This window comes from Ziziphus jujuba, chromosome 6, assembly GCF_031755915.1.
Source record: "Ziziphus jujuba cultivar Dongzao chromosome 6, ASM3175591v1".
Taxonomy (NCBI): domain Eukaryota; kingdom Viridiplantae; phylum Streptophyta; class Magnoliopsida; order Rosales; family Rhamnaceae; genus Ziziphus; species Ziziphus jujuba.
The window spans coordinates 30,348,184-30,420,272 of record NC_083384.1 but is presented as its reverse complement, the minus strand read 5'-3'; the positions used below and the strand labels follow the sequence as shown (position 1 = coordinate 30,420,272).

The window sequence follows — 72,089 nt, the reverse complement described above, 5'->3', positions numbered from 1 at the left end:
GAAGAATGTTGGAAGAGGAAGTCCATTTTTTTGAATTGGAATATTGGAAATTTCTCCATGTGCGACATAATTAGATGTCATGCATATTGAGAAAAATGTTTGTGAAAGCATATATGGTACATTGCTCAATATTCCTAGTAAGACGAAGGACTGATTAATGCTCGGTTAGATTTACAAGAAATGGGTTTGCGAAAAGACTTGGCCCCTAAGCCTTAAAGAAATCGAACTTTCCTACCACCGGCCTGCTATACATTATCAAAGCATGAGAAGAAATTGTTTTGTAACTGTTTAGCAGACTTAAAGGTTCCGAAAGGTTATTCTTCAAACTTTAGGAATCTTGTTTAAATGGAGGACTTAAAGATGGTAGGATTGAAATCTCATGATTGTCATACATTGATACAACAACTCTTGCCTTTTGCAATTCGTGCAATCCTTCCTAAACATGTGAGACATGCAATTGCAAGACTTTGTTTTTTCTTTAATGCAATTTGCAAGAAATCTATCATTGTTGCTGAATCGGAAAAAATTCAAAATGATATTTTTACAACTTTGTGCCTTCTAGAGAAATTCTTTCCACCATCATTTTTTGATGTAATGGTTCATCTAACTGTACATTTGGTTCGAGAGATAAGATTGTGTGAACCAATACATTTCAGGTGGATGTACCCATTTGAGAGGTACATGAAAGTATTGAAAAGTTATATTTGAAATAAAAATCGGCCAGAAGGTTGTATTGTCGAGGGTTACATATGTGAAGAAGTGATTGAGTTTTGTAGTGAATTTCAGAGAAGGTTAGATGCAATTGGAAACCCAATTGGTAGATATCAAAAGTTAAATGATAAGGATGATGTTGGTGCCCCCGTTAAAGGTGGAAAAAATCAATCAATTGATCAACAACTTTGGGAGCAAGTCCATAGATGCGTACTTTCAAATACACCGGAAGTGGAACCGTATGTCAGGTGCGTATATACATGTTAATGTATAAATTAGTTGATATTTTTAATATATATATATATATATATCAACATGTATAATTTAGTTGATATTTTGAATATATTAATATGCATCAATAAGTTGATATGTTAGATATTTTTATTAATTACAACAACTTTTATTTGTTTTAGTATTCATTTTGAAGTCTTGAAGTCAAGCAAAAAAAAATAAAGTAAAAAAAGAAAAATGGTTCGAAGACGAACACAAACGTACATTTATGTACTGGTTACGTGATAAGGTATGGGAAAGTTAAATATTCAATATATAATATCATTGTTTTAGCTTTAGTTTTTCATTTTTTTTTTCAATTGACTAGATTGCACAGGAGCGAAGTCAACCTAATCACACAGTTTCTGAAACATTAAGATGGTTAGCCCATGGTCCGCAATGGGTGGTAACGAAACATGAAGGATATGTCATTAGAGGGGTTAGATTCAACACTATAAATATGGATAATAAGAGGGTCACCCAGAATAGTGGTGTCAAAGTTATTGCCAAAAGTAAGCATTTTGCTAGTACTAAGGATAATAACCCAATTTTAGCTGAGGTGGCATATTATGGGATCATAAGAGAGATTTGGGACGTCGATTACACTATGTTTCCAATTCTAGTGTTCAAGTGTGATTGGATTGACAGTAGTGGTGTGAAAGTTGATGAGATGGGGTTTACATGTGTTAACTTTAGTAAAATTGGATATAAATCTGACCCATTCATCATGGTTTCACAAGTTCAACAAATATTTTATGTTGAAGATCAACTTGATTCTAGATGGTTTGTTGTTTTAACTCCACCACTACATTGTACTTTTGTTGAAGAAGAATTGGTTGAAGAAGATATTCTTGGCGATACTACAACGGCTCACAATCCATTTGCCATACAATTGCCAAGTGTTAATGAAAATGATCATGAGGATGAATGTGAGAGTGGCTATGTTTGTAATGACTGTGAAGGGATATGGGTAAACAATATCTTCTAAATAAATTGGTACGTATATTTATTAACTTATGTTTTAAGTAATATTTATTTATTCATTAATTTTTTTTTCTTATGTGTTTTCCACTTTAATTAGGATAAATGTGCCACACCAAATCTTAAGAAGGTAAATATTCATTAAATTTTCATTAACCAAATTACAAATTAATTTATTACTGATTAATTTATTATAATTTATTTTGCATAAGTGTTGATAAATTTTTTTATTTTTCCATATGCAGTATAAGGGTCTAATATCGTCAACACGAGGATGTCAACTTCCATCTCAATGAGTATGCATATGTAAAAATACATCAATGAGATGATATTTAATTATATTGATAGTTGTTTTGTTATGAACAAGTATTTGTTTTAAATTTTTATATTCTAATTATTTTGGACGAAGCTAGTTTGAGTTTTTTTGTATTATAATTACTTTTATATTTTAATAAATTTTTAAAAATTAAAAAAATATAAATCTAAAAAAATATAAAAGAAATGGCGACTCATTAAGATACTAAAAAGTCGCCTAAAATATATAACGACATATAATAAAATAAATTTAGCGACTCATAAATTTCGCGACTCTACACAAAATGTCGCTAAAAGAATTTTTTCCCGTGTTAGCGACATAAATATATAGCGACCCTCAACAAAAACGTCGCCAATAAATTTTTAATGACTTTTTCGTAAAGTGTCGCTAAATCAATGAGTCGCTTTAAGTTAATTGTTAAATATGTCGCTAAATGAGAAAATGAGTAGCTAAAAACACATAAATATGCAACTCTTATAATTTGTTGCTAAAACACGGATGACTCGCTAATTTGGAGACACTAAAAAAGAGTTGCTAAAAAGGAGACTCAATAATTCGTCGCTAAAACATCATGCATCGCTAAATAGGCGACAAAAAATGTGTCGCTAAAAATACATGAGTAGCTATTCAAAATCTATTTTTAGTGACAAATATTTAGCGACAGTTTATGAACAAGTCGTTAAACAATTTTTAACAAAAGTATTTTAAAGAGTCGCTATTTTATGCGTCGCTATAAATTCATTGTTGTATGCGTCACTAAAAATTAAGTGTGCGTAGCTAAAAATGTTAATAGGCGACTGTTATGATACGTTGCCCATTGTCTAACATATTTAGTGAGAGGATATTTGGCGGCTCCATCGAATGCGCCGCTGTTTATTTAGTGCGACACAGTACTTGTGTCGTGTATCTGCTTGATTCTAGTAGTGATTGAGTGTTTCATTTTTTTATTGCATCTAAGTTTCTATTTTGTTTCAATTTACAGTTAATTATGTGTTACATAATCAAATACCATTTTGCAATATTAGCTCGGCTTGTTCAGAACAAAATTAAAATTTGCACTATTTCAATATTTATTGTTATGGAGAAATGTGACTCATGCAAATTTGAGTAATTCCATTTCAAAAGAAGTGTTATATGCGCATGAACCATGAATTTCACAGTTAGGTAGGACAGCTCACATTACGTCGTTCATTATGTTGTTTGACATTATTCACCCTTCCTAGACAACTTTTCTTTCAAAACTTAGGTATTCTAGACTTTTACAACAGAAGCTGACTTGCTTATGCTATTGGGGTCCACTTGGACCATCAACTTCTTGGATGCTTAAATTATATATATATATATATATATATGTATATGTATATACATATATAGATATTGGCAGAGACTATTCCATTCCATACGGTATCAACCAAAACGCTCTAGTCAACACTAGCAAATGCTAATTAATATTTCTAGGCAGTGCCAAACTGTTTGTTTCTCTTTCCGCTCACTTTTAGAAATCAGGACCACGATGTGTATATATATATATATTCATCCTTCTCAATTTTTATTATCTCTCGTTTGTTATATCTCAAGAAATGTGGAGCTTTTTCCTTCCTTTCTCCAACAAGATTTCCTTAGATAAAACACTACAATTTAAGATTCCCAATGCTACAAACAACATTATGTACAGAGACGAGCCAAGGAAGAAACCATATGAAGCTAATGAAAGTGAAATTCCTTGAACAGCTTTAGAAACACTGCTGACTATATAACGAGAGAAACCCTGTGGGAGAAGAAACTGTGGCCCTGTGGAAGAGAAAGAAGGCTTTCGGATAAAAGTTGTGATGAGAAAAAATATTTTATTGATGTAAAAGATTTCTTCAAGTAGAACATGATTCTGAGAAAGATTTTGTTGTCGTTAATTTATATGTCAGGCACTTCAAGGAAAAGCAGAGAGATATCACAAATCTTTTCGAACATTTCACAGATGCTGTAGTGTTTCATCAATTTAATGTAAAATACATAAACAGGGAAGAGTCTTCTAATAAACTAGTTTTACAATATTGTAACCAATATGTATCAACTATCTCCTATATAAAAAGGCTTTTACAAATTTCAATTAGTGCTTGACAGAGAGATCCACCAAATGACACAAACTTCCATTCCTTCATCATGAAAGAAATGCTAATGGTTAGGTATTTATTTTCAGTCCATGTGTCCCTATTTCTTCCTTTCATGTCCTAGAATTATACTCAATTTCGTGTGGAAAGAAAAGCTCAACATAAAAAACAAATGATTCATAAATTAATAAGGTTACTTACTACAAGAGCTACAAAAATGTCTGGGATATATTCTTCAAATTAATGCAGAATATTAACATATTATAATGAAGCTTACTCTATCCATAATCCAACTTAAGCTTTTGTATCAATTAAACAGATTGTTGTTCAAAATTATTGTTGATCATCAAAATCTTCCCCCCCCCAAAAAAAAAAAAAGTGAAGACCCATGGAACCGGTAATTAGATCTTCCTTCACATAAAATAGAATACAAATTAGGAAATGTTACTCATGCAAACTCAGTAAATCATGCTAAATGTGTTTTTCGGCTCTATTACGACTGCCATCCAGACGAGACGACGTTTTCTCTAAAAGATATGCAGTTCAAAACAAGTATTGTTACCCACCGAAATTGTGAATTTCTCAGATAAGTTGAATAGCTCTTATTATGTGGTTTGACATTATTCACACTTCCTAGACAAATAGTCTTTTTGCTTTCCAAAGTTATTGTGGAAATTGCAACAAAACCTGATATTCTTACTCTTATTGAGGTCCACTTGGATTGTAAATTTCTAGGATGCTTGAGTTATTAATTATTGACAGAGATTGTTTGCTAGTCATCACTAGCCAATACGATATTTCCAGGCAATGCCAAATTGTTTGTTCCTGTTCCTAATGCATATGTATGCTCATAATATATGTATATATAATATACACGCTCCACAACTCTCATGCTTCAAATCCTACTAATCATCACCTTATCTTATCTCTCTCTCTTTTTTTTTTTTTTTGATACCTCTAGAAATGTTGAACTCTATTCTTTCTTTCTTCAACAAGATTTCCTTAGATGAAATACTGGAACTTAAGAAACTGAATGCCACAAACATTATGTACAGATATGAGCCAAGCAAGAAACCATCACCAAAGAAGCTAATGAAAGACAAATTCCTTGAAGTTTCAGAAGCATTGGTCAAGAAAGAAGTAAAGAAACTCAGTGGGGGAAGAAGACGTGGCCCTGCAGAAGAGAAAAAAGGCATTCAGATAAAGTTTGTAATGACAAAAGAAGAAGCACTCGAGTGCTATCAAAGTGTAAAGATGGAAATGTTCTCAAGTATAAGAATTTTGTCTGCGAAATCAATCAATCCCAACAAATCGTGTAAGTGTTGTGCCTCTGAGAACTAGCAGTTGTGAAATGATTAAAGTCAACCATGAAGAAGCTTAGTTTTAATTTGTTCCATAAATATTTTGTTACTAAATAGTACTCAATAAAAATTTTCAAACTGCTACTTTGTTTATGATTTATAAAGATATATAAACTAGTTCTGCAGCAGTTGATCTCTCAGTGCTTTTAGTAGATCATGGCTCTAAGGAACATTATGTTGTTTTTAATATATATTCCAGGCTCTTCATAAGCATTGAGACACTACAAATCTTTTAGAACATTTCACAGATCATAATGTGTTCCTGACATTGTATGAAAAATAGGCAAACGGGGGATCTCTTATAATAAACAAAATTCTACATTATTGTAACCAGTATGTATCAATCTCTAATAGAAATTTTTTACAGAATTCAACTACTGCTTGACAGAAAGATTCTAACCCAACAATTGGTAACTTGGATATGCCATTAGAAACTTGTTCATATATATGAGCCTTGTTAAATGGGTCTACAAGTTTTCAAACTTCCATTTCTTCAACTTGAAGGAAATGCAAGTGGTGAGAATGTAAATTTTCTTTATTCTGTGTCCCTTTTTATTTCTTTCATGTCCTAGAATTACTCAGGAAAGAGAAGCTGGAGATAAAATAGAGAATTCATAAATTAAAATAAGCTCATTGGTTCAACATCTAAAAAAAATAAAATAAAATAAAGCCTAAGATTTCAATATGATTTCAAAAAACAGAGAGATAGAAGAGGCTTCTAACGGAGAGCAATGAAGAGCATGATCATGTTTTGTATTGTTGGCTGTCTTGAAAGCAAGGTGTGACCTGCAATGGAAGAAGATAACAGGAAATACGTTGTCTACAACTCACTTACGGCAAGAAGAAGAAACAGGGGAGGAAGAGTTTATTACGATAGACTTCGATGTATATAGAGAAAGAAAGAGTTCTTGTTGAAACTTCTCGGAGACTTGTCGAAAACTGTAGAAAACAGGGGTGCTCTACCTTGGCTCTTCTATTTCATTCTAGATATATTTTTCTATATTACAACTGATGGTTTTTCACCCTTTTTAATATACCCTCACGATGGGTTTACAATGTGAAACAAAAAAGTAATTTCCAAATCTTTCTATAATTATAATCTATGACATACAATTGTCAATATTTAGACAAACATAATGATTAGATTAACTAAAGTTGAGTCAATAAACCATGAAAATATAAGTTTAGCTATTTTGTCTTAACTACGTTGTTTTCTTTCAATAATCCCTCTACATGTAGAAGGATTATTTTGGTTGAAAAATCCATCCTTTAATTTACCATTCAACCTCTTCTCCTTTCCAACCAAACAACCAACCTATTTTCCCTGGATCGTTTTCGTTCCAATAATCTCTCAGTATATGTAGGGATTATTTTGGATGAAAAATCCATCCCTTAATTTTCCATCAACCCTCTTCTCCTTCTTAACCAAACAACCAACCTGATTTCTCTCCTTCCACTTTTTCATCTATCTTTTTCCTTCGACTTTTCCAGGGGAACAACCAAAGCCTAAAGTTATCTCTTTTGTCATCTTTCTGATATTCCTTCTTCTTTTTCTCCCCCCCCCCCCCCCCCCCCCCTTCTCTTCTAATATCAATATGAAATATTTCTTTAACTACTTCGAACCATTAATTTACATAATTTGCGGAGAAAATTAAAGAGTCCTTATATACTACCTAATGGATATGATTTTTTATTAAGACAAGGTATATAAGGACTCCTTTTCTTTTTTCTTTTTTTTTGGTAAAACAAGGTATATATTTAGGTTCTTACTTTTTGCATGCTAATGACATGCTAAAATAAGTTTGTGTAGAGTCTTATAATTGTTAATTAATCAATAGTTTTTGAAGTATAATTGTATTTGGTTCTTAAATAATTAATGTATTGTTGGATTTTCTTTCCCAAAAAAAAAAAAAAAAAGTGTAGTTCTCAATCGTCATATTTTAAAAAGTGTAAACAAACCCAATTCAAAGAAAAATAATAATAATAAAATAAAATAAAATAAAAGTATTTGCGTGTGGTCTATTTATTTATTTTAAATAGAAGTCAGTTTTCGGGGTAGAAAATGGAGCTTACTTGCAAATTACGTTTAAACCACCCCAATTTAATAATCCTGTAAATAAAAGGGATATTTACATAATACCCCCTTGAATTTTCGCCTCGTTTCAATTTGCTTCCCAAACATGTTTTTTTTTTTTTTGTTTTTTTAAGCAATGTCCTCCCTCAACTTTTTAGCAAATTCCTCCCTCAAGTTTGAATGTGGCAAAATTGAATGGCTCATATCGAAATTGCATGCTTGTATTAATAAAATATGTCATAAACAAAAATAAATAAATAAATAAACCAAAAACAATATACTCATCAGTATTATCTATACCTAGTATAAAATTTGATCAAAATAAAATTTTTTCTAGGCATATTTTATTAATATAAGCATGCAATTTCAATATTATCCAATCAATTTTTCCAAATTCTAACCCAAAAAAAAAAAATAAAAAGGAGCAAATTGACATTATGTTAAGTTTAGGGAGGACATTGCAACAAAAAAATAGTTCGGATAGAAAATTCAAACTTTAGTGAAAGTTAAGGGTGGTGTTATCTATTTTTCCCTAAAAAAAGCCTAGACAATTTGATGTCGTTTGTGCAATAATAATAATAAAAGGCAATTTGACTTCCTCAACTCACAGGCAGACGGCATTGATAGCTGACTTTGTAACTCCTTGTAGGTCATAAGGATTGCGAAGAGTTTAAACATTTTGTTGGATCTAGTTTATAACATTTATCTATATAGATCTATGTTTCTGAGCTTCTTCACTAAGGAAGCTTTTTAATTTGCAATAGTAAACATGGCTTCTTCTTAACAATTGAGGTTGGTCTAGTCGGTAAAGCCCATCAAACCTACACCTTTCATGTTATAGTTTTGAGTCATCTCCCCTTCCCTAATGTAGAAATTATGTAATCCCAACCAAGAAAGAGAGAGAGTGAGAGAGAGTGTAACATCCCATCCCGAAGTACATCGGAAATTTCTCAAATTGATCGAAGCTGATCATCGTTGACCGAGAAGGGTCAAATTTTGACTTTTTGACTCGGTAAGAATTCTAGCTTAACCAAGGCACCATTACGAAGTACGCATCGACTCAAGTTTGCAGACTAATAGCACGTCGAAAACGGAACTACAATTTAAAAGTTATGAGTAAAACAAGTTGAGATCCGAACTATTCGAGGGTGCTAGAGTTGACTTTTTATTCTTGTTAAATTGAGCTTTGACTTATGCATGGTTGATACGAGTTCGTAGACTAGTGGCACACTTGATTTGGACATGTGGTTGGAAAGTTACGGGCATGTGAAATTTTTCCAAGATAGCTATTACTATTCATCAATCTATGAGTATGGGTGAACAGCAACGCCACGTGTAACATTATAAAGGACGCCATGTGTCACCATAAGAAAATGCCATATTTCAGATACATTATTTTATTATTTTATATTATATTATTATTTTAATATTATTTTATATATATATTTATTTATTTTCTTTTTCTTTTTTTCTTCCCCACATGGGAAAATACCCACGGGACACTTTCTTCTTCCTTTCTTCTTCTTCTTCTTTCTTCTTCTCTCTTCCTTCTTCTCTCTTCCCCTCCCCGCTCATTCACAGCAACCATTTTCCATCACCAATTTCCTCTCAATTTTGGACACCCACCAAGAAATGTTTATACCAACTTGAAACCCACATTCCCAAGAAACGATAGCCATGTTTATCATGCCACGAAATGGTCTAGACTCGCCGGAAAGCCATGAAAATCGGTGTGGGATCCATTTTCAGATCGCCATCTTCCGATGAGCATGAGGTCAAATGGGTGGTCCTTTCCAACAAATTCAAACCCCCTAAGTCCATTTCCAAGCTTGGATTGGCTCAAAACTCGATCATTTAGGAGATACGACAAAACCCATTTCTGCAACAACGTCCCGATGAGATTCCGGCCACCTCCGGCATCAGTTGAACCAATTGAAGGTATATTCTTGGTGCTCTCAACATAAGCTTCAAATTGGTAGTTAGAATGTGAATTATAGTTGAGTATTTAGGAAGTTGCCTTTGATGAAGCTAAGTTATGTTTATGTTGAAATTGGATAGAAATTAGACAAGCCTTCAGTCAATTGTCATTACAGTTAAGTTCCTAATGATTGTTGGAGGCCAAAGAAATGATTAAATTAAATTAATCCTCAAGATGTTGAAAATCCCAACTTTTGAGTTAAAGCCAATCGGGTTTTGTGTATATATGTTTATGTATACGTATGTTTGTAAATATATATGTGTTTCATTCATGTATACATATGCGGATGTATAAGTGTTGGTGCATTCCATGGTATGTGCTAGTTTGATATATATATATATATATATGCTTGTGTGTACATATATATGTGTATATAACTATTTATAAATATTGTGTTATGGGAATTTATGTGTTTAATGCCTAAATAAAATTGTTATTTAAAATTATGGTGTCAAAGTTATGTATAGCATTTAATTTATATCTTTGAAATTAAGGAAATTGTAGTTTTCAATTGTTGCAAAATTACTGTTAATTTTGTTGTTGAGGTTATGATGCAAACCAAATTTATATGAATTAATTTTATTAAATTACTGTGATAAAGAAAATATGTTTATGTGTTTATTTATTTATCGAATTGAATTATTGTAGAAGAGATTAATTTTATGAAATTTTGGTTTAATTTTTTTATTAAAATTATTGTTGATTTAAATGTCGAAATTTTGATGCATAAATAATGCATTTATGTGATTTTAATTATGTAAGAATTTTTATGTTGTTGGTGAAAATTAATTGCATGGATTTAAAGAAAAATATTTATTTAAAATTCAGTATTTCCAAAAAAAATATATTTTATACATTAATTAATGAATTTATTTATTTATTTATTTATTCATAAACTTTATTTTATTTTATTTTATTGAGACTCCTTATTTTTAATAATACTATAAAAATTTGTGCATGTGATTAGCGCACAGGTGGATGTGGATGTGATTAGTGCACAGGTTGATTTATATGGTTGTCTTATGGTTGCCATTGGACCGAGGGTAGGTAGGGTATAATGCACAGTGAGCATCAGCCACCCCCTCCATGTCCAGGATGCCTGTTAGCAGCAGCACGGTGGGACACCATGCGAACGTATGTTGGTTGCTCTCTTTAACTTCCCCGTCAAATGGTGCTTTGGGATGCTGGGCACCGTAGGACACCACTGGTATATAGTATGTGCATCAAGTATTTTTTGTATATATGTTTTATATTGTATGTATCACACCGTATGGGGACAGCGATCCGATGTGGTCCATGAAGAGCTGGCCTTGTAACTATGTTGCCTGCGAGTCCAAGGGATTGGACGGCCAATCTAAGCAACCACCCTGGACTGTATTGGTAGCAGGGTGCTAGCGATAGTTAGAATCATGGATTGCGCAGCATATTGGAGGATATCGTTTATACCTGATACGAGTGTATATTTCATAATATATTTTGAATTTTAAAATATTATTTGATCTCGTACTATTCTATCTATTCATAACCTAATTTTCTAACATTATACTTAATTGCTTTTATTGTCATTAATATTATTCTTGTTATTAATATTACAATTATTATTTATCAGAATTATGTTTCCAATTATTGTCATTATTACTAATATTATCATCATCATTATGATTATTATTATTAATTTTATTATTGCCATTATTTATTTTTATTCTTATTATTAGTATTTTTCTATTATTATTATTATCATATGATATATCTGAACAAGTATCACAGCCTATGGGTAAGAAAGATAGCTATTGGACAGGTATAATAGTCCTTGGACAAATGGTAGTCTTTGGGCAGGTGAGATAGTCCTTGGGACAGCTGTAGTTATGCGATAGCTCTTGGACAAGTGATTACCTTTGGGTAAATATGACAGATGATATTAATACTGTTTTTATCATGAAATGACTGCTATTATTATTATTATTATTGTTGATGTGATGATTGTTTTACTTTTCTTCCTATATTACGCATCGGTATATTTTGTAACATGATATTTAAAATGTATTTGAAATGTACTGTAATAAGTGGGTGGTGTAGGTGAACGTGAATGATTAAAGGTATATTTGGTTGTTTATTTAGTTGATTATTCCTATTGCATATGCATGTGTGCGTTTTTTATACAAATTGTTATCGAAGTGCTGCCATTATGGAAATTATTGTAGTAAGGTTGGAGGGATAAGGTAGTACCATATAGGAGTGCATTTATGTGCAGATAAATTTTGTGGTAAATCCTTCCCTTAGGGGAGATGCTGCCAGATTTTCCATTAGAAGGTTCGGTGGTGTTTCCTTGGGATCAGGGCTTGTGCAGGATTTTTGTGAGGGGTCTTGGATGGGTTTTGACAGAGAGAGATAAAAATTTATATATATGGCTTCTTCTTCTCCTAATTCTTCAGTAATCTATCCTTAACAAAAGTAAAAATTTCCAAAAAAGTATGATGTGTTTCTCAGTTTTAGAGGTGAAGACACCCATGATACATTTGCTACCTATCTTTATGGGGCTTTATCTGCAAATCAAATCTTAACTTTTATGGATCATAAAGTTGAAATAGGTGATGAAATTTCACCCACACTTCGCAAAGCAATCGAGGAATCGAAGATTTGGGTAATCATTTTCTTTAAAAATTTTGCTTCATCCACATGGTGTTTGGACGAACTCGTGCATATACTTGAATACAAGAAAAGAAATAAGCAGAGTAGCATTATGCCAATCTTTTATGGATCCATCGGTTGTACAAAAACAGGAGGGAAGTTCTAAAGTTGCATTTGATGCACATGGCAAACGTTTCAAGGATAGAATGGAGAAGGTGCATGAATGGAGGTCTACTTTAACAAAAACATCCAATCTATGTGGGTTGGATGCAAAGAATTTCAGGTATTTTAATTTTCTATCTTGATTATAACTAATAGTAGTATAAAATAGTCAAGCAATTTTTAATTGTATGTCACTGTTTACAAACAATTTAATAAAGCATTATCATTAAGAGGTTTAATTACATTTTCTCAATTAGAGTGAAATTAACACAGTAAAAAAAAAATTGAATGAATGAGAGAAGATTAGTGATAAATTCCATTAATTTTACAATGATAAATAACATTGAAATAATAGAACAATAATGAAAATTAGACGATATAATCATATTTTTATTTTAGTTGAGGCACTAAAAACTAAAGTAAGTGAAAAATGTTAATGATTATCAGTGGAATCTACATGTTAAATGACAATTTAAATGATTACTCTTAAATGTTTATTTTTAGGGTTCCAATGGTGATAAATATTAAGAGTTTAAATAAATATATAGAGTGAAAAATTGAATAATGTTAATAATTAAATAAAGTAGCTCTATTTTTTTTTCCTTTTTACTTTTTGCTTCAAATACGTAAATTTATATCAAGATGTTGGTCCTATTTTTCTAACAATTGTGTTTCTTTTCTTTTCTTTTTTTCATTTATGTAGTCCCGAGGTGAAGTTAGTTTAAAAAATTGCTGAAGATATATCATTGAAATTGCGAAAATACCAACCTTCAAATGAGCATTACAAGGGATGCCTCGTTGGAAAATTAATTCATTATTATCCATTGATTCAATAGATGTTTGTATTATAGGTATCTGGGGCATGGAATGTAACACCCCATCTCGAACAACATTGGAATTTTCTTCACGTTGACCGAGGTTGATCGGGTTTGATCGCCGTTGATCGAGAAGGGTCAAAATTTGACTTTTTGTTCCATATGGAATTTCTCTTTGACCGGGGTATTGTTTCAAAGTATGCATCGACCCGAGTCCATAGACTAGTAGTACATTGAAAATGGAGCTACCGTTTGACAGATATGGGCAAAACAAGTTGAGGTCCAAACTGTCCAAGGGGTGCTGGAGTTGACTTTTTGTTTGTACAAAATTGAACTTTGACTTGTGCACGATTGTGAAGTACTCGTCGATACAAGTTCATAGACTAGTGGCATGCCCAAAACGGATATGTGGTTTAAAAGTTCTGGATATGCAAAGTTTTTTAATACATTATTATTTCATTATTATTTTATTTTACATTATTTTATTAATTTCTTTTCCTATTGTTTTTGTTTCTTTTTCTTTTTCCTTTATTTTTTTCTTTCTTTTTCTTTTCTTTCGGGCACGTGAAAAAGAGGGGGGAAGGGGTTCTATTCATCATCCTCTCTCTTTCTCTCTCTCTATCAATCGGCAACGCGCCCAAATCGGTGGATGAAGCCGGCAGTGGCCCATTTTGACTCTCCGATGATTTCGCTGTTTTCCGACCAACCCAGTCCGATTTCATACTCTTTTTCCCTACTTTAGACCTCCTGAGCTCGATTTTGAGGTCCATTTAACTCAATTCCCTACCGTTTGGGAGACACAACAAGTTGAAGTTCGGCCGAAATCTTCCATCCACTTTCCGGCCACCTCTGGTCGAGTTGAGTCCAACGGAGGTCGGTAATGTGATCCCCGTTTCATTAGCTTTCCATAGACACCTCATTTGTGAATTTTGAGTACTGTTTGCGTTAGCTCCCTCGGGTACCAGGTATTATTTATCCGAATAAAATATTAATTTATTTGACCCTGTGTAATATTGTTATTATAGGAGCACTTGTGAGTTGTAGAATTGATCTTATTGAGGATCTTGGTTGGATTGCGTGCTCAAGGTGAGTGACCCACCTTCAAACTTAATTTTGGGTGTTTAATTATATGTATTTTGTGATAATTGATTATTTGAAATGTGATATTTCATGTGTTAATTGTTTAGTAAAATTATATTTGAAATTTTGATGGCACAATTTGAATAAATTGAAATGTATATGTATATTAAAGCATAATTTGATTTTGACAAATTATGGAGACTTTATTTTTATGAAATTCAAATTTAAAGAAATTGTGAATTTGAATTGTTGTTGAATTTAATTGTGAATTTATTTATGTTTTATAAAAATGTATTTATGTATTGATGAATTGTGGAATTTAATTATATTTTGAATTTTAAGGAATTGAAGGAATATTTATTTTAAATTGTCGTTAATTTCATTGATGGATTTGAAATTGATGGAATTTATGCGATGGATTTATAACGATAAGTTTTAAAGGAATTGTGGAGAATTTACGGGTTTAATTGGATGGAATAAACTTGGTGGTATTTATGAGATTTTGAGATTTGAAAAAAATATATTGATTTTATGATTTTTTTAGATGCACCGTACACGTACTGGTGTTCTGTATACATAGATATGATTAGCGTGCAGGTGGATGTAGTTAGTGCGTAGGTGGGTGTGAGTAGTGCACAGGTGATTTATGGGGTTGTCTTGTGATTACCATCAGATGAGGGTAGGCCGCCCCTCCATGGCTGTGACGCCTGTTTGCAGCGGCGCGGTGGGATGCCATGCGACCGTGTGTCGGTTTCTCTCTTTAACCTCCTGTCTGGCGGTGCTTGGGATGCTGGATACCATTGGCGCCACTGGTATATAGTGGGTGCATCATATGGTTTTCACAACATGATTTTAGTTATACATTATTTTATAATTTTATTTAAATTAAAATGTTTTTAATAGTGTTTTATCAATTAAATTGTTTTGGTATTTTAAACTGAGTTCTATTGTTAATTATTTGGTTTTATTTTATTTATTTAAATATTTCTTGGATCATTTTTGTTAATGTAAATTTTATTGTGTTTTCGCATTAATTGGTTACATACTTTATTCCCAATTTAATATTTGTCATTAGTCTTATTTTTTTATAATTATTTCTCACTAAGATTTTTGGATTATTAATTTATTGTCTTTTATTTGCAAATTATTAATTAAATATTTTCTGGATTTTTGGGGCATAAAATGTTGGGTTTTGTGAAAATGTTTTAAAAATGAATCTTTTCCAACTGAGTGAATTGTGAGGGTTTTGAGGGAAAATATTATTTTTAACTACCTATTATTTATTTACTTATTTCTTATTAATTAATTAACTAAGTTATTTACCCTTTTATCATTATTATTGTATAGTAGATTGGGTCACTCACTGAGATGATTAGCTTCTCACGTTTTTAAATTCTTTTCCCTTAGGCCTAGGTTAGTCGACGTTGATCATCCGAGGGCGAGCTCGACGTCTTGGTTCGTTGGCGAAAGTCCAAGAGGCTTTTCCTTTCCTTTCTATCTTGTATTATTTATTTTTATCTTGTGTTGTATTAAATTTCATATTCAATTGTATTTGATAACACTCTGTGTACTATTTGGATGATTATCTATTTAATTATGCACTGGCTCCCTATCATTTATTTGAAGTCCTGCAAACTTGTGGAAGTAAATTGTAGTAAGGTGGGAGGAATAAGGTGGTGTATATAGAAGTGTATTTTCAGTGCACGGAAATTGTGGTAAGTCCAACCCTTAGGGGAGGTTCTGCCGGATTTTCTATTGGAGGATCCAGTAGGGTTTTCCTGGGATCAAGATTTGTCTGGAGTTCCGATGAGGGATCTTGGATGGGTCCTGACATGGGAGGTATTGGTAAGATCACCCTTGCTAGTGTTGTGTATCAAAGGTTATCATATTCTCAATTTGAAGGTTGCTCTTTTCTTTCTAATGTTAGGGAAGAATATGCAAGATGTGGACCAAATCGTTTGAGAAGAAGCTTTTTTCTGAATTATTAAATGATAAAGCTATTCTAAATATGGGTACCCCATTTGTAGCATCACCATGTATTTTTAACAAACTTTGGCATAAAAAAGTACTCATGGTTTTGGATGATGTGGATAGTTGGACCTAATTAGAAGCTTTAGTTAAAGGATATAATCAGCTTGCTCCTAGAAGTAGAATCATAGTTACGTCTAGGAATGTGCAAGTTCTTAAGAAAGTTGCTAATAGAAACATTCACAAGGTCGAGAGATTAAGTCACATAGAATCTCTTGAGATCTTTTGTTTGCATGCTTTTGGTAAAAATTCTCCTTCTACAGATGATGAAATGTTGTTAAATAAGGTGGTAATGTATGCAGATGAAAATCCATTAGCTCTTAAAGTCTTGGGTTCTTTCCTTAATTCCAAAAGCAAAGAAAAGTGGGAAAATGCATTAAATAAGTTTAAAAAGTTTCCAGACAAGAATATTTTAAATGTGCTGGCAACTAATTATGAAGGACTAGATGAAGGGACCCAAAATATATTTCTTAACATTGCATGTCTATTTAATGGGCCTTTTATTAGAGATCATGTAGAAAGCTTGCTAGATGATGGTAATTCCTGGGTGAAAGTAGGAATAAGTGATCTCATTGAAAAGTCATTAATTGACTACGATAGATATTCAGAAGGCAATGAGCTACGAATGCATGATTTGTTGGAACAAATGGGTCAGAAAATTATTTGTGATGGACATACAAAACCTGGTCATTGTAGTAGGATTTGGGATGCTAAGGAAATTTTCCATGTATTGGAAAGAAATACTGTAAGTGCAAATGTGTTATTGGTTCCTTCTAAGAATGATTGAAATATTGTTTTAATTAACAAGAAGCAAATTATTAGGTGTTTATGTACGTCGATAAGCATATTTATATTGTACACTTTGATATATTAGTTTTTAAATATTAATTTTCATTTGATTTGTAGGGAACTATAGTAGTTGAAATTATATCATTCAACATGTCTGAAATGACTAGAGATGTAAAAGTGTCTCGTGCAGCCTTTTCGAAGATGTGCAATCTACGAGTCCTCAAAATTTATTGTGACGATAATATTGGTGATAGCAAGGTCAAACTGCACCTTTTTAAAGGCCATGATTCTTATCTTTCTGATAAACTAAATTACTTCCATTGGGATTTATAACTTTTGGAATCATTACTTCTGAAAATCTTGTTGAACTGATACTATGTGGCAGCCATGTTCAAAAACTTTGGAATCATGAAGTTTAGGTATGCTTAACTCTTAACTTAGGTTTATTGTATTAAATGTTAATTACATGATTATACACTAAGCAATTGTAGTCCTTTCATTCCCCATTCCGTCACAGTCTTTTCCAATGTTAAGAAGGATGGATCTTAGTTATTCTAAACTCCTTAGACAAATACCACATCTGTCTCACCTGGCTCCGAACTGGGAAAGTATAAATCTAGAAAGCTGTACAAGTTTGGTTGAAAGCTGTACAAGTTTGGTTCAAGTTTTTTCATGTCTTGAAAATCTTGACAAGCTTACTTATCTAAATTTGAATGGTTGCTATAAACTTAGAGAATTTAAAGAGATTTCAAGGAGCGGATGGTATTTAGACCTTGTAGAGAATTTAAAGAGATTTTAAGGAGCGGATGGTATTTAGACCTTGTAAAGTGTGGAGGCATTAAGAATTTTCTGAGCAACATTTGTCAGCAGAAGTTGACATTTCTCAAGAGTTTTGGAAACAATATTTTGTCTCTCTCCTCACTTGAAGTCCACATTTGTCAAAAGTTTCCAATGAATTTAACAATTTTACGTTTGAGTGGGACACCAATAGAAGCGGTGCCTTTATCAATTGGGAGTCTCTTTGGTATTGTTCAATTCGATTTGCATGATTGTGAAAGACATAGAAGTCTTCCAACCAGCATTTGCAAGCTGAAATCTCTTCAATCACTACATCTATCTAGCTGTGTAAACTGGAAATGTTTCCTGAAATCTTAGAGCCTATGGAACACTTGAAAAGTTTTGTCATATCTGGAGCAGGGATTAAAGAGTTACCAGGGTCAATTAAGAATCTAATTTCCATTGAATCATTGAACCCGTACAGTTGTAGGGAAATAGAGTTTCTCCTAAACAAGTTGTGTAACTTAAGGGAACTTAAGTATTTGTGGCTTGGATTTTGTTCAAAACTTCAAAAATTGCCTCCCTTGCTCCTGTTTTAATATCATTGGAGGTCCAACATTATGAGAGCTTGAAATCACTGGATCTTCCATTATTTTGTACATACATGAAATGCAAGACATTGTACATCATTGGAGAAAATATCAGATTGGAGGCCTGCAATCCAAGACCAACTCTACTATGATTTTTCCAAGTCCCTAGAGAAAATATCAGAAATTGCTCAATGGAGAAAATATTAGACATTTTACACAATGTCCGAAAGATTTGCTAACTTCTTTGGCTGTCACAAGTTGAATCAGGATACATGCAACACCATCATTGCTGATTATGTAATTTTCAAAATACTTCAACCTGTATGTTTATCTCTCTCTCTCTCCCTAGCTAATTCTATTTAACAAGTCATTTTGTTATCCAGGTACTTAATTTCCAATTACTCTATGGTACAGGCAAATCCCAAAGTCAAATTTTGTTATTTGGGTAACCAAATCCCTAAGTGGTTTAGCAATCAAACTTCGGGGACTTCACAGAAAATCATGCTTCCTCCATTTTGGAATAATGACAACTTCTTGGGTTTGGCTCTCTGTGTAGTTGGCTGTCTGAAAAAAATTAAACCTTATGCGGACATTGAAATTAATTGTATACTCAAAGCCATTGGTGATGATAGTCCTTATGAATTTTATGAAAATCCATTGTTTTGGGCAAAGAATGAATGTTTAGATTACATAATAATGTGGTATGTCCCAACATGGAAATTGTCTAAACCAAGCTGGCCCTCTTGCTGTAGCATTGAAGCCTCTCTGCATGTCTGGCCTTTGTTCTTTGACTCTAATGTTAAGAAACATGTCAACTTGGGCAGTGAATATTTTGAGATAAAGAAGTGGGGGGTTTGGTTCAAAAACAAGGAAGATGTAAAGAAATTTAATGCAAAAACTATTCAAAGTAAGAGAAAGAGATAAGACTTTGATGATGAATGTTCTAATGCAAGTGGAAGTGATCAATTTCTTATCTCTCGCTCTCATGAGGAAGAAGACGATGATGAATCACATTTTACAATTCATTTGAAGAAATTCAAACAGACGTGCGTATTTTAGTTGGTGAATAAAATGCAAAGCATTTGGATGCTAAAGACAGAGATATTATTTCCTAAGATTTACTTTGAAGAAAATCAAGTCTATTTTCTGACTGCTAAGGTAAATCAATTTAAAAAACAAAATTTAATTGTATAAGTTATATTCTTATTTTCATATGTATTTCCTGGTATTTTCATTACATTAATTTGTAAGCTAATCTTACAAATTGCAAGGTAATTTCAAAAGAAAATATCATTTTCTTTCATTTAATGATTCTAAAAAAGACAATACTTACTTCTCACCCAAAAAAAAAAAAAAAAAAGTAGCTTTACAAAGTTTTCATGTATATGGAGTGAATATCGCTTATCGTCAATTTTACTTGTCTTTAGTTTCAGGTTATGAAGAAACTCAGTGAGCTATGCAGGCATCACAGCAGTTAGAAAAGTCCTCTCTATCCTTTCTGGTTGTGGAGTTGGACTTGGGATATCGTGTTTCTGTTGCATATATCCGTTTGAATTTATTTAAACATTATTATCTTTATGAGTGTCATATTATAAAATGAACCAAAAAGTTGTTCAAATATATAAATAAAAAATCTTTGAAAGAGAACCTAAACATTAATAATCATCATCTAAAAATATATATTGGGCTCTAAAATTGGCTCATGTGAATTAGGGAGAAAAAGAAAATTCATTTAGATTATATAGGAATATAAACTCGAAAGTATATTATATGAATAAGAGACACTATTTGTTTCCATTAAAGAAACTTCTTCCTTTATTCCCAAACTCTATACAAGGATAACAAACTAGGATTTTGTAATTGATGGATTGTGGTATTCTTTTTCCTTTGTGAGTTTTCCTCTTTGGAGTTTTTACCACAAAGGTTTTAAGGAGGCCAAGTTTTGGGTTGTTTTTTTGGTTGTTGTTAGTTGCTTTTGGCCAGTATTCTTTTTTTTGTAACTTTTTATTTTCTTTTATTCTATTAAGCCTTTAAGTAGGTTCTAGATTTTTAAAGGATGGCAGCATAGTCGGAATGTCCTAATTTTCTTTTCTGTTTAGAATTATATATATCACATGTATATAAAGGATTAAAAACTAAGATTTCCTATAAAAGTGAAAGAGAAACTACTTTTCAATGTAAAAAAGACCAAATTAGTTACAACTTACCTTCTGATTATCTAAAGATGCAGTGAAAATTGAAAATATGGAAATTTCAAATTTGGGATGTGAGTAATCTTATGCCAATCAATGCCCATCCCCCTCTGACATCTTTGTAATAAGATGGAACAGTCCATAATTTCCAGTGTGTTTAAAGGCAATCTACATATTCCTCGAGGGAGTGATGCCAAATAAGGACATACTAAAATACCCAATCTTCTGAGTAAGAAAACTTTCCTAATCCATTCTAAAATACTCTGTATATTACAGCACTAAATATGGGTTCTCATAAGCTATAAATATCTTGAAGCCAACTAGGCAGAACCACAAGTTTAAGAAGATTATTAACTCTCAATAATTTAAGGCTTGTAAGGGTGTGCCAATTAATTATATTAGCAACTGAATTCTAAAGCTACTCCATGCCAGCAATACATAAAGTCTTCAATTTGGAAAGTTAAGGGAACAGAGTTGAAGAAGACGATTCATGAATTGTCTTTCGCAATGTTAATGTCTGTAGGAACTTGGAGTGGCTCCTAGCTCGTATTGTCCAACATTACCCATTCTTCTAGATGTGGACAAAGATGCATGAAATTTAAATTGAAGCAATCCTCAATGACCAATTTAGAGAGACAAGGACATGATGGCAATTTATAATTATTTAGGAAATAATTATTTTCTTCTCCATTAACAACTTTCCACCATCCCCTAAGGTTAGGCAATTCTAAAAGTCTAAGTGCCTCCAAGGATGGCAAGTATTTGTTGGATGGTGGAGCAAAGTCGTTGTTTACATTGTTAGAGATAAACTACAAATTAGTCATCTTACCCAATATCGATAAATTAAGAGAAGAGAGATGGTTCAAAGCTAGTAGATATTGGCACTTGCATCTCCTCAATGAAAATTTGACCATGTTTATAGGTGAGGAAAACCAACTAGAACATATGACCCCCTATAGCCAACTAGAGACAAATCTTTAACATTGTGTTAAGATGGATGCTGTGATGACCAGTGTAGGTAGCTATAAAAGGCACTGGTTAGCCACCTAGTGTTCAATCCTACATCACCCAAATGTAGAATGAGGGGTCATTCAAATATTAAAATAGTCACTTGTTTAATACCAAGGCTTTTTCAGAACGGTTAGTTTCAGAGTTTGTAAGAACTTTGCAGTTAAGCGTGCTTCAATAGGAGGATAGGTGACCTCCTAGAAAGCCTAAACAAATAATCTCATATCAAGTGCAATGACTAAATCAGGGATAATATTGGTAAAGAGTGATAGGTTCACTAGTGGATATAGGGCATTACATATGGTATTAGAGCCTGTATTCTACTAGAAGTGTGCCAGTGAGGATGCTGAGCCATAAAGGGGATGGATTGTGACGACCAATGTGGGAGGGTGCAAGAGGCACTGGTAGGCTACCTGGTGTTCAATTTCATATTGCTTGAGTGTGAAATAGTGATAGTTCACATGCAATGATAGTCACTCTCATAACACTTAGGCCATTTCAAAACAGTGAGCTTTAAGGCTCATAAGAACTCTACAGTTAAGCGTCCTCCAATGGGAGGATAGGTAACCTCTTAGGAAGCCTGCATAAAATACCCAACTTAGCTTTTAGACCACTTCTTAAGTTTCTAATCTTTAACTCTCCTCCCATATTTTTAGATCTTTTTGTTCACTTAATTGATCATCATCTTACCCAATACAAATTATGATAATGTTTGAAAATTGATTAATTGGCTGAAATCAACATGGCATATGGGCCACACTATAGTACCAAACAAACTGTTGGATGCTATTTAGTATTTTAAGTAATTGGAAGTAATTTAAGTTGCAAGTGGTAGAGAATATTTGAAATTAGAATTAAGAACTAGAATTGGCAAGGATTATAAAATGGAAGAGAAGAAAAGTAAATGAGCTGATTTTCTATAGCTCACTTTACTTACGTTTAGATGCACCAATATAAAGGGGTATTTATAGCTACAAAAGAGAGTTCTAGTCATTAGCATGAAGACAAAACATGATATTTATTTCTAACCAAATCTACCATGCACCACTCCTTAAGCCATACCTTGAATAAAACAAACATAAATCAACCTTTTTTAATTTATGGCTATCATTAAAATATAGGATATTGTCCCACTACGTGACAAATTAATATTTTCACACCCCACCTTAATTTGTAATGTGCATGAAATTCTTAAATTGTTTAACCTTTCTAAAGGTAACTATTTTGGTAAGACAATCTACAAATTGCTCGTTGGTGTTGACAAAGTTCACCTAGATTTCTTGGCTATTGATAAGACTTTTGATAAAATGATGACGAAGGTCGATATGCTTTGTTCTAACATAGAATAGTATATTTCTTGCCATAGCATTGCAGACATATTGTCATAGTAGATTGCGATATGCTTCTTTTGTACTTGTGCCAAATTTAATAATATTCTTATAAGCCAAACAGCTTCACATGAGCATCAGTAACTGCAACATATTTCACTTTTGCTGAGGAAAGTGCAATAGTTTTTTGCTTTTTTGAGGACCATGAGATTGGATTGGTGCCCATGCAAAATACATACGCAAATGTACTATTTCTATCATTAATGGAATCAACCTAATCACTGTTGGTGTAACCCACTAAATTGTAATACTTTTTTTTGAGATATTTTATGGCAAAATTCTTTGTTCCTTACAAATATCATAATTTTTGCTTTGCTGCAAAATGATGAATTTGATTAGGTTTATTCATATATCTAGAGATCATATTAACTAAATGAACAATGTTTGGCCTTGTGTTGGTAAGGTACATCAACAAATCAACCGAGTCGTGATAGTTTTTTGCATCAAATTTTTGTGAATTGTCTTTTTACTATAGCTTCTAGTTTGTTGCCATCGGTGCTGCTAACACCCCGTACCAGAGTATATCGAACATTTTCGCACTTCGACCAAGCTTATCCTGAGTTGATCAGGGTTAACCAAGTGGATCCCATAGTTGATTTTTTGCCACGAGAGAAATTTTACTTTGACCAAGGCACTATTGCTAAGTTTGCGTTGAGCTGAGATTAGAAAGTTATGATCAGAACAAGGTCTGATCTTGATTGATTAGTCAAAGCCAGGATTGACTTTTTATTTATGTGGATTATGATTTTGACTCATGTCCCACTGTATAGTGCTTATCGATATGAGTCTGTGGACTAGTAACACGCTTAATTTGGACTTACGGTTGCACAATAATGGACATGTAAAATTTTAATTATTTTTCTGGACTAACTTTACTGGGTATATTTTTGATAACATGTGTAAAACATGGAAAATTGGGCTCAACTAGCACATGCCACATGTGAGCACCATAGCCACACCCGTGAGTGCACAATGGCACCACAAGTGGCTTTACTTAGGCCATTTGGCACATGTGAAGGAGGGGGAAAGAGAGGAGAGAGAAAGAATAAAGAGAGGAAGAGAAAAGGCAAATTCTTTTTTCTAGTCAAATCACCCTCCTCTAATAGCTATTACCGACCTACCAAATTTAAAACAAACTAGTTAGTGACTTATAGGAATTGGAGCAATTTCAAACTGCGGTGGCCGTCTACTCTATTGGTCAATTTCTCTCTCTCTTTCTTCGCCTACTGTCTTACCTCACCACCATCACTATCCTCTTTCCCATTAAAACTATCCTTCCCTTAAAGTTTCATGGCGAGTGGACCGCCAATGTGCCAATACCGATTACTTTTTCTATAGACGATTGTGGTTCACCAATTCCCCACCTTTGGTGAGTTTCCGGCTAAGGCACCATCCTTTTTCACCATTTTTGACCCTCCTAAATCCAAATGCAAGGTCTGTTTAGCTTAATTCAAGCTAGTTTGCAAGATATAGGGACATTCAATTGGAAAGATCTTTCCAATGAGATCCTAGCCATCACCAGTTGAATCTCCAACAAGTAAGACCCGATTCACGATCCTTGTACTCTAAACTTCATTTTGGTATATAGGCTACTAGTTTAGGTTTGTATTTAAATCCCCATGTAAATTGTGTGGAAAATATCCACTACAAAGCATATTTTAATGGATATTGTATTTTTATTGGTACTTTAGGCACCTGTGTAAACTAAAGGATGGATCTGGCGGAGGATCTGGAGTGGCTCATATTTTCAGGTAAGTGGTATATTATCCAAAGCATATTTTTGGGAATTAGTTTATTTTATTTTATATTATGTTATTATAATTTTTGTTAAATGTGGTTAAACTTAATTAAAGAAAATTATTATTTTGTTTATGTGGGATAATAGTGTTTTTATGAGAATTTTTGTAAAAAAATTGGTTGATTGAGATTTGAAGAATAAATTGTTTTGATGGAAAATTATAGATATATTTATTTGGTAAAGTATTCCTGGTAAAAGCTATCAGTTTTATAAATACAATTTAAATTAATTAAATAATTTATATGGGTTTGGTACATTGTAATAACTAGTAAAAGTTTATAAAAGTATTTTCAGGTAACTAGTGGATCGATCATCTGGCTGCAAGTCCTTTTGACTACCCTTTTTCACTATCACAACCCAAGTAGAACACTTCTTTCTTTATCTTTGTATTGTTTGTATTATTATTACTCCTGAATCGGTAACATTTTTGTTTCTTAACATAATTCTTAGAATGCTAAAGTACTAAATTGTGGATAACGCATTAGATGTTGCATATTTATTAATTAATATTTTTGTGTTTTGTATATTTATCTTCAAAGTGCTATAATCTTACGGTAGTTTTGTCATAAAGGGTAGGAATAAGATAGCTATAACTTTTTAAAGTGCGTTTTCAATGTTGGAAATTTGAGGGTAAGTCCAATCCTAGGGGAGATTATAGCGATCAATGTGGACTGGTGTGGGACACTAGCAAGTTACCTGGTGTCCAATTTCACATTGCTTATGTATAGATTAAGGGATGATTCTAATATAATAATAGTCACTCTCATAATGTCAAAGTCTTTTTAGAGTAATTGGCTTTAGGGTTTAAAAGAACTCCAAAATTATGTGCTCAGGCAAGAGCAATCCTAAGATAGGTGTTCTCTTAGACGCTCTGAACAAAAAATCTCATAGAGTGTGATGGCTAAATTGTAGATAATATTGGTAAAGAGTGTTAGGTCTAAAAATGGAAATAGGGTGTTAAAAATGGTATCAAAGTCTATGCCTGACCAAAAATGTGCCAGCGAGGATGCTAGACCCCAAAAGGATTGGGTTGTGAAGACCAATGTCTGTGGTTGCGATCATTGGCAAGCTATTTGGTGTCCAATCCCCTGGGTATAGATAAAAAGATGATTCAAATGTAACAAGAGTCACTTTCATAATGCCAAGGCCTTTTCAGAATAGTTGGCTTTAAGGTTTTAAAGAACTCTGAAGTTAAGCATGTCCAAGCAAAAACAATCCTAGAATGGGTGACCTTTTGGGAAGCTCTTAATAAAAAATCTTATATCAAATGCGGTGGCTGAATTGGGGATAATATAGGCAGAGAGTGACAGCTTTGCCGGTAAAGGCAAGGTATTAAAAAGATATTGTCAGATTTTTTGTAAATCTTCTAGTGGGGTTTTTCCTAGTCAAGGCTAGCGTAGGATTCTAATAGAGAATATTTGGGTTTTTTGGTAAATCTTCTGGTGGGATTTCGTTTAGTTAAGGTAGTCCAAGATTCCAGTAGAGAATCTTGGGAGGGTCTTAACACCTTACTTATGCTTTGCTAATTGGAGCATTAGGGCTTGATATCAAATCTATATTTAAGCTCTTTTTTTCTGATTAGATCCTCATTTCCAATGCCCTCAAGAGATGGAAAATTATATCCCACATTATGTTTTGGGAAGAAGAAGGTGGTCTCATTTGGTTTCCCAGTATATATAAACTAATCCATTAATATATAAGTGATTCATAATCATCCGGTTAGGATCGATCTAAACCAGCTCATTATGTATATGATTCAACATGCCAACTATTAAACAACTTATTAGAGAGAGGCGCTTTCACATCTTCTTAACCCGAAACGACTGCGGAGAGGAAAGGTTCCTTTTTTTTAGGGCACTCCCGGGAACAGATCAAGTGGAGACGAGGTGGGCCCTGTAGCTCAGAGGATTAGAGCACGTGGCTACGAATCACGGTGTCAAGGGTTCGAATCCCTCCTCACCCACAACCGAGATGGTGTTTTAAATAAAAAAATGATCGATAACATCAAAGTATATTGCCTCCTGCTTATACTAATAAATCCAAGAGAAATTTTTATATCCTCTATTCAAAGGGGCGAATTGAGCCTAGATATTCTATTGATTCAGAAAGATTTAACTCTTATAGAATTAATAAAAAAGGGAATATTGATTATTGACCCAATCTGTCTGTCTATAAAAAATAAAGGACATGAACACCTTCGTAACTCCGAATACCCTGATTCGTTATAGTCCCTCCTGTGATACTCCAACCACCTCATGAATTGGTTATTCCTAAACGAGTTATGAAGGGTATAACAAACATCCCTTGTCTCCACATTGGATTAAGAACAGGATTAGAGGGATCAAAAACCGCTAATTTGTATAGAGCCATCGAACCGGCCCAACCAGCAACCAGAGCTGTATGCATTATATGGACAGCAAGCAAACGAGCGGGATCATTCAATACGACAGTATGAACATGATACCAAGGCAAACCCATGGAAATACCCCTCTATCAATGAAAAATACACACTATGTAACTTTATTGCACTAGAAAGAAACTATACTATAGACCTTCCCTTTTGAGTGGATTATCTCGGGGAAAGGATTAATATTTGTTTTATTCTTTTAGTAATAATGGAACAATTTAGTTTGTAGGAACAAAAGGAAGCAGATCTATTCTACACACGATAAGTACCATACAATTTGATACAACATCTGGAAGAAAGATTTGTATTTATTTTATTGGTAGTCCTATATCTTCCTTCAAATTGATATCTTCTATATCTATAGAATCTTCGGACAGAAGAAGATTATGTAAACACTTACTCGAAATCTCACTTATCATATTCCATTGTGGAAGACACAATTTTTTCTGAAGAATTCGCCATGATATATCTGATCCACGCATAATATCATGAAAAATGGATACAAATTTTTGGCTGATTCATTCCGATTAAGCGTCCTTCTTATTAATCTAGAAGTTTTTCTTAGATATAAGGAAATGATTTTAAAATAAAATATAAAAAAATAATTATAAAATATAAAAGTTTTTATTTTTTGTAATGATTATTTTCTATAATAATATAGAAATAATAATATATTACATTTCTATATTAAATAGAATATTAATTTTAACAATGGATATGGAACTACAAATTGGCTGACTACGTTAAAGACATGGCAAACAAGATCAAAATCATATGGTTTTTTGTCTTTGGATTGCAAAATTAAGATATTTTTGATGAGTTGAGTATCAAATCATTGAGAACAAATAGCATGAGTGATGCAATAAAAGCATGTTCACAAAAAAGGGATTGGGCTTTCTTGGGAACTTAAAGCTACATCAAGCTTAAAGGGAGTGTGAGTGAGTTTTGAAACTTTGAAAGCCTTCTTCTATGGCACCTAATAAAATTTATTATTACTAGAAGGCAAACAAATCTACAATAAAAGAAGATGAAAAAAGTAAAAGAATTTGCAAGCCAATTTCAGATTATATATTTATTTTTTGATCATGAAGCTTGCAATTCTAGCATCAGTTTTGGGAAATTAGCAGATAGTATTCTAGGATACATGTAGAGATAAAGAAATACTTGATGAAATACTCAATATCAGATCGTAACAAAGCATGCAACCATGCTAACCAACTAATAAATTTGAAAACCAAGTTCAGGCATGCTGCATTTAAAGGAATTAGAGCAAATCAGTGTTGTTTGATGCATGTATACTTTCATAACAGCTTCAACATTTGAAGGAAGAAAAATGGATGTTGATGAGCAGTGTTTGGGTGGAAATAATGTCCTATGGAACTATTAATTGCAGACCAATTGTACATACACAGAAGCCAAGTAAAAATGGAGAACTTTTGAGTCACACTTGGTTGCTCATAAATCATTTGGGTGTGGGATCAAAGTTTTATTGACAAAAGCAACAAGCAGGAACCAAAGTTCTAGCAGTGAAGTAAGGCTTGACATTCGTGCACCCACCAAAATTATCTACATTATCTTTATAATTTGTCACATAAGATAAGTGGAGTTCCAACGTTCTAGCAGTGCAGAAAGGGTTTAAATTCATGTACCCAACAAAATAATATGCATGACCATGATAATTTGTAGTATGAGATGAGTGGAGTTGCAACATATAGTATTTGCTTAAATCATTTTGATGCAGTGCATTTAGCATTAAGTTACATAAAGTGCATTGAACATCCAGATAAATATAGGTGCTTTTATGTGCCTTTAGGAAAGTGTGGGATTTTGGTGGTCCTTTAGCCTAATTTGATGAAAAATAATGCCACAAATCATACTAACCCCTCTAGTAGTGATCGATAGGGTCCCATGGCGAAAGTCCATCATTTAGGGTTTTAAGAAGTCAAATTACTATTTTTGATAATATTTTAAACTTTTTTTAGCAAATTTTATATTTATTGTAATTTCAATCATTATTGAGGCATTAAGGTTTCTTTTAGCCTCTTCTATTAAGTTTTAATTTTGCAATTGTAATGGCAGTTGTTAATGAATAAAAAATTCAAAAATTATTCTCTTTTCCTTTCAACTATTGGTATTCGTGCCTCAATCAATAAGTATTGAAATATTGTTGTCCATATTTAATTGACTCTCATCCTTCTCATAAGCTTATGCTTTATCACATTTTAAACTCCTTTATGTTACAATATGTTTAATTAATATATAAAAATTATTAGAGATGGTTTCCAAAGCTCACTGATAACTCTTGAAATAAGAAAGCAACATAAAGGCCAGTCTTTCCCATATTGGATGTATAATGCAATGCTTGAAAATGTGGCTTGCACAAAAATCATCCTGAGGGACATTTCACAAAATTTTGGCAAAAACATTTCTATATTTTGAATCTGAATGACTAACCCAACAATAACTTGAAAAAGAAGGCACCGATTTGTTTGAAGGTTGGCTATTAGATTAGTTTTGACCTGCATTTGTATAAATTAAGACCCAGGTAACCAAAAATTTGAGTCAGAGAGAGAGGACATGAATATGAAAGAGACATAACACACGAGTAGAAAGGCTTCAAACCTTTTTGGAACATCTCACAGATGATGCGTTTTAACCATTTCATGTAAAAAAAATTAAAAATTAAAAAAAAATGAACTGGGCGGTCTTGACCTTGAGGTTGATGGGATTGTTTTTTTTTTTAACACACTTCTTTGCTGGGGACCGTGAGATTAATATACAAAATTTACGATGTTTTCATCAATATATATATATATATATATATGCATATGAACTCTCCCAAGTGTTTCCCTATATAAATTTTGAACAAATTTTAACTACTGCTTGGCAATGAGATACAAGTCCAACTAATGATAGTTTGGATATGAACTTAGATATTTGGTAGGGGAATTTGACCTAATATCCTTTTCGGGATGAGCTTGATGATATTTTCCCCTTCATTTGTTATTATTTTTTTTCTACCCTTTAATATCTATTTTAACCTTCAAATAATAAAAAATAACTTGGATATCCTTTTATGTTTTAAACAAACAAAGAACAAAAATCTACTTTTTAGAAAACGAAAACAAAGTACATCAAGTAATTGTTTTTACAAGATTACACAAAAATACAAAAAAACAAAACTTGCGTGAAAAAAACAAAGGAAGCTTCATCTCAGCACCCTTTAAAAATACAAAGAAAAAACAAAAAAATAAAATTTCATCTCATCTTAGCACCCTTGAACGGCTATCTCTGAGGTAATTGTTTTAATATTTTTGTTTATTTAGTTGACATACTCATATATAAGTGGTCGACATGTTTGCAGTCAAGCTTAACCTATATGTTCAGATTATAGTCTGCAACTTTCTGTGCACATTATTTAGACATATATTGTATGTCAAGAAATAATTAAATATAACACATTGTTTAGACATATATTGTATGTTAAGAAATAATTAAATATAACATGAATATGATATGTATATATACAGTCTAAGGGCTGCTTTTGATTGGCTTATAACAATCTGTCTGTTGCGTAGCTTCTATGTAGTCTTCCACCTTTATACTTCACTTTCTTGTTTTTCTATTTTGTGTGAATTGACTACTTCCTCTCCATTCATTTCAATATTTCACTTTATCTGCTTCTGTATGTAGCATGATAATTGGCCGCAATTGTGGGTTGCCCTATTAAAACCCCACTTTAGACTATAGCTGCATTAGAAATCTTAATTGCTTTTCAGACCTTTTTTTTTCTTTTAAGTTTTTTCTTCTTCCTTTTTGCTAGGGTAATTTATTACTAAAAATCAATACTTGGAGATAAGAGAAAAATATTTTATGATTAATTAGAATTGAAGTTGAGAATTCCAGAGTTAGTACTTGTTAATTGTTAGTACTTTCTAAAGGTATAGATATATGTATATATAGAGAGAGAGAAGATCGGTGCATAAAATTTTAGGTACATGGTTAGCTAGAAGCAAACATGCAAACACTTTATCCCTAAAAAAGAAAAAAAAATTAAAAAAGAAGAAGAAGATAGAAAGATTTAGAAGTAAACACACTGCTATACAGTAAATGTTTTGTAAATGGCATACACAATATCCTTAGGAAGAGAGTGTATGAACTTCAGGATTGCGGATATTTATATATGTATACATAGTTGACAATGTGGTTAAAGGTAGATAAAAATTTATTAATGTTGTCAATGTACATTTGTAGGTTGTACTTTATAATGGCACCAAAAAGGAACTTGCGAGCTCAACCCGAAGAAGGGAGGTAAGAAGGTGGAAAGTAAGAGACGCGGTGATAGCACATCAGCACCCAACTCTTAGCGTCGACAAACTACTAGGCAGAAATCCAAAGCTAAGATGGAAAGCACCAAACTTCCAGGGCACGTTCCACTTTCCTCTCCCCCATCTGAGATGGTAAGTTTTATATCCATTTATGTTGTTTTGTGGGGTAAATGATAAGACATCAATCAGTATTTATTCATGAATGTGAAAACTTGAGAAAAACTTCACCCGATGGCCATTGGTAATTGCCGATAGGCCATCAAAATTTTTTTTAGTTCATTGTAGGTTGACTACCGATGGTTTCATCAGTAATTACCACTAATGCAAAAATGTGAACCCATATGTCTTAAGATTTGGTTGGAAATTATTATTATCAAGTTAGGGTGGAAAAATAGGGTATGATTAAATCGTTGACATCAGTTCCATTTATGTAATTCATTTTGCAACCCATCGACGCTCCAAAGGAACGGATATTTCAGGATGCCGATATATTTAAAGTTAGGGCACATTCATTCGGGAATCCAATAGAAGCGAACAAAGTAATTACAAGTGTCCTCATAAGTGAGCAGCTGGAAAAGTATAGACAAACATGTTTTGGACACTTACTTGACATGAAGAACCTCAGGTTCTCTGGTCATCTAGTGTATCACCTGCTTTGCAGACGAGTTGTGTCCAACAATCCAGAAGTACTGGAGTTTAACTTCAGCGGATCTGGAGTGCGGTTTACGAAGTGGGAATTGGCACTCATTAGTGGATTAAAGTTTTGTGGGTATCCTTCCATGTATGATATACAAATTTCCAAAGGAAAGGAGCTGCTCACGAGGTTGCTAGATGACAGGATTGACTTGAAACTGCCCAAACTAGAACGAATATTCAATGGTGCACATTTTGTGGATGATTGGAATTTTGTAAGAATTATGTTACTATATTTCTTAGTTCATGGTGTACTCGAAATGGATCCGAGGGTTCAAATAAATAAAAAATTCGTTGATTTGGTTGCTGATATTGAGGTATTTAATTCCTACCCTTGGGGCATTCTGAGCTATAAGGAGACGATCAACTCATTCCACAATGCATTCCAGCATAGAGGACGTGCAGTAAAGAATAAATCACAGTCATATGACCTATTTTCCATTGGCGTTTCAGGTACGGTAATATATTTAATACATGTAGCGTTTACTTAAAAATTATATTTAATAACCTATAATTTATATTTTGTAGTTGTAGGGGTTTGAAACAATCCCTGATTTTGGTAACCATTTTGGCGAGTGGCAGGAAACCCATTGTCCAAGGATCCTTGGATGGCATGCTACAAGTCAACTGAATCATTTTGCTGCCCATAATTGGTTCACCTCAAATAGCAATGTAAGGCAATTTTTTTTAGACTACATGGTACGACTACATTCAAGTTACATTACCAAAGTCAATTTCCAAATTTACTTTTTTTTCCTTTCTTCATTTCATGTAGTATGTTGTGCACTGGAGGTTAGATGCTACCGATGGGAAGAAGACTATGGATTACTGGCAAAAAATAGCAGTGAAAATACATGAAGTTCGCTATACAGCACCACCACTTGTAGCACTGATAGCCACCGTTGGCACTAAAGATGCGTCCAAAGCTAAAAAGCATTCTAGTGGCCCTCCAGTTGCTAATTTCAGGGTATGCAATTGTTACTTGCACGCAAATTTGTATTTCATATGTTGTACTAATATATATTAACTTATGTTTTGGATATTGATGTTGATTAGCTTGCTTGCTTGGAGGCAAAATTTGATGAATTAAAGAAAGAGATGGCATCATTAAGGAAGATGTTTAGTTTTGTTATTGACCAACAAAAGCATCAGGTATCATTTAGATAACTTAGTATACTGGGTTTCAGCATTATCAAATTATATGTTGTAATTCAGCAATTATTTGTTGTTAGGGTTTAGGAACTGCAAAATAACCATTGTGTTTTGTAGGCCAAACATCATATGCACACCCATTCACCGTCATCTTCGGTGCGACCATCATCCCCTGTGGCACCGTCATTTGGAGAGCAAGCAGAAGAATTTGCTGCACCCATAGAGGTTCCAATGGTAGGAAGGAGGATGATGATTGTACTACACCATTTGAGCCTATCGTACTTGGAGGACCCTATGTGGAGGATTCCTGCGATTTGGTGCCATATCGACCTTTGCATTTGGGTGGGATATCAGTTATTCAGCTGACAGTCCACATCATGACCAATCAGCTGAGATTGAGGTGGAGGATTGGACGCATAACATTGGTGATACAAGCCGATTCGGTAGAGTTTACCACCGGTCACATCACGTCATCTCTCCTTACACCGACCCGTGTAAGAAGAAGGTCAAATTTAATCTTAATCGACATATTGATGCATTCGAAGGAGAGGGCATTCGATGAGTGGTATAGGGTAGCACCGAATGAAGCAACCATGTGTACATTTTATATGACGGTGGGGAAGAAATTTTTTTTTGAGCTACTTACCTCTGAAGGATGGTTGACTTTCGATGTAAGTTATATACTTTATTTTCATGTAAATTCATTGTGTTCCTACATTTGGAATGATGTTTTATTTATCACCTCACACTTGTTATTTATTTCCTTTAATGTGGTTTTGCAGCATATTGACACTATTTTGTATTTCATACGAAAAAGGCGGTTTGAGAATGAGAAGATGTTCACCCACACCTATGCCATATTAGATGTGTTATTTTGGGTAAGATGATGGGATGTTACTGCGTTGCTTAATGTTATATTGATGACATTTTATATTGTATCTATTTCATTATTTGGTAGTCATCCATCAAAGGGCATTATCCCATATGGGGGGCATCTCGAAGCACATATTTATGTGATTCGACACTTCGTAGCTGTGTGCGTGGGAAGTCACCCAAACCTAGCATGCTGTGGCGGAGATGTGATTATGTAAGTCCCTACATATATTTAAAAAAATTCTGACTAAGTTTCCTAACTTGTGGATAATGAGGTTAGGTTCTAATTTGCAAGTGTACATCCGTGTCAACAACAGAGGTGCCCATTGGTTGGCAGCATGTGTGGACTTGAAGGCGCGACATATTGATTTATACGATCCAAATATAGGAAATAAATATGTCCAGAATAAAGAGTTGAACAATGCAGAATGCCTTACATATATGTTGCCTTGCCTATTGAGGGATGGGGGATATTACGAGATGAATCCGGATGTGCCTCCCACTTTAGAGCCATTCATGATGACCATGATCAAAGATGCACCCCGCCAAGATAATGGGTATGAATGTGTTGTCATTTCAAACCACTTCTATTGCTGCTGTTTAATTGTGCTTATGTGTGGAAATACACGTGGTTGGTTTTCATTAATGCTATTCTACAGTGGTGATTGTGGCATCTACGCTTTGAAATTTATTGAATACAAGAGCAGTGAGGAGAATCTTTCATTTGGCCCGGAAGACATTAGGTTTTTTAGAAAAAAATATGCTGTTGATTTTTACTTTAATAAACTTTCAATGTAGATTGTATGTTTAATATTATGCCACCCTATACTAATGTTATCTTAATATGCTGAACCTAGATTTAGTAATGATAACCGTTGACAAAAAAAAAAGAGAGAAAAGAAGACCTTCGGCTGTGATAAAAATTCAAGCAAAGATGATTACCGATGGTGCATCGATAATTCCCGATGCACCATCGGTAATTACCGATACGCTTTCAATAATATCAATTCACATATTTTTTTACTCCAAAGACTCAGCTAATGGGTGTTTCCGGAAACAACATGCAAAATATACATTCATCAATACCCCCAAACAGAAAAACTCCAAATGTTTGTAAAACGTTCTCCAATTGGCAAAACAATTTGGTTACCGTAGGTTTCATCGGTAATTACTGAAATCCCAGTGGTAATCACATTTTACAAGTCCCCTAATGTGTGTTAAATGCAAGAGCATGCAAAATATGGATTCTTAAAGGATCCAAAGGAGACAAAAATGAAATCTACGGTAATCAATTTATACTTTCTAGAAATATTACCATAGGTTTCATTGGTAATTACCGAAACCCCTGTGGTAATCACATTTTACCAATGTTTTGGCCCCCACAAATCCCCTAATGTGTGTTCAATGAAAGAACATGCAAAATATGGATTCTTAAATGATCCAAAGGAGACAAAACCCCAAAAGTTCTGAAAAAGTTCTCAAATTGGCAAAAAATTTGATTATTGTAGGCCTTCGATAATTACCAATGAAAAATATGGTAATCAATTCATACTTGCTGGAAACATTACTGTAGGTTTCATCGGTAATTACCGAAACCCCTATAGTAATCACATTTTACCAATTTTTTGGCCCCCACAAGTCCTATAATGTATGTTAAATGCAAAAACATGTAAAATACATGTTCTTAAATGATCCTAAGGAGAGAAAACCCCAAAATTTTAGAAAAAGTTCTCAAATTGGCAAAAAAAATATGATTACTGTGGACCTTCGGTAATTACCGATGAAACATATGGTAATCAATTCATACTTTCTGGAAAAATTACTGTAGATTTAATAGGTAATTACCAAAACCCCTATGGTAATCACATTTTACCAATATTTTGGCCCCCACAAGTCTCCTAATATGTGTTAAATGATAAAACAAATATATATTCTTAAATGATTCTAAGGAGAGAAAACCCCAAAAGTTCAGAAAAAAGTTCTCAAATTGGCAAAAAAAATATGATTACTGTAGACCATCGGTAATTACCGATGAAACCTACGGTAATCAATTTATACTTCCTAGAAAAATTACCATAGGTTTCATCGATAATTACCGAAACCCCTATGGTAATCACATTTTACCAATTTTTTAGGCCCCACAAGTCTCCTAATGTGTGTTAAATGAAAGAACATGCAAAATATGGATTCTTAAATGATCCAAAGGAGACAAAACCCCAAAAGTTCTGAAAAAGTTCTCAAATTAGTAAAAAATTTGATTATTGTAGGCCTTCGGTAATTACCGATGAAAACTATGGTAATTTGATACGAACCTAGGACGACCTGTTCCTAAACCCGTATTATATTAGCCCGGATCTAATTATGTCCAAGTTCTAATGGTCACCTCAACCCCTAACCAACCTATGATTAGAAACCTTGGTATATAATGAAGACGCCATAATAGGTGATGGAAGGCCTATTGATAAGTTAAACTAAAACACTCATTCACTAATGGTGTTTTAGTTGTTCAAAAGAACAAAGAGAATTCAATCTCAAAAATAATTTTCTGTATAAAATTCAAGCTTCATTCTCACAGAAAAATGAGCCTTTAAATAGGCTACAAAGCCACGAAATAAAACCCTAAAAACAAAGGGAAACCGGCCATACAAAGTAGTTTCCTATGGTGGCCGAAATTCTCACTCCTTATCTAATCTAATTTGGATTAATTAATTCATTTGTTTTGAATTAGGAATTAATTTATTTACAATGAAAATAATAAAATAATAACTTTCCTAAACTTATTTTTCCAGAAAATAAATAAATAAAAAAATAAAAAGTAATGGTAATTTCCTAAAACAAAAAGTAGAATTAAATTAGGAAACTAAAATACTAGCTTTTTAACTAAGTTGATTTTGACAATTCTTTGACCAATTTGAGCTCCAAATCAACTTCAATATGCTTTTTAGGATGCCAAATAAGCTGAATATGAAGTCCCACACGTTGCCCATGCTTGGAAGAGGAAGAAAAAGCCAACTTAGCAAAATACAGTAAAGCCAGCACAAACTACAGTAAAAAATAGGCCAAATTTGAAGCTGTCCGTACAACCCCTTTTTGAATGCCTTTGAAGCTTCCTTGACTTGATTCCATATCCTATTAGACATATGTATTGAATCCATAAAGAGTTTGAATCATTTCTTGCTGCCCGTTGTCCATATTTGCACCAAACCTGCTACCCGGGTACGTATCGGCTTCCACCACTTGGATGCTTAGAATAGGCTTTGTATCTTCAAGTATGGAGAAGCTCTATTGAGATTGATTACCCCCTATATAAATGCCCCAGGTTGTCCTTAAATCTCTTAATTTGAGCTCTTGTGATTGGCCTAGTCTTCATCCGTGTCAGGTCAGCATCCTAGTGGGTTATCGATTGAGTGCGCTCGGGCAGAATCACATCATAATCAATTTATACTTGCTGGAAACATTACTATAGGTTTCATCAGTAATTATCGAAACCCCTATGGTAATCACATTTTACTAATATTTTGGCCCCCACAAGTCTCCTAATGTGTGAAATGATAAAACATGCAAAATATATATTCTTAAATGATCCTAAGGAGAGAAAATCCCAAAAATTCGAAAAAAGTTCTCAAATTGGCAAAAAAATACGATTACTATAGGCCTTCGGTAATTACTGATAAAACCTACGGTAATCAACTTATACTTTCTAGAAAAATTACCATATGTTTCATCAGTAATTACGGAAACCCCTATGGTAATCACTTTTTACCAATTTTTTGGCCCCCACAAGTCCCCTAATGTGTGTTAAATGCAAAAAGAATGCAAAATATAGATTCTTAAATGATCCCAAAGAGAAAAAACCCCAAAATTCTGAAAAAGTTCTCAAATTGGCAAAAAAAATATGATTACTGTAGACCTTCGATAATTACCGATAAAACCTACGGTAATCAATTTTTACTATCGGAAAAAATTACCGTAAATTTCATCGATAATTACCGAAATCCCTATGGTAATCACATTTTACCAATTTTTTGGCCCCCACAAGTCTCCTAAAGTGTGTTAAATGCAAAAACATGCAAAATATAGATTCTTCAATGATCCTAAGTAGAAAAAACCCCAACAATTTGGAAAATTTTGATACTTTAATAACTTTTTCTGAACTTTAGGGTTTTTTCTCCTTAGGATCATTGAAGAATCCATATTTTACATTTTGTTGCATTTAACACACAATAGGGGATTTTTGGGGGCCAAAAAATGAATAAAACCACATTACCATAGGGGTTTTGGTAATTACCGATGAAACCTACGGTAAGTTTTCCAGAAAGTATAAATTGATTACCATAGGTTTCATCGGTAATTACCAAAGGCCTACAGTAATCGTATTTTTTTTGCCAATTTGAGAACTTTTAAGAAATATTGGGGTTTTCTCTCCTTAGGATCATTTAAGGATATATAGTTTGCATGTTTTTGCATTTAACACACATTAAGGGACTTGTGGGGGCCATAAAATTGGTAAAATGTGATTACCATAAGGGTTTCAGTAATTACCGATTAAATCTACGATAATATTTCCAAAAAGTATAAATTGATTACTGCAGGTTTTCTCGATAATTACTGAAGGTCTACAGTAATCATATTTTTTTTGCTAATTTGAGAACTTTTTCCAAACTTTTGGGGTTTTCTCTCGTTAGGATCATTGAAGAATCCATATTTTGCATGTTTTTGCATTAAACACCCATTAGGGGACTTGTGGAGCCCGAAAAATTAGTAAAATGTGATTACCATAGGGGTTTCGGTAATTACCGATTAAACCTACGGTAATTTTTTCCGAAAGTATAAATTGATTACCGTAGGTTTCATTGGTAATTACCGAAGGCCTACAGTAATTGTATTACTTTTCCAATTTGAGAACTTTTTCAAACATTTTGGGGTTTTTCTCCTTAGGATCATTTAAGAATCTATATTTTGCATTTTTTTGCATTTAACACACATTAAGGGACTTGTGGGGGTCAAAAAATTGGTAAAATGTGATTACCATAGGGGGTTTCAGTAATTAACGATTAAACCTACTATAATTTTTCCAGAAAGTATAAGTTGATTACCGTAGGTTGCATTGGTAATTACCGAAGGCCTACAGTAATCGTATTTTTTTGCCAATTTGAGAAATTTTTCAGAGCTTTTAGGGTTTTCTCTCCTTAGGATCATTTGACAATATTTATTTTGCATGTTTTATCATTTAACACACATTAGGAGACTTGTGGGGGCCAAAAAATTAGTAAAATGTGATTACTATATGTGTTTCGGTAATTACCGATGAAACCTATCGTAGATTTCATCGGTAATTACCGAAGGCCTATCGTATTCATATTTTTTGCCAATGAGTACTTTTTCTAAAATTTTGCGGTTTTTTCCCCTTAAGATCATTTAAGAGTCTATATTTTGCATGATTTTTCATTTAACACACATTACGAGACTTGTGGGGGCCAAAATTTGGTAAAATGTGATTAGCATAGGGATTTCGGTAATTACAGATAAAACCTACGGTAATGTTTGAAGCAAAAACAAATTGAACATTTTCACTTATTAATGTCATGTTTTCTCTTACTTTCTTAGAAGTTATCATTAATAATGCTACATTTAGCATGTTATTTGTTGGAACACACATGATTGAAGTTGTCGGATGTAATTGTGGTGATTCTTTTACGACGGTGTACAAATGTCAATTACCGACGATGCATCGATCATTACCATTGGGCAGTAATATCATCCGTGCAACAGTAAGAAACCTACAAACAACTGAACCAAAAACTGAACACAGAATGATATGTTATCAACATAATACAACAGATGAATTTGACAATAAAAGAACACATAAAACCAACGTTTATTATGCCAAAACACATGTTACGCGGTTGAGCTACTAATTGCATTCCTGACTACAATGCATAACACACGCATACTGTATAACATGCCCCCATTGTCTTAATATAGCGTCGAGCGATTTATGGTCCTTCGGTTCAATGGTGTTTTGGGTTGGTAGTGCTATCAAGAGGTACGGCGGCCGAGCATGATCGACTGCTATGACCAATCTATTTGCACCTCCCGCATCTATATTGATGATGCTCCTCTCCTTGAGATTGAATCCTCTTCTTTCTCAGTCTTCCTGACTGTTTGCCAATTTGAGGTGGAAGTAGAACCTGGTTTATGACATCATCTAGAGCATGCCACTGACATTTATCTTAAAATGGATATATGGTTTCCGAATATGTGTCACGGAGTGAGTCAACTGAGTAATGCGCCGAGCAAAGGATATATGGAGAAATATGTCGATGCTTACATGCTGCAATTGCATGGACACAAGGAAATCCATCAATGTCAAATTCCTTGCATGAGCATGTTTTATTTTCTAAGTTAACAACTCCAACAAACACGCCATGGCCAATAACTTGAAATTCATATAAGTTCAATGGAATAACATGTAAGCCTCTGCCATTATTTGAGTGCTCTTGCATGATATTTTCCAACCAATTAGTAACAGGAGTTTGTATTGTAGCTGCATTAGTTCGATGTTCATACCACCACTTTTGCAAGACAGGTTTATCCCTAGCATCAAGAAGCACAGAGTTCATGGTCTCTGCGATGTTAGTTGTCATTATGTTGTATCTATTGCCCAGAAAATGTGATCTAGCCCATTTTGCAGGATTTGCATCCTTGAGATATTGTACAACTTCAATACTAACCCTTTCTAAAAGCTGCATGGCCTTATCAAAATCCTCAACAATATATGCTCTAGCTGAATCATTAAAAGTTGATATAATCGCATTGAAATTACCTTTAAACTTCTTAGCACGTAGATTTTTACCAAGATTATATGTGCAGTGGCCATGGTGATTATTAGGGAAAACTGTACGTATCACTTTAGCAATGCTCTTATGTCTATCCGATATAAAAGCTATATTCGGATCATCCCTAAACGTTTCTTTAAATCTCTAAAAAAACCACGTGTAAGCCGCATCCATCTCCCTAGGGCCTATTCCATAAGCAAGTGGATAAATTTGATCGTTCCCATCCAAACATGATGCAATATTTAATAAACCTCTATATCTATTCTTCAGCGTAGTTCCATCGATAGCTACGACTCTCCATATATGCTGAAACCCTCTAATGCTAGCTCCAAGTGCCGTGAAAAAATATAAAAATCTGTTTTGATCGTCAGTTTCAATTCGAGTAAACGTGCCTGAATTTTTGCTCTTCAAAACATGACTCCATAGAGGAAGTTTTGCATCTTCCTTAGCGGCCCATGCTTTGTTGTAGCTTATATTTACTTCGTAATTAGAGCGAATGTCATGTACGATATCTTGGGGGTTGTATTGCCATGAAATCCCATCAAATGTTGGCTGGATGATGTCTCCGATAACTGAACTTGTTGCTTGATGATGATCCCTTTTCATGATATTTAAAGAGCAAATATGCTCATCCTTAAAGGCCTTAATCATGAAGGTCTTTGTATTATCACCATGTAGCTTGGTAGCACACATTTGCCACATGCAATTGTCGTTTACACATAAAACCTCATATCGGACCCTATCTGACTTCTTGACCTTGAATTCAAAATTTCTCCTTAGTGCATAAAGACTAAGCTTCTTCTGTAGCGCATTCTTACTCGTAAAGAGTTGGTTGATTTGAATGATTTCATAGGCATTGATAGATGAGAAGCGACGGTTAACCCTATGGTCAACCATGGATGTGGTAGAATCCTATCGAATGTCCAAATGGTTTTCGGTATAAAGAGAAGCAAGCACATCATCATTCACATTATCAATTGGACTATTACCATAAGGAGAATCATCATGTCGACTATCACCAGCTGAAAGTCCCGAATGTTGGGTCCGACAAATGTCACATAACCCATCTTCACTACGATCAGTGTTGACCTTAACCTCAAATTGTTCATCTTTATCATAATCATGTCCACGATATTAATTCATATCATTAATGTCGAAGCACTCATTATCTTGATCATGTTCCACAGATTGCACATTGTTTTCACAAATTTGATTTTTGGAGAATCCATGTTGAGTTTCCAGCACATGAAGTTCAGTCGCTGGGGACTGCATGTCAGCATCAGAGGTACATATAGCTGTCTCTGGAACTGCAGATAGTGGGGCAATAGTCATAAATCTTGAATATGTAGGTATCCTATTCATAACACATCCAGCAATATTAATACTTAGTGGAACCTTGGATAACACATCAACAATAAGTGGAGATCTGTCTTGAGGTCTATGTGAACTATACTCTTCTATAAAACTTTATAGGTCTTCCTCATTTTCCACAACGTACGGCTCACATGACAAACATACATGGTATATAAACTTGAAGATTAATTGATGTTGTGTAGAATCTAAGTTGAGAGCGTTGTGGACAACATCTTCAAGTTCTGCCAACGTACAATTCCTTTTGATGCGTATAATCTTCGTTCTTTGACATTGGTATCTCCAAGTACCTTCAGAACATACACTCCATGTTCCATCATAGAACAGTAGAACTGAAATTTATGACATTGAGCACAAAGGGTTTACCAATTCAAAACATAATAAGTATCTCCTTGTCATAAGCTTGTGGTAATTCGTGAGGTTGTATGACTAAAAATAATTACAATCGTAGAATCTTTGCTGGAAGGTTTAACTATAATCCTGAAGCAAAAGTAATGAAAAAATACAAATGCATTTTCAGTAAATGAGTACAGAAAATAAGCCAAACAATTATGTTTAAATGTTGTATATTAAAGCCTAGTAGAATAGCTACTCCTGATAGACATAGTGGATGAAGTAGATTAAGATGTCAAGTTTGTGGCACATGTGCTAAATCATAACATAATGTTAGCTTGAATGGATGCAATGTTGACAATGTGGTGTTCTGTGGATTATTTTGTTCAACATCATAAATATAGTTACATTTAGCATGTCATTTGTATACAATAACATTATCAAAGTGGACAAATTCGATTGTCCAATCGGTTTGCTTTCAGAAAATAGAAAAATTAAATATTCCGATGGAACCACCGTTAAATTTTCCAACAAGCAAGTGTTTCGTAATTACCAATGGACCGTATGTAACAAACAAAGGTTGTAATTTTCAAATGGAATTTTCCAAACCATTTATGGATTGTTTTACATAAAAAAGCACCAACATAGAACTTGCACTTATATATCATGTCAAAACGTGACAAACAATGAATCCAATATAAGAGAAAAATATACATATATTTATATATATAAATATATATATACACATACCAAAAAATCTTTAACTCTGATTCGCACAAATGCACACTTTAATTACACCCTTTCGAATGGGCTCCACAATGAAGATTTTCAGTCTTCTTGTTATCACAAAAGGTTGGGGGTATGCAGGGAGAGTGAACTGAACTGAAGGTAGTATTGTGTTTTCTGCAATGGTTGGTCAGTGCAAAGAAAGGCTGAAAGATACATAACCAACAAAAGAGAAAGAGAGAGGGAGACACATAGGATTCATTGAATGTGGTAGCAGGGAGAGTAAGAGAGAGGGATAGAAGTTAATGAGGGTAGATGAGAAATGGGAGATGGTAAAAGAATTTGTTTAAATATTTTCCACTTTATTCGACAGTTAATGAGAAATGGGAGAGTGTTACATTTATTATACACTTTCATATCCATTTATTTAAATATTTTCCACAAGTGCACAATTAATTCCCTCCTGACAAGTCTCGTTTGGACATACTGCCATGGAGCCGCATTTTAAAAGTGATTGGAAGAAGCTTGCAAGCTGGGAATAGTCTACAATCTAAAACTAACTACATTTCAATAAATACCATTCAAACAAGTTCAAATGGTCAGAAACTAGAGAGCCAATATTTGAGAACTCAATTACCATCCATTTAAATTCTCATCATTCTTATTTATTGCTTTTCCACATCTCAAATAATATAGAGAATTTAATAATGAAATTGGATCCTTACATATTATCTTGACACGAGAATCATGTACAAAAACTAAAAACTAAATCTAAATTAGCAAGAGAAAATTGTACAAGTGTTTTATGAATAAAAACTAGAGAATATTACAGCTCCTACAAAAGGCTCTGTTGGTATCAATCCCGAATTGACCCAATGTTCCCCATCAATGTCAAAATCTCGAACACCAACTGACACCACAATTGGTATAATGCCAAACTTTAGTGACAGCATTAAAAGCATACGGGGCACCTCCACTAAAACGGAGACCGATTTGATACCTGGATGAAATCAAATGAGATATCTGCAATTAGTTACAATATTTAGCATACAAGTTTAAAAAAAAATAACTAAATGCCTAGAGTATCCATAAAGAAGTATAAAGGTTCAAATCTAACAATTGAGGCAATAGCTTATACCCAGTAACATCCCTTGCTCTCTATGAATTGTATAGAACCAAAATCCAATCTCATAGACTGATTTGCTAAAGGATGCCCAAATCTCCAAAATAGCAAATAAAACACCAATTTCACTCAATACATTGAGTAGATGGCCAACCTTCAACAAATATTAATCCAGACTGCCAGAAAAATATAAATATTAAAAAAAGACACTTAAGTCATTTTAAATTTTTTTTCAAGGATAAAATAGGTATAAGAGGGTAGATAAAAAAATTTTGAAAGGGAGAAGGGATATTTTATTAACATATATACATATCAACACAAGGGGGAGTATTTTTCATTAAAGCTTTCAAAATAGGGGCATTCACCCAAATTCGTTTCAAAAAATAATATCTAATTTCATACATCTTCAGGAACTAAAAGAGTCAGAAAAATATGCTAAAAGGATGTCCGCAGATACATTCTATAAATTTCCTAAAGGCAAGACAAATAACATGAGATATAATTAAAAGTAACACAAGAAACATTTCCATGTCAAGTAACACCTTCAAACTTATAAACATGTCAAATTCAAATAACAGTGAAAAAATTCCATCAATGGCATGGTTTTGCTATAAATGTTGGAAGTTATCTACAAATGAGTATAATGAAGGAAAAAACACTCACAAGTAAAATACACACTTACCATGAAATAAAGGAATGGAAACAGAGATGTTATTGGTAGCACTGCAAACATATTGAGAAAGACAGTCAATCATAAACAACTAATATGCTGAGAAAATCATATAGATCATACATCATACAAGTGGTCCTGGACATGTGTGATTCAAGCAAGAAATGAAGAAGAGATCATTTCTTAAACAAATTCTATAAAAACATGGTATAAATAAGATTGATCCAAGTAAAAAGTACCAAATGATGAAAAATATCTGTGATGCACAACTAAATTCTGTTTGAAAAGGAAAACAAAAGGCAATAATAAATGTCTAATCTATTTACAGATAAAATAAAATATCTTGAAAAAAAAAAAAAGAAGGATGACGAAGAAGAAAAAGAAACAAGGCTATAAGTCGGACTTTAAAAAGGTTAACAAAACTGAATTAAAGTTAAAAATGTTTGTTGGATCTTCATTCAATCCTACTTCAAAGCATGTCTATCAAAAACAGAGTGTCAAGAAGAAGGAAGAATGTGAAAATGTTTTCCATCAAATTCTTTTGCTACTTCCTTGTCAACCTCTGCCAACCTTCCAAAGTGCAGCATCAAATTCATCCACCAGTAATCTAACAAGTACAAAACATGTAGTAGAGAACAAAATACACATCACAGATGCAACAAATCAAACAAAACATCAACATGATCAACATTCAACAATGCTTTGGAATGCCAATAACCAAAAATTAATAAAAATAAATAAATAACAAACAGTAGAAGAATAAGAAAAAGCATACCATTACACAACACAATAATCCAAATAAAAAGAAGGCCTCGAATTGGTAAACCACTTTGTATCTCTTTATACTGTTCCACCTTACAACCTGGGCAATTCTCATAGTAAACCACATTCTTCAGTAGCCTCTCTCTACTCTCTTCCGCCAACTTTTTTTTTTTTTTCAACTTACTTCTTGGGTTTTCAATACTCTCATAGATTTCTCGTTTATTGAGAGATTCAGATGAATGAAACTCTATGATTGCTTCACCATTAAATGGATTTTAGTAATGCATCGACTAAGCATAGCCAATGAAGCATGGAGACAAACACAGAGACACCTTGCTCGTCCTTTATTAAGTCCCAGCTTATCTGGTGAAACTATGACAAATAATGTGTGGTTCTAACTCCTAACAATGTATATAAACTTATTTGTCTTTTTTTTTTTTTTCCTCCCATCTTTGTCTATTCCAGAAAGTCATATCTAGTAAAAAAAAAAAACAATTATATATATATATATATTTATACCAATAATAATAATAATACATATTAAACACATTTTTCATTTCCTCTTAACTATCATCATTCAATGTGTCAGCCAATCATAATTTATACAGAACCAGTGGCAGATAAGCAATGGCACCAGGCAACTAAGTAAAGCAAAGACATACATTAAATAAGCATCACATGCAACTACGTAAAGCAATAAATTAAATAAGTATCACATGCAAAACCGTGAATAATGAACAGTAGAAGTTTTACCCTTATTTGGCAATAGCTCATTTGTTCTATATATGGAGAAACCACAAACATTACTTAAATTTAATAGCATCTAGCTACCATTTTTAGAGCTGTCAAGAAAGAAGATTCATACAAATCTAAAAGACCCAAGTATCCATGCAAAACAACGTACACCTAAATGCAGATAAAAAAATTGCCACTACAGTATGCATCATATTTGCAATACCAAATGCAAATTAGCAAACACGCAGGAACCTTAAGGGCAACAGATTTTGCATCATAATTAGATGCATAACCATAAGCAACTAACCATCATTACTTAATCAATTTTTCATACCAACCACAAATTTCCAATAAATGGACAAAATTATTCTAAATTTCATGAAATGTTTTAAAGCCTTTAGCATATATGTTGAAACATTCCTTACATAATTGCCAATGAAGAGTTCACGTTAATATTCAATTTCACTTCTGCCTTGTCATTTTCCAAATAGACCTTTCAACAAAATACCAAACAAATTTTGGGTTTTTATTCAACACATATTCTGCTCGCTAGCCTAAAGCCACTTAAAAAAATGATTAGATAACCTCCTGCACCTTGATGTCAATGGAATAGGGTAAGCCGTAAGTCTCAATAGCTCCAAAATTGTCCATGACCCTCCAAATAGAAGTTTGGAACATCCATCTTTCAGACTAACTATTCAAAGGGAAATCTTTTCTTTTTTGGAGTTGGGGAACCGTATTACAAACCCCCAACTTTAACCAGTTCAACAATCAAGCTCAACAGGAAAGAACGAACTCTTGTCCTAATAAAGTTAAAATTACTTTTACATATATATATATATATATATATATAATGAACAACAGACAACAAACAACAAAAACCAAATGCAACCCCTAAGTCATCATAGGAGACACTTTTGATGAGTGAGAAATAAGAGATATGAGAATCTAAACCTTTTGGTCATTGTCTTCTCTCCTAAGATAGAAGAAGAACTCCGTGTAAAGTGAATAGCAGACCCAATTCCAAAAACTCCAACGGTTTCATTCACATAAAACAATTTACAATTAGGATTTTCTATTTCCTTCGACATAAAAACAGAGGAAAAATCTCGCAAGACTCTAACTGACAGGCAAACCAATCCAAAGCTTTTGTACTAGAAGGCACAGCGACCTTTAGAAATCCTCATAGAATCACATATGAAATGAAAATCAAACAAAACGACATAGTATCAAAACAGCAAAGTCTTACGGAATTTTTCAATAACTGAAACCGAAAGAACCCACTGGAGGTAGAAGGAGGATTCAGCTTCAACTTCCCCACAGCATCTTTGATACTCTTTAATCCCTTCTCAAGCGTTAATGCCGGGGGTAGAGTACGTGTATTACAAGTCTGCACCATAAAATCCCCGTCCTCCATTCCCGAATCCTTGCCGATTTCCATTATCGGACCGTCAAATCACACACCAAACACTACCTAACACAAAAATTACAAAAGCATAAGGAAAACAATTACAGAAATAGCCAAAAAAAAAAAAAGCTAACCCTAATTTCGATTCCAACTTATCCCAAAAGCAATCAGGAAAAAAAAAAAAAAAACACACCCCACAAATGTTTTAAAAAAACCCTAGAAACCACTCAAATCGAAAAGTCAAAGGAAAAATGAAGCAAACAGACCAAGCATTTTATCAAAGAGGCCAAGTGAAACAGCAAGCTTGGGCATCTGCTTCCGCCATGCAGTACCACCCTTGAGCTTCGTATACAAATCCACGTCTTCCTTCTTCAGAATACCCTAATTTCGAATTCCAAACCATCAATTTCTTTGTATGGAATTTTGGTGACCAGAGAGACGAAAAGGGGCTGTTTGGCAAAAGGGCAACTAAGTGAAGAAAGCTTGATGAACGAGAAGAGATGAGCCAGCTTTCGGGAAGGGTGATGAACGAGAAGAGAGCAGTCGGGTGAAGAAAAGAAAGAAATAACATAAAATAAAATAAAAAAGTAAAAATATTTAATTTGGATATAAGGGTATTTTGGGATTATTAAAAATTGAAAGAGTAGAAAAAAAAAGATATCAAATGAAGGGGTAAAAATCGTAAAGCTCATCCCTATGGGAGCATTGGGCCAAATTCTCCTATTTCGTTATAAATGGGCCTTGAAAAATGGACCTATAGCCTTTTCAAACTTTCAATTCCTTCAACTAGAAGTATTGGATTTTCATTGATAAAACCAAGTCCATTACAGCAAAGACCACAAAGAGCCCTCAGATTCCTCAAATCATGCATGTCATAGATGTTTTTAAGGACAAGCTTGGATATCCGTCATTTAAGTTGCTTTCATTTGCAAGAATTACAGAAATCCTCCCTAATGGACAGAATTCAAATCATCAAAACTCTGCAAAAACATTTATATGATCAGAAACTGAATTTTCTTATCCAATATGACCTTGTAAAAGAAAGGACTTAGTTATTATTTAATTTTTTTGTATGGTTGACTAATAAAGTAAACTTGACCACAATTGTCTAATTACTTACTAATATTATTTATTCAATGCGCAAAACTTTGGTCACTAATTACTTATTATTTCAATATTGCGGCATTGATTTGTAAGTTTGAATCGAATTATGAACTTTGATCAAAGTTGAAGTATAATTCAATTCCTCAAGTATATTACTAGACCTGTCTTAAGTACTTGAGCTTTGACCAAAAAACAGCTTATAGAATTTCTTTTAAGTTTCTTTGGCCAAGTTGTCTAATTGATGTTCTGTTCATATCCTGAATTGAACTTTAACTTCACAAAAAGTTCAAATATTTTCAAATTGTAAAAGGTAAGAGGACTACCTGGGAGAGGAAAATTCAGTTGAGTTACGGATTGAATTTGGTGAACCAAAAAGTTTCCCTGAGTTTATTTTCAAACATCAACTTTCTTTCTGGTTTTTCTCCCTTAGATTCAGAATCAACTGCTAGATCCTCTAGTTTAGAATACATTAACCAATTAATCATTTAAGATATACTACAAAATGGCTTTTAGAAAGTGATTCTCAACAACTAAATCATCCACCATTGTAAATTTTGAGATAAATTTCCCTTTAAATAAGGTTAATCTTGAAGCACAAAGACATTATACTTTTTCCTTAACACTGAAGAGAAAAAGCATCATTTAAATGCACCCAAAGAAAGCATGTCATACATATATTAGAAAAATAAGGATATGCAAGAATATATTAATGAACTATATACAAAAACAAACAAACAAGCACAACAAAATCACAAACGAAAAAAAAAAATAAAGTACTTGACATTGTATATATCCAAAGAACCTTAACTACTAAAGCTCTCTCCATTGAATTGAAAAAATAATTATAAAAATTGGTTCATCGTTTAATTTACAAATTCAACAATTTTTTTTTTTGCAGTTTTATTGCCTCACGATCATCTATCCATCTCGACAACTTCAGGGCACTCCATTATACTCTCTAGAGAAGGTTTGCAACCTTCATCTTTCTGTCTACCTCTCTCAATCTTCTCCAAAACATCTTCTAAACTATTCCCTCCTCTGTTCCTGAGCTGAAGCATCAACCACTCTAGCTCCTCTTTTGTAGCAAAAATCTTAACCCTCATGTTATTTTTGCCCAAACTGCTTTCCTTCACAAACCCACTTCTCCTCTTTCCACTTCTTCTTGTTGATTCTGCTTCCTCTGTTTTCTGACTCTGTTTCCATGCATTTCCTCTGTTTTCTGTTCCTCTTGTCTTTCTTCTTATTTAGTCATTGGATTACTTGTTTTTGTGATATCAATATGAATTTCTTCGATAACATCTATGAGCCCTTCTACAAAGATTAATTTGCAGAGAAAATTAAATAAAATAAAAGAATCTGTCTGTGTGTGCTATGCAGGCACCAAACACTTTTTTTGGAATGAATGGAGAGCTGTCAATTTTGACATGAACTATGCAGTCTCGACACATTAATTTTGTCTACATGTTCTTGATGTAAAATACACTTATCTTTTCTCTGATCATGGCATTGGAATGCCTTGTTTTTGTGATAGCAGTATGAATTTCTTTAACCACTGGGATCCAACAAAGCTTTTGTTGGAGTTGATTTATATGGTTATCTACAAAATACATGAACTGGAAATATTGGCTGCAATTTGTTCCATGTGTTCCTTCCTGCGAAATATTCTGAGTCTAGAGAAATATTCTACTGCGAAATATTCTCATACTACTAAAGAATGACAATTTATTCCATGTGTTCCCTCCTGTTTCTTCTGTGTCCAAGAAGTATCCAGTTTCCTATGGAAAGAATGCCCAAAATTAAACTTCATAAAAACCAACTTCATTAATGCAAGATCTAAAAAAAGGCCTCAATTTCTTCATAATTTGTTTGTCAAACAAGTTATAAGGATGAGAACAACTAAAGCAACAATCATGAGTCTCAGCATGTTCGTTATTTCACTTGCTTTCCTTTTATACCAATTAAGAAGAAATCACATCCAACCTGAACATGAACTTGAAATCATCAAATTTCTGCACGGTCATTTCTATGATCTAAGCTTGAATTCTCAATTAAAGATTTTCCACATGTAATTGAGTAATGGAGAAAGTTCATGAAATAGAAAGAAACATATGTGACACGGACACACCACATTCATCAACACGATCATACTAAAATAAAATTATTAATTATCACCTGTCACTTTGTGTGAGAGCCGGTTTACATAATTTTCGTCATTTCTTAAGAGTTTAAACTTTTGAGCTAATGATAACTTAATATGGTATCAAAAACTAGTTGTCTAACTAATCTTCTGCTTGGATACTAGAGCTGTTTTTTCCTCTCTGTCTTCAGGAGCCTGAGTGATTCAATTTGGTGGAAAATAAGACAGATTTTCTGTGAGCTTATAAAATTAGTACCATTAAATTCCTTTCCTTTCTACTAGTTACAAAATACTCTGCCTCTCTCATGCTCCCCAGAAAACAGAGATCTTATAGACCATTTTCAATGTATATAAATTTAGATAATCTTAGCTTAAGCCGTGCATTTCAGGTCCATAATAGCATTTTTCTATCAAAACTCGAGTATTTTAGACTTTATTCCGAGACGATCTTATTTGCAAAACGAATCTTAAAAAAATAAAAAATAAAATTAAAAAAATAACAATATCAATTCTCAAACAACTTGCTTGCAAAATGATTTCAACATCAAAGACTTTCATATACTTATTCCAAATTTGTTGAAGAACTTTCGGCGGGAATAGGATTCTATAAATAAATTAAAGACAGTGGGGATGATGGAAGCGTGGCTGTGAGCAAGGGTAAAGGGCAAAAAGGAAGAGAATCTTTTGCAAAAATTTCGAAACGCGTGGAAAAAGACAGGAAAAGTTGGTCATAGCTTCATTTTCTGATCCAGCTGTTATGCACACAGCTAATAAATAATGGATTTAGAAAAATTATAGATAAAATAAAATAGAGAATGTATTTTAAGCTTTTTATTTTTTTTTTTAAAAATAGATATACTAATTTTTTAGATAATTAAGAAAAAAATTAGCCCCCCCCAAACAAATAAAGAATTAACTTATCTATATACATTATATTATAAACTCTTTTAGTTAAATATAAGATATTATCTCCTTTTTTGTTGATAAAAGACATTATTTAAATTATAGACTTAATTAATTTAATTATTAGATAATATTGTAAATATATATTAAGTTATGTGTAATAACTTTCAAGAAGTGATTAGTTATAATTATTCATATTGATGTATTTATTACTCAATATTAGTTTCCAAAAAAATATTATAGTTAAAATTTTAATGTACTTAATATTTGTAGGAGCTTCTGGTATTTTTTCCTTAAAAAAAAAAAAGATTTGGTATTTTATTGTAAAATAAAATTAACAACTTTTTTGTGTTAGTAAATATTTAAATTAATAGAAAATAATGCCATATTATATTTTTTAAAAATAATAAATTATCGTTTGAGCCTTAACCTACTTTCCTGACTTGGCCCCCGGAATTATGATTCTGAGTTTTTTGATGAGTACTGCAGATATTGATTATGTATTAAACAATTGGCACAGACACCATAAAACGTCAACTTAAGGTGTTGTTTATTAACGTATCTGATTTTTTAAAAATTATATGTAGTTTATTTATTTTATTATTATTATTATTATTTATATTGGTTAATAACAGTTAGATATCTTTATTAACTAAAAATAAATAAATACAAAATCAATCACAATATTAGTTTTTAGTTTTTTTTTTTTCTTCCTTCATATTTGTATTATCATTAACTAATATTAACAAATAATAAAAAATAAATAAATTATATACAATTAAAAAAACTATATAAAAATTAAAAACGTTAACAACCTCAGATTTTTATCCAAATTAACTGGTCTTTGTCTGGTTTTGTAATTTATTTTATCGTTTGTATTGTACATTAAGTTTAAACCAACAAATCACAATGGTATTACATGTTCATATAACCTTAAAAATAAATAAATGAATAAATAAATAGTGGAAATGTATAATTTTCGTCTGATCTGCCTTGGGCTCCACTTTTCATTTTATTATAATCAGAACCGCGTGACCGTGTCAACCTGTAGTACAAAAGTTGGTCTTCTTTGCGAAAGCTAAGCTCAATTATATTTTTCTCCGATCTAGTTTGTAGTAAAGTACTGTAACTATTTTCTGATAACTATTTTCGGTGTGCATCTTCACCGAGGAGGAGAGTCTTCGATCTGTCATCTCTGAGTGTATGTTAATATACAAAAAAGCTAGCTAAGAAAACTTTAATTTTCCCATTGACATTTTTCTTTTACTTGTGGATTTTGCAGCTGGTTATAGCAAGAGAAATGGCTTCTTCCTCTCTTTCTCTTGAAGAAAAGTATGACGTGTTTCTCAGTTTCAGAGGTGAGGACACGCGCAATACATTCGCTAGCTATCTTTACGCAGCTTTATCAGCAAAGCAGATCTTAACTTTCATGGATCACGAGCTTGAGAGAGGGGATGAAATTTCACCCACACTTAGCAACGCCATCGAAGAATCTAAGATTTCGGTAATCATTTTCTCGGAAAACTATTCTTCGTCCACATGGTGTTTGGATGAACTTGTGCATATACTTGAATGCAAGAAAACAAGAGGGCAGATTGTTATGCCAATCTTCTACGGCGTAGATCCATCGGTTGTACGAAAACAGAGAGGGAGCTATGGAGCTTCATTTGCTGAACTTGAAGAACGTTTCAAAGATAGAATGGAGAAGATGCACCAGTGGAAGGCTGCGTTGACAGAAGCCTCTAATCTATGCGGGTTGGATTCGAAGGATTTCAGGTTTCTTTCTATTCAACAATCATTAACTACATCTCTCTAAGTGAATGAGAGAAAATGAGAGAAAAAGAGTAAAGATTTATAAATTCCTTCTTAAGAAGATAAAAGATATAAAAATAGTATAATAATGATGAAATGCAGTCAATAAAAAAACTCTGCTTTCCTTTCAAATTTGTCATAACCACAGTAAAAATATATAAATTGCTTAATTCAAATAAATTAATAAACATACTACTAAAGATGCTTCATTTCTTTTTTCACATAAGACACTTTATATGTGTGTGTGTGTATATATATATATATATATATGTTTGTGTGTGCGTATGTATGTCAGTTTTATCTTTCTAACAATCATATCTTTTTGGATTATATTTGTAGGCCGGAAAACAAATTAGTTCAAAAAATTGTTGAAGACATTTCATTAAAATTGCCGAAATATCTATCGATGGATGAGCATTTCAAGGGACGTTTTATTGGAATTGAAAAGCATATCAAAAAAATTGAATTGCTATTATCCATTGGCACAAAAGATATTCGCATTATAGGTATCTGGGGAATGGCAGGTATTGGCAAGACAACCCTTGCTAGTGCCATATTTCAAAGATTTTCATATTTTCAATTTGAAAGTTACTGCTTTCTTTGGAATGTTAGGGAAGAATATTTAAGACATGGACCAAATCATTTGAGAAAGAAACTTCTGTCTGAGTTATTAAGTGATGAATCTATTCTAAGGATGGATACCCCATTTGTAGCATCATCTTTTATTCGTAAAAAACTCTGCCGTAAAAAGGTCCTTATTGTTCTAGATGATGTGGATAGTTCAATCAAATTAGAAGCCTTAGTAGAGGGATATGATCACTTTGCACCTGGGAGTAGAATCATTATCACAACTAGAAACAGGCAAGTGCTAATTAAAAAAGAAGCTGATGATATTTACAAGCTTGAAGGGTTGAATGAGATTGAATCTTTAGAGCTTTTCAATTTGCATGCTTTTGGAAAAAGTTCTCCTCCAAAAGATTATGAAATGCTGTTAAACCATGTGACCAGCTATGCTGATGGAAATCCATTAGCTCTGAAAGTCTTGGGTTCTTTCTTGCATTCCAAAAGCACAGATGAATGGGAAAGTGCATTAAATAAACTGAAAAAAATTCCTAACAAGGACATTTTAGATGTTCTGAGAATCAGTTACGATGGACTAGATGATAAAGGGGTCCAAAATCTATTTCTTGACATTGCATGTCTAATTGATCAATCTTTTACCAGAGATGATGTAGAAAACATGTTAGATGTGGGTGATTCATTTGTGAAAATAGGATTAACTGTTCTTATTGAAAAGTCTTTGATTGAATGTCGTAAAGACAACGAGCTATGGATGCACGATTTGTTGCGGCAGGTGGGTAAGACAATTGTCTGTGATGAACACAAAGAACCTGGCAAACGTAGTCGATTGTGGGATGTTGAAGATGTTTGCCATGTCTTGGAAAGAAATACAGTAAGTGCTAATGCACCATTGATTTCTTTTAAAAATGACTGACATTTTCTTGTAAAATAAACACTAAATCCAAAATTATTTCCAAGAAACAAAAGTACCTTTGATTTTCATTAATAGATATCCTTTAATTATATTGTATCATTAAATATGTTGATGTACATTTGATTTTCAGGGAACTGCAGCGGTTGAAGGCATCTCATTCAACATGTCTGAAATTCATAAAGACATAAAATTGTGCCATGCAACCTTCTCAGAGATGTATAATCTACGAATTCTCAAAATTTGTTCTGACAATATTGGTAATAAGTTCAAACTGTACCTCCCCCAAGGTCTTGGTTCTTATCTTCCTGATAAGTTAACATATCTTCAATGGGATTTGTATCCTTTAAAATCTTTGCCATCAAATTTTTCTCCTGAAAATCTTGTTGAACTGGTACTACGTGGCAGTCATGTTCGAAAACTTTGGGACAATCATGAAGTTAAGGTATGCTTAATACATATGCTGTACTATAATTAGATACTATGAACTTGCATACTAATTAACATAATCGTTTTTTTCTCCTTCTGTTACAGTCTCTTCCAGTGTTAAGAAGGATCGATCTCAGTTATTCCAAGTTCCTTATTCAACTACCAGATCTGTCACAGTCTTCAGATCTGGAAAGTATAAATCTTGAAGGGTGTACAAGTTTGGTTCAGGTTCTTTCATCTCTTCAAAATCTTGAGAAGCTTACTTATCTAAATCTAAATGGCTGCTCCAAACTCAGAGATCTTGAAGATATATCAAAGAGAACAGAGGGATACTTGGATGCTGCAAGGCTAGGAGGCGTTAAGAATCTTTGGAAGGATTTCACATATCTCAAAAGTTGCATCCAAAGTTTTACAGGCAATTTATGTCTCTACTCATCTCAGGCTCACATTTCTCAAAAGTTTGCACCCAATATAAGATATTTAGATTTGAGTGAGACAGCAATAGAAACCGTGCCCCCATCAATTGAGTATCTGTTGGGTCTTGTTAAATTAGATTTGTCATATTGTAAAAGACTTAAAAGTTTTCCAACAAGCATTTGTCATTTGAATTCTCTTGAATCATTAGATCTACGTGGTTGTGAGAAATTGAAAACGTTTCCAGAAATCTTGGAGCCCATGGAACACTTGAGAAAACTTTTGTTATCTTTCTCAGGGATTAAAGAGTTGCCAGAGTCCATTGAAAATCTAGTATCCCTCGAAGATTTATTTATAGATAGTTGTAAGGATCTTGAGTTTCTCCCCAACAGTCTATGTAATTTAAGGAACCTTGAGACGATAGGGCTTCACTTCTGTTCAAAAATTCAAAAATTGCCTTCCCTTCCACCGTCTTTGCACCAATTGCAGGTGGATAATTGTGAGAGATTGAAATCTTTACCGGAGCTTCCATCGCTGTGTTTTGATTTGTCTGCAATTGGCTGCACATCACTGGAGAACATTTCAAAATGGAGGGCTCCACTATTACACCATCTGGCCGATTACATTGTAGATAGGTATTTTGATGATTATATTGACTTTTACGGATGTGAAAAATTGGATCAGAATACACACAACACCATGATAGCTCATCGTGCAATAATTCAAATTCTGGCTCGTATAAAATTTGGAAGGGTATGTATATATATTTCTCTTCATGTGCCGAGATGGTTTATAATTTTTGAGCAAGTTGATTAATTTCCCATGTTCATGAAACAGGTCAGACCTTATCACAGTTTTTTCTACCCAGGAGATGAAATTCCGGAGTGGTTCAACCATCAAACTTGTGGGACTTCAATCAATAATATTATGCTTCCTCCATATTGGAATGACGGTGACTTCTTGGCTTTAGCTTTCTGTATTGTTTTTCATTGGAATAAAATTGACAGAAATGCAACGTTAGATACTAGTTGTAAACTGAATTTCAAAACCATCGATGATGGTAGTCTTTACGAATATCATAATTATACTTCGTCCCACAAGTATAACAAGTTCAGTTCAGATCACGTGTTCATTTGGTATGTAGAAAGACTGTCTTTGGAATCTAGCAAAGAAATGAATGGACTAGATTGGCCCTCTACTTGTAGTACTGAGGCCTCTTTCCATGTCTGTCCTGTTTATCCATTTTTAGGCAATGTCAACAACAATGAAAGTGAGTATGGCGAGATTAAGAAGTTTGGGGTTCGGTTTGTATACAAACAAGACATGGAGAGATGTGATGCAGAAACCGAAAGAAAGAATAAGAGAAACTTCAATGAATGTTGTGAATCAAGTGGAAGTGAAGCTGTTGGCTCTCTTGAGGTAGAAGACGATGGTGAATCACATTCTAAGAAACTTAAGCTTATGTGACAGTCTTGAAAATGCAGAGCAATTGAACATTGGGGAACCGAAAAAACAGAACATTGCCATGATACAACTTCAAGACATGCTTTGCTGCTACTTATGAAATCATTGTTGGCTCTGATGGATAAGGAATAAGAAAATCAAAGCATATTCCGCGTATGTTAATAGGAGTTAATATACACTGTTTACAACATGCATTTTGTAGTATTTTAGTGGCAAGTTATTAACTAATAAGTTAATAAATGTAAGGTAATTTTTAAAGGAAAATTTTGTGATACTCGCCGAGGGAAAATAAAAATATTTTGTTATGAAATGTATTTTGATGGATTTTTCATGTATGTATATTGGTGAATTTTGTAGTGTCTTTTTTAGTTTCAGGCTTTGAAGAATATGGGCGTGAGCTATCCAGACACTACTGCGCGTAGCTTCAAATGAATGCTGTTTTGAGAAGTTCTCTTTTCCTATTTTGACATTGGATTATTTGTTTGTGTACCAATATGAATTTCTTTAATAACGTCTATGAGCCATTTACATATATTTGCAGAGAAATGTTTTTAAAAATAATGTATTAATAAAATAAAAAAATATTGTTTCTTCCGTGTCGTTGAAGTATCCAGTTTCTTATTGCAAAGAATGCCTAGGATAAAACAGTCCCTCAATAAAAACCAACCTTCATTAGTACAAGATCAGCAGAAGGGTCTCATATTCTTCATAATTTGTATGTTAAAACAACTAAAGTAACAATCAGGAGTCTCGGCATAGTCATAGGTTGTTCTGAGTCTGAATTTCCAATTAAACATTTTCCGAACATATATATATATATATATATATACTTGAGCAATGGAGAGAGAAAGCATGAAATAGAAGAAAACATATGTGACACTGACATACCACATTCATTAAATTATTAATTGTCACTGGTGTGAGAGCTAACTTATATAGTTTGGGCCATAATATGGCATAGAAAACTACTGATCTTCTTTTTGGATTCTAATATAACTTATTAACAAAAGTTCAAATCTTATAAAATTTATAAGGTTATAACTTATAACCTCAGCATTTTTGGCTGCTAACTTAAACTTATTAACAAAAGTTCAAATCTCATAGAAACTCTTAGTGATTCAATTTGGAGGAATTCAGGAGAGATTTCAGTGAGCTCATTCAATTAGTGTCATCCACTTTCTTTCTACTACATCTAAAATACTCTGTCCCTCTCAATCTCCCCAAAAAAGAAAACAGAGTTCTTATTGACCATTCGACCATTTTCAATATATATAAATTTAGATAATCTTGGCTTAGTAGTGTCTAGTTAGCACAGTACACATGTGAACAGCAAGTGGTGTTTATAGGATGGTAACGTCGCTTTTCTTCAAATGATCTACTTTAACCGACTTTACCTTGTGGCTGATTTCAATCGATCTAGAACCACCCAATTTTTTTTTACTTTATTTTACAGCCACATGTTTTTAACTTTGAGCCTAAGCAATTCTAGATTATTCCGGATATTCAATTTTATATTACCTCCTCCAGTTATAAAGATGTTTATAGGATATGCTTCACCATTAATTTTATCAATCCTATATGTGCAATCTGCAAAAGCTAATAAGATGTTTCTATGATGTTTCGAGCTAGCAAATTGATTGCGGGCTTCCCAGTTTCACAGGTGAGGACACCGACAATCAATTTGCGAGCTATATTTATGGAGCTTCTATCTGCTTATAAAATCTCAACTTTCATTGATCATCAACTTAGAGAAAGGTGATGAAATTTCAACCACACTTGGCAAAGCAATCAAGGAATGCAAAATCTTGGTAATCATTTTCTCGGAAAACTATCCTTGGTCTCCATAGTGCTTGATGAACTAGTGCAAATTATTGAATGCAATAAAAGAAATGAGGAGAGGATAACAATCTGTCCATTTCTTTTATGTATATCACTTCATCCAAACACCATGTGGACGAAGCATAGCTATTTTCTAGAGATAGTTTTCTTTTCTTTTTTTTTCTTTTTTTTTTCTCTTTTTTTTTTTTTTTTCTGTGATGATATTGACTTTTATTATGGCTGTGAATAATTGGATCAGACTACACCCAACACCATATATACTCGCTAGCTGATCGTGCAGTAATTAAAATTCTGTCTCATATAAAATTTGGAACAACTATATTTATGTATGTCTATTTATCTTCCCTTGCTGCGATTTTTATAATTTTTTGGCAAAGTTGACTAATTTCCCAGTTCATGAAACAGGGGCCAAATTTTCCTGATTTTCTCTGTGCAGGAGATGCAATCAATATTACGATTGCATAGCCTGATTTGGTACTAGTTTGCTTACTGGGATTCAACAAAGAGGGTTTTTTTTTTTTTTTTTTTTTTTTTTTTTTTTCTCCTTTTTCGGGGGCTTCTGTCATTTTTCCGTAAAATATACATAAGTAAGCAGACTCCACCAAATCCTTGAGGTTAATTACTAGCTAATTACAATGATGTATGAACTCTCCAAGTGCTTTTCTATACATACAATGCAAATAGGAGAGGCAAGAAGAATAATTAAAGAAGATAATATTAGATTTGGAGTTAATAATTGAGACTTTAAAAAAATTTATAAGTAAAGCCATATCATAGGACTGTAAAATATAAATTTCTAATAGACTCGCATGCCCTGAAGACTGCAGTGAGAGAGTGCAATTAACCATGCGACGACCACTTTATCATTTCTCTAAGAATTCCTCAATTGAAAAGATCTTTTGCTTTTCACCCAAAATAAAATAAAAAAATAAAAAAAATTGTGTTTTGCATCCGTATTTATCAACCATATATACTCATGCTACGACAATAAGACACAATTTTTAAATTAAAAGAACCAAAAATATAATATAAAAAAAAAAAAAAAAAAGAAAGGAAAAGAGAGAAAATTATTCATTTTGACTAAATAGCCTAGAGGGGATCCCAGCATATCAAACCCCAACGGTATAAATTATATATAAAACCAACACGCCCCTGTTTCAAGCTTCACATAGATAAAAGAATAATAATAAACAAAATAACTCTTTTGCCCTACACACATCTCCTAATTATAGTTGAATTTGACAAGTGGTACAGAATACAGATAAAGAACAAGTCCACTTGAAAATTTTTAATTATGTATTCATATATGTGTATACATATGTATATATTGCTTCATTATATACATAAAAGATAAAATTCAATGATCATTAATGATGGAATTTTACTTTAAGGTAAAATAGATCATATTTTAAACTGTGTGTTAAACCATAGGCAGTCAATACTTTAAAATTCCAATCTGGGGCCATATGGGATGCCTTAGATATTTGAATATAACCTTGATGCATAAAATAAAGAGGCTCATTAAAGGTCATATGGGCCTCAATAAACAAATCCCACACAACCAGCATGTTGCGTTGAGAAAAGGTTAAAAAATAGGCTTCGTATTTATATATATATATATATATATGTTACTTATTGCCGATGAGCCGTGCCTCCAAATTAATTTAAAAAGGACAGGGGCCCAGGGTGTGAAATGAAATGTTAAATAAAGCTGCATGGGCATAGCCGCATTGGTCTTGGATGGAATATCATTTGAGTATTGTTCATATTTCTTTTCAAAACTAGAAAAAGAAAAGTAGCGTTCACATTTCCTTAGTCTAATTAATTTAGTAGTTATATAACCTATATATATTTATTTGTATATGCCTTTTTTTTGTCATATATATATATATATGCTTAAGAATATTGTTAATTAGATAATCAAAGAAAAAATAAAGAAAAGAATATTGTAAATTAATAATTAGAGAATGAATTTGTTTAAAAAAAGAAAAAAAGAAAAGGAAATCAATTTCAGTGAGCTCCTCAAAATTTGGATGTTAATTATATATATTTCCCAAATTTTGGGGATTTCCACCTCCAGGAAAATTGAGGAATACACAAGATGATGAGACATTTTTGCTCCAGTGAACTAATATATTTTTCAGATTATTATAATCACAGCTGCGTTACACGAGTCAGCAACTAGTTTAATTACACGTTGGTTTGCTAGTTTATAGGATAAATTTCCAACGTAGTTCGGTTTCACATCTAGGAAAGAGTTTAATTTGTTAGGAAATTAAAATATGGGATATACAATTACAGTTGAAATAGAATTAAAAAAAAATTATTTGTGAAATATTTGAATAAAGTACGTATAAAATAATTGACAATTATTATGATAAAAAAATATATAATAATTTTTTTTTTAAATAAGAACAGCAGTTGATAATATTTTATTTTTTATAATGAGAGAAAAATATACACCTTTTTTACAAAAGAAAAAACACAAATATTTAGAAAAGATTTTTGTATTCTTTCTCTAATACTCGCTCTTTTCCTCTCTGCTTTCTATGTTTCTCACACCAAGAATGGAAACGGCATTTTCAACGTTCACCGCCTTAGTAAAAGGGAGAGGAAGCTTGCAGCAAAGCAATAAATACCTGCACTACCAATTTGACTTTGTCAACATCATTTATGGTCAAAAAGTGGTTTTATTGCAATATATTTTTTTATTTAAAATTACTTTTGTTATGACTTTTGTATTTTATTTTTTTCCGTTGCTAGGATTTATGTTTGTGAATATGATGAAATTAATAAGAAGGAGGTTAAGAATTGATTTATAATTTTACATGTTGAAATGTTGTAAAATTCTTTTCAAATAATTTTTTTGAGAAAATTATATCTTTTTATTATTTCTGTTTCGATAAATTTGCATTTCTAAAATCTTATTTGTCGGTTTTAAGTTTTTCATTTCAAATTCCCTAACTAACTGTGTCTTCAAGTCTTTAATGTGATCTTTGTTGGGCTCTGCTATCAACATGTCAACATACATAGCAAAATAATGAAATCATGATTACCAAGTCTTTTATAGTACGTACAAGGATTTGAATTAAGTTTGTTTTATCTAAGGTTCATGATGAAAGAATTAAATTTCTTATACCAATATCTATGCCTGTTTAAGATTGTATAGAGATTTGTTCAACCTACAAAACAAGTTCTTCGTTTCCTTTTCTTCAAAACTTTTTAGTTGGAGCATATAAATCTCTTCTTTAAGTTTTCCATGAATAACTATAATTTTCACATCTAATTGCTCCAAATACAAGTTAATTGTAGCACACATCACCAAGATTACGTAAAATATTATAAGTCGAACAATAGGAGAGAATATCTCATTAAAATAATATATTTTTTCTTAGCAAATCCTTTCACCACCAATCTAGCATGATACCGCTCCATTTGATCATTACTATGTTGTTTGATGTTATAAATCCATTTGTTACCAATAGCCTTCCTTCCTTGTGGTAGTGGAACAAGATCTCATGTTTTGTTTTTGTGAAGAACTTCAATTTTTTCTTGCATTGATAAATTTGTTATCAATAGCCATTTGTTACCAATAGCCTCCTGGAAAGTTGATAGTTTTCCATATTCTGTTAGAAGACAATATGCAATATTTTTTCATTAATATATTCTGAGTGCCAAGCTGGTTCTCTTTTTTCCCTAGTTGACCGTCAAACTTGGAGTTACAAACTCAGCTTGCTTCTGTTCTTTGTGTTACGATGCTATTGCAAAAGAATCTAGAAGTTTTTGTTCTTGGCTTTCTTTGACTTAAAATATAATAGTCTCTGGTTTCTCTTTTGAAGTGCTATCATTTTTGTTTTCTTATATTTTTTCTTCTATAAATGTCACATCTCTGCTGATTATCATCTTCCGGGTAGCAGAATTCCACGGGCGGTACCCTTTAACTCCATCAGCATATCCTAAGAAAATACATTTTCTAAATTTTGGATTCAGCTTTGATATTTCTTGGCTGTTGTTCATAACATAAATAGGACTTTCAAATGTATGTAAACGAGAGTAATTAGCTAGCTTATAAGTCCACATCTCCATCAGCGTTTTTAGATCAATTGTGGTTAATGGTGGTTGATTGATAACATAACAAGCGGTCTTGGCTGCTTCTGCCCAAAATGACTTGGCCATTCCTGTAGCTCTCAACATTACTCTTGTCCGTTCCAATAAGGTTCTATTTATTCACTCTGCTACTCCATTTTTTCATGGAGTATATGCCATCGTAAACTTCCTTTTGATACCTTCTTATTGCAGAAGCTATCAAATTCTTCACCAGTATATTCTTGTCCATTGTCCACATTCAAACATTTAATCTTCTTCTTAGATTCACATTTCCTTCGCACTTTGAATATTTTGAAAATTGAAAATATATATGCTTTCCTCTTGATTGGATACATCTAACATATTCAAGAATAATCATCAATAAAAGCTATGAAATATCTTGTACCTTCTAAAGACAAAACTAGTGATTTCCAAACATCGAAATGGATTAACTCTAAGATAGCTTTGCTTTTAGCATTAGAACTTCTAAACTTTAATCTGTACTACTTACTAATAAAACAATGCTCATAAAAGGGCAATGAAACCTTTTTGAGCTCTGGAAGAAGTTTTTGTTTAGTGAGATTCTTCAAACCACATTCTCACATGTGGTCAAGCTTTCGATGCCACATCATGATTGATTTTTCTGCAGAACTTGCCAATGCTATAGATACTTCTCATTCTTGTTGTGTTTCTCATTTAAGCATGTACAGATTTGCAGCTATCTTTTCCACTTTCATCACCACAACCATTTTTCCAGCTGATCAAATAAGATCAACTTTTGCAAAGTATGTCTCTACGTTTTCATATGACTATTCGTAGACTCTTTGACATACTACCATTTATATTCCTCTTCCTTTTCCTACCTCTCACACTCTCCTCTGCCAATCTTGGAGGCAACACAGCTTTCTTCATAGTTTGTCTTGCCAACTTCAAGCTCTTAATTTTCACTTTCCATAAAGGCCCTTTATCTTCTAACAATAACATTTCAAATTCAATATCTCTCCGAGTTTCATCGCGAGTGCTTGTTTACCCATCAAAATGGATCAAAACCCACCTCCAAAACCATCCATAAAACCTCAACATCATCAATCCCTTGTGAAATACGAGACAAAAGGTCTCGTTTTGGGGTTTTATAACGTTGCGTGCCATTATGCTGAATACATGCACCTCGAAGTTGATATTGGTTATTCATTCTATTCACACAAACTTGATATTTGAGCTCAGCTTAGCCATCATTGCTTCCCTGTGTCAAGTCCTTCTCTGGCTTAAGCTGAAGCCATAGTTCGATGAACCATATCTCGCCATGGCACTACAGGACTTTTGGTCAAGGATATCGAACCTCATGGTCAGCAATATCCTAAGGCTCCCTGTCTACAAACCATCGTTAAAGCTCTTGGTGCATGTCACCGACCAAAAGTGGGCTTCACTTCTGGCGATCATGGTAACATTTATAGTGTCGGAGATCATACATGAGATCATGTTTTACTATTTAGCGCATGTGAAGCCAATGTGGGAAGTCATCTGGTTCTCTGTTATTCATAGGGTTTGTTTGGTGGTTGAGATTTGTTTGAAATAGGCTTTGACCCGAAAGTTCTGGTTACCGAGATTGATATCAAGGTCGTTGAACATTGGATTTGTCATGGTTACGGCTTCTTGGCTTTTCTTTCCACCACTTCTCTAGCGTAACGCTGATGTTACAACATATAATGAGTATGCGACGGTGGCTGCGTTTGAGAGAAAGAATATTGGGAGTGCTTTCTCTTTGAAAAAATATTGATCATATGTATAGATCACCAAATTAAAGAATTATATGATGGGTTATTAGAGAAAAGTTACAAATATAAATAAAAGCTATAAACATTTACCTTAATTATTGTCCACAAAAGAAATTAATTACCAATTCCCTAATTTGTTAATTTTTCAGACTCATTATTACATAAATTTATTTGTATTTTTTAAAGAAAGAGGACAGTAATTAATTGATTAAATGGCAGCTATTTTTATTTATTTTGATGAAATAATGGGGCAGGAATTGAATAGACTACAACATATCAATTTTTATACGTCTATTTGTTCTCTCTGTAACATGGAAGGGAAATCTTAATAAAGTCAAAAACGTATAGACTTTCTTCCACATGCAAGTCGCATTAATTTCCAACCTAATCACTCTATAAATAAATATATTTTATATGTATTTGATATATTCTATAGGTAAATAATTAGTTATTATCAGAACTATATGTACCAGCTTCAATCTACCTTTTTCATTGGTCTCTTTCTCTCTACAATAGAAACCCAACGTCCATCAAATTGTGCATTTTAATATGCACTTTTTAAAATAAAAATGAAAAAAAATAAAAATCAAGGTACTCCTAAAACATGAAAAGAACTAGCAGATCCTGCAGAAGAGAAACAGGGCATTCGGATAAAAGTTGCGATGACAAAAGAAGAAGCAACTCTACTGCAATCAAAGTGCAAAGATGGAAGTTCTCTTGAGTTTAAGGATTTAGCCTGCTTGCTCAAATTGAAAATATCGTAGTTAAACATACTTTTTTAAAGATTTAAGACATGCTCCAAATTTGTATACTTTTGAAGTCAGAGAGATAGCAGAGGCTTCATTACCAATTAAAAAAAAAAAAAAAAAAGTAATAGCAGAGGCTTCTAAGAGCATGATCATGTAACAAGGATGTTTTTTTTTTTTTCTTTTTTTCTTTTTTTTTTGGGATTAAAAAATCTAATCTCCCTTAGTTTTTCTCACAAATTGAAAATACTAAACATATTTTCAAAAGATTTAGAACGTTCTCAAAATATTTCTGAAGATAAAGAACATCATGCTCACAAAGGATATCTCAAAAAGAATATTAAATGACTTAGGTACACCTATACACAAAATGTCAAATGATTGATATTTAGATCCTCCACCACAATTCTACTCTGCCACCATTGCGATTGAAATTTAACTTATTTTGTGCATTAACAAAATATACTAAGCCCATCAATCTAGTTAAGATTCAAGATACATAGTTCTAAAGTTGAATATACGGTATAAGAAATTTAATGGAGGGAAAGCAGAAATTGTAGAATTACCTCTCAATGCATGCTCATAATCGTAGAGTCCAAGAGTTTTGAATAAGATCGAGTTCTTTGGCTCAACTCGGATTCCTTACTTGAGAGCTTCTACAATATAACATTAATCAAACAAAAAATTGTTCAAGTATGAAAATCTCTGAAGGACATAAACATTGGTAGTGACATCTGAAATACATATTGTATTTGACTTCTGTAATTATCAATTCTATTGAAGAAACTTCTTCCTATGTTTGCAAATTACTGCAAGACACTGGAGAACATATCAACTTGGAGGGCTCCACTATTACACAATATGAAAATCATTCACCATCATTGGTTCTATCGAGATATTGACTTTTATGGTTGTGAAAAATTGGATTAGAACACACTCAACGGCATACTTGCCGATCGTGCTGCACTTAAAATTCTATACCGTATCAGGTCTGGGGCGAGTGTATGTCCATTTACCTTCCTTTTCTGTTTAACAGGATATGAGATGTTTATAATTTTTCAGCAAGTTGATTAATTTCTCATATTCATGATGCGGGGAAAAAATTCTCATGAATTTCGATATCCAGGAGATGAAATTCCAAAGTGGTTTAACCAACAAAAGTGTGGGACTTCAATCAAAATTATGCTTGACCCAAATTGGAATGATTGGAACTTCTTGGGTTTGGCTTTCTGCGTTGTTCTTGATCAAAATAAAATTGACCCTAATATATCTCTTGGTATTGATTGCAAACTCAATTTCAAAACCATGGATGATGATCATCTGCATGAATATGATGATTCTAGGGCTGTTCGGGAAAGTGAGGTTAGTTCAGATCACCTGCTCATGTGGTACGTTCCAAAACCCAGGTTGCAAAGATCAGAAAAAATGGTTGGACTAAATTGGCCATCTACTTGCAGTACTGAGGCTTCTTTGCATGTCTTGCCCTACAACTGTGATTTTAGAGTAATGGACAAAGTCAAAAACTTGGGAAGTGAGTATGGCCAGATTAAGAAGTTTGGTATTCGCTTTGTATATATAGCAGATTTAGAGAGCTTTGAAGCAGAAACTAAAAGTGGAAATAATGAATATTGTGAAGCAAGTGGAATTGAGGCTAAAAGAAAAATTAGAGATACTTTGATGAATATTATGGCTTTCAAGATGAAGAAGATGTTGAATGGCATCCTACCATTGAATCTAAGAGATTCTGATGGTTTATGTATGTCCCTGTTTGCAAGTTGCAGAACAATTGGACGCTCACAAACCAAAGAATACAACAATTCCATGATGCAGCGATGAATATGATCATGAAACCGGGTAATCTAAAGTTGTTGTGTCTGATGAATGAGGAGGAAGAAAATCCCAATTCTAATTCAAAGACAACGAAGCATATTCTGTGATTGCTTAAGGTAAGCCAATTTAAAATTATTTATTTTCTTTGCAACTTAATTTGTAGAAGTTAAAAAGAAACAAAAACAAAAAAAAGAATTTAATTGTTACAATAAGTATTTTAATGGATTTTTCATGCATATATTATATTGTTCATTTTGTTTAACCACAATCTGGCATGTGAATTTTTCTTTTCTGGCTAGGAAGGTACTGTGTGAGCTATGCAGACAATCTTTAGCTTCAGATGAATGGTCGTGTACCTTGGAAAGGTTCTCTGTTCCTCTTCAGAAGAATCATCTGTCAGTCACACAAAAGACCTTTTCTTTGTAAAATATGGTGGGGGACACTTTATATCTTGACTTATTTCACTTTGACTGGTTTTGTTAATGGTTGTGAAAGCATGGAATGTTTTTGGTTTTTGAAGCAAATGGATTCTAATACTTGGAAAGCAAGTTTTGTGGCTTCATTTTCAAGTTTTTCTTATGTGCCAAATAAAAGTTTTAAGTATTCTTTTTCCATAGCAATGGCAATGGTGCGGTGCTTATGGTCATTTCTGGGGAAGTTAAGCTGTATATGTTCTTCAACTTTTGTTACTAATAGTACTAAATAAGCAGAAGTAGAAATTTTTAACTATAATCTTATCTGTGATTCATGTCTATATATAACTGATTTAGTAATAGATTGCTATGTTGCATTTTATTAGTAATGGGCTCCGACAAAGCTTTTGTTGTAGTCGGTTTATTTGGGTCTCTCATCTGGAATATACATGAACTGGGTAGGAAGCTATGTCTCTGCCCTTAATTATTAATATGTATGAGTCCTCCAAGTGATTTTCTATATATAGTTTTTACAGGTTTTAACTAATGCTTGATAGAGATTTAAATCTAAAGCATGTCACTGAATATGGAGTAAGTGGTCCTATCCTATAGGCTTTTAAACTTCCCTTAATCCTTCAGATTGTGGGATTTTGTTATTCATTGTTTTCCTTCTTGTTTCTTTCATATCCTAGAAGTTCTCAGTTTCCCAAGGAAAGAATGCCTTAGATAACAGACCCCTTAATAAAAGCCAAGTTCATTATTACAAGATCTTCAAAACGATCAGATTCTTCAAAATTTGCCCGTGAAACATGCTATGAGGATGAGCACATTTAGGCAACAATCTCCAGCCTCAGCATATTCATCATTTCATTAGCTTTCCTTTTGTACCAATTAAACAGAAATCATAACAAGAGAAAGGTCTTGAGACAAAAATGCAGATCATCAACACCCTGCAAAATCATATCTATGATATCAGTTTGAATCTTGATCAGTAAGTTAATATGATTTGAATTGTTTGACTTCGATCACGGTTTCTAATTCAATTTCTCAAGTCCATTACTTGATCTGTTTTGGAGTATCCGACCATATATTGAGAAGAGCCAGAGCAAATTATCTCTTGTGTTAGCTAGCTTACATAGCTTGATCCATTTGTGAAGAGCTTAATTTTTTTAAATTTTTTTTAAGGTAATAGTAACTTTTAATATGCATCAAAAACTAGTTGTCTAACTAATATTGTTTCTAATGAACCTAAACTTAACAATAGTCGAAATCTTATGAGAATGATGAGGCAAGACAAAGTTGAGTTTTATGCTACTTTTTCTTCTCTGCCTTAAGGAGAACTGAGTTAGTCTATCATCAACTTCCTTTCTACTTCTTGAGGGCGCATACTCTGCATCTGTCAATCTCCCCATAGAAAACAGAGATCTTATTGACTATTTTAATATATACAGGTTTTGTTAATCTTAGCTTAAGGTCCATTTTAACAACGCCTAGCTAGAACATGAGTTTTTTCTATTTTGTACTTTTGGACAAGTTTTTCTTTCAAAAACTCGAGTATTCTTAGACTTTATTCCAAATAGTCTTATTTAGAAAAATAATTAACAAAGTTGAACAACACCTTCACCCTCCTCACCTCCATTCTTCAAATCCCATTTATCTGATCTCTTTCTCTCCTTCATTATCTAGAAATATTGAACTCTTTTTTCTTGCTTTCTTCAAAAAGTTTCTGTGGATGAGAGACTTGAACGTAAGAAACCCAATGCCACAGACATTAAATACAGAGAGGATCAGCTAAGAAGAAAACTATCACCAAAGACAAAGAAAGTCATGTTTTTGAGTTTAAGGATTTAGCCTTCGAGATTTTATAAATCCCATCGAATCATGTTAGTATTCTGCCCCCCCAGCACTGGCAGTACTAGCTTAGTGATTACGACTGTACCAATTTTTTTTTAATTTGCCCCCAGGCACCCCTTGCCCCCCTTAGACTCGAACCCAGCGTAGGTAGCGTAGTGTAACGGTCCGCACCTTTAGAATGGCTTAGTGGCATTTTCGTAAATATTTGAAGGTCGGGATCTTCGATCCCGGGCCGTGGGAAGTTCTTAAGAATGTCACTAGGATGGTGCATATCGAATGGCAAGCCAAGATGTGAAGGTTTGCTAGAGAAAACCCCATTATGATTCCTCGCACAAAGTGATATCTATGGGTGCCAGAAAGGAAATGGCTCAATAAGCTCTTTAGGGGGGTGGTCCGTGTTGGCTCTCCACGGCCCCCGGCTCCGGCTTCGAGCTTGGGCTAAGCGAGCCTCCCATGGGCGACGGCAAGCCATGGGGCGGACATAAAGTGCCACGGAGGTGGTCTTATGTTTCCGAGGGACAGGGAGTCCCGAGGACAGTACCGGTAGGCGCTATGAGCTGGTATTGCGCGTCACTCCTGTGTCAGAGGCTAAGTGTAGCATTCGCTATGCCGTTTTCTATCGGCTATGCCAAGAACACACGTAGGCCTTTGTTACAAGGTTGTGGCAAATGTGCCAATGAGCGGGGGCTCGGGTTCTGCCTCGCTCAAGAGGGTCGGAAGCTAAATAGGCACGGACGGGGCGACACCGTGCCATCGGGTGACATTCATATGTGGGCTTCCAACCTTGTGTTGCTACCCTGAGGGCATGTTGGCATGATGCTGGTGTGCATGCTCTAGGGTCGGATGCTATTCGAGATGTGCATGGACCAAGGCCCGAGTGAAGAGATGGGTTGCTGGCTAGATCTTGGCACAAGATTGAGTAACAAGCTACCGAGTGGGCGCAAGGCCATCGGGCTAGCTTGCTGAGCGACATGAGCCATGACGACTATGGGAACCTCATGAGCATACAATTGGTATCAGATGGGTCGATATATGAACTCGGATAGTGAAAAGGCTGGCCATGACTGGAGAGTCTTGGCGCCGCACGGTCTATTCCGCTGCATAAACTGTAGGACCGTGACAAGTGGTATCAGAGACAGGTTTGTCCTGCAATAGGCGAACCGAGGAACGGATGGTATTGGTTGGTGATGCTTGGATCCGTAGAACCCCGATGCTACTGTGAAGGGGGCGTTCTTGCATGGAGCGTGGTTAGTTGTGGCAGCATGCCCAACTTGAATATGATGTGGGGATGTTCACCAAACGAGTACCAGTGTGCGATAC

The 72,089-nt window shown here is 33.4% G+C and overlaps 2 protein-coding genes and 1 long non-coding RNA gene across 3 annotated transcripts; all 3 read left to right on the top strand.

The window, feature by feature from the left end:
• The first annotated feature begins 5,346 nt into the window (after positions 1 to 5,346).
• On the top strand, positions 5,347 to 17,710 carry LOC132804073 (disease resistance protein RUN1-like). Its single transcript, XM_060817977.1, has 4 exons — positions 5,347 to 5,698; positions 16,773 to 17,254; positions 17,416 to 17,556; positions 17,684 to 17,710. Exons 1-4 carry the CDS (start codon positions 5,347 to 5,349, stop codon positions 17,708 to 17,710), a joined length of 1,002 nt encoding a protein of 333 aa, XP_060673960.1.
• Positions 17,711 to 53,556: 35,846 nt separating this feature from the next.
• LOC107424054 (disease resistance-like protein DSC1) lies at positions 53,557 to 58,587 on the top strand. Its single transcript, XM_048464661.2, has 6 exons — positions 53,557 to 53,816; positions 53,898 to 54,391; positions 54,767 to 55,880; positions 56,053 to 56,364; positions 56,454 to 57,515; positions 57,600 to 58,587. Exons 2-6 carry the CDS (start codon positions 53,916 to 53,918, stop codon positions 58,227 to 58,229), a joined length of 3,594 nt encoding a protein of 1,197 aa, XP_048320618.2. The 5' UTR covers positions 53,557 to 53,816; positions 53,898 to 53,915; the 3' UTR covers positions 58,230 to 58,587.
• A 1,071-nt stretch (positions 58,588 to 59,658) lies between these two features.
• LOC125419198 (uncharacterized) lies at positions 59,659 to 62,142 on the top strand. The gene is made up of 3 exons (XR_007238198.2): positions 59,659 to 60,034; positions 60,304 to 60,391; positions 60,471 to 62,142. It is a non-coding gene; the product is annotated as an uncharacterized LOC125419198 (long non-coding RNA).
• Positions 62,143 to 72,089: the final 9,947 nt, after the last annotated feature.

Bases quoted from the DNA above. Each gene is read 5' to 3' on its own strand.
- LOC132804073 (XM_060817977.1), top strand. From the start codon at position 5,347: ATGTTGAACTCTATTCTTTCTTTCTTCAACAAGATTTCCTTAGATGAA. The intron at 5,699-16,772 runs GTAAGTGTTGTG...CTCCTTCTACAG, and splicing joins AATCAATCCCAACAAATCGT to ATGATGAAATGTTGTTAAAT. The intron at 17,557-17,683 runs GTCAAACTGCAC...ACTATGTGGCAG, and splicing joins ATAATATTGGTGATAGCAAG to CCATGTTCAAAAACTTTGGA.
- LOC107424054 (XM_048464661.2), top strand. From the start codon at position 53,916: ATGGCTTCTTCCTCTCTTTCTCTTGAAGAAAAGTATGACGTGTTTCTC. The intron at 54,392-54,766 runs GTTTCTTTCTAT...TTATATTTGTAG, and splicing joins TTGGATTCGAAGGATTTCAG to GCCGGAAAACAAATTAGTTC. The intron at 55,881-56,052 runs GTAAGTGCTAAT...TTTGATTTTCAG, and splicing joins ATGTCTTGGAAAGAAATACA to GGAACTGCAGCGGTTGAAGG.